Genomic DNA, 72,089 nt, shown 5'->3' with positions numbered 1-72,089 from the left:
TCAAGTTACTTTCAGACTTTAAAGTGCTCCAAAGAAATACAAAGTTAAACACACACACACACACACACTCCAAAAGTGTCCCACAACCCTTAGGCTAAAGTCCAAGTTCCTTTCCAAGTTCTCACCCTCCTCATTATCCTTCCTTATCTCATACATCTCACACTCTTACACCAGATTCTATGTCAGACACACTGGTCTTTTTGTTGTTGTCCTGAGCCCCCCGAATCCCTGCCACAAGCTGGATGCCACCTTGAGGACTTTGCACTTACTGTTTTCACTGCCAGGACCACCTTGAGTTTTGCATAACTGGATCCTGCTCATGATTGATTTCTCAGCCAACTGTCACTTTCTTAGAAAGGCATTCTGGAGTAAACCTTGTAATGCTGGTCCTGGCACACAAGCCTGAAATATTTATTATCTGCACCTTTGCATTAGTCAGCTTGGGCTGCCATGACAAAATATCATAGACTGAGTGGCTTAAACAACAGAAATTTATTTTCACAGAGTTCTGGAGGCTGGAAGTCTGAGATCGGAGTGCCAGTAGGTCAGATGCTGGTGGGGGCCCTCCTTCTGGCTTGCAGAAGGCTGCCGTCCTGCTGGGTCCTCACATGGTGCAGAGCACACTCTGTATGTCCTCCTCCTCTTATCAGAGTACCAGCTCTAGAGAACTGAGGTTCTGCCTTTGTGCCCTCATTTAACTTTAATCACCTCCTTAAATGCCCTGTCTCCAATACAGTCACGTGGAGAGTTAGGACTTCAACACGAATTTAGAGGAGCACAGTTCAGTTTGTACCATCAAAGAATATGGTATTGCCTGTCTGTCTGGCACAGATAGTTTACCAGTGTTTAATGCTGCATTTTCCATTAAAAATTGTTATATATGTAGAGGGGAGTAAGATTAGAAATAGCCATGATGTTGATTATAAAACACGAACCAGTTACGTTAATTTTGTAACATTCTCATTTTTGTTCTCTCTTCAAAATACATTGTTAGAACAAGAGAAAATAAATCTAAGAGTGGAATGAATTCAAATATCTCCTTGGTTTTTATACTTGTACTTGGTAAAAAATGTAAAAATTAGTAATAATGAGAATCAGAAAGTTCTTCTAGAAGTCTTAAAGGAACCAAGCCAATCTGTAGCAGAGACTGAGAATGCTTTTCCCAACAAACACCGTGTTTCCTCAGTTTTATTCACTGTTTATCACATTTTTAAAAGCTGTTTTACAAAATGTATTTTTTCTAAAGTCTGACCATGCCCTGAGAGAAGGAAAGAGAAAAATAGAAGATTACCCCCAAACAACCAAGGTCTAGTTTTGTCCATCACTAAAGGAATAGCCAATTAAAATATAGCAGGTAAATACTATGGAATAATAGTAGGTAGCAGTTAGAAGTAACAGCAACTTGAACATTTTTTAGAAACATATTGTTGAGTGAAAAAGGAAAGACAAGAAACAAAAATCAACAATCTAATACTTTTCATAAAAATTAAAAATATATACATGCACAAAACATTACATATGTACATACCCTGTCAAGCATAGGTATCAACTACATTCCATAACTACCTATGGGGAGATCAGTTTGGAAGTCCAGGAAAAGAGGGAAATTTTTTTTAAAAAGAGAGAGAGGGATTTTCAAACTGTGATGATGGTGAGCAGAATATAAGTCAGATATTTGCCCCTAAGGTACAGAGGAAGAGATGGAGGAAGGGAGGGAGGAAGAAAGGAAAATGAGCATGGAGACAGAAGCAGGAAAATTATAATGGTAAATATAACTCTCTTCTGAGCACATCATTTCACTGGGTTTTTTGTCCTAAGTCCCTCAGCATGTGCTCATGGACCTCTGCTGAGTGTGGACTAAAATTGAAGCAGTAGCTCAGAGTGTCAAATAGGATCAGGGAGGCAAATAGCACTAGCTTAGACAGAAGGGTTAGACATGAAAGTAAGGAGTTACCAAATTGCCCTTTTTCTTTCCTTGAGCCTTGAGTCTATCCTGACTTATTGATGCCATCTACTGGTCCTATCAATTAATAGCTTTTCTAAAACTCTTGTTTGACTTGGACAACTTTATAATTATTTGGGAGCCAGTTGTGAGTCTTTTCACTCAAATACTCCACTGCTTGCTGAAGGTATCTTCTCTGAAGCAACCTCTTGCCCCCATACTGGTATGTTTCATCTTAAGCTTTTTTTGTTAGAGAAACTCTGCAGAATTAATTCCTTTGCTAGAAGTACTCTTTCAGGGAAGAAACAGAAAGCAGTTTCTGATAGAGGCAAGGAAATCAATCGTTTCCCAAATTTACTATACACATCAGCTTTTATTTTGTTTTCCAAAGTTGGAAACATGCCTTGGAACTGGGGTGTCCTTATAGACACCTAAAATGCATTTGTAACACTTTCCCATTTGAATTAAAAAGACTTGTGTAAACTGATTATAATCTTGGGGGTGAATTTCTAGTTATTTTTTAACTTTCATGTAAATTTCTGAACTATAACAACCTTACTCACAGTTGGATGTGTATTATCAAATGCCTTTATCATTTTATTGTCATTTCCCCTGTCTTTCTGTTTTAATTTCCTCATATTTCAGACTATTCTCTGGCTCGACTCACAGAGAAAGGATAAATGTCGGTATTTGTAGTGTTGTTTCAGCCAGACAGCCAGTCACTTACTTCATTAGTGAACGTGTGAAAGAATCTAGTCAAGTCTTAGACTTGTTCATAAGAAGAAATCATTCGTTAACAATGGTAAAATTTCAACAACAACCAAAAAATCATGTCTCATTCCACATTCCCTTCCTGGCAGAACAGTACATCATATTAAATCATTTCTCATTCATGTTCAGTGTCTGCCACTTAAAGAAGGAGAAAAATCAAGCAAGTTATTTCTGGAGCAAGCACTGAGAATAACCACGAAACCGACAAGCCATCTTCTCTTCCTTGATGATGAGGTGGTTATTAAGCGGCTGAAATTGATTCCAGGAACAGATTGTCTGCAGAATATTTCCCCGAAACCCCATATTACCATAATACTGTTGTTATGGGAAAAGAGTACTGAATCTCCTGAGGATCCTGAATATCAGGAAGGACTTGATGTCCTAAGACAGGGTCAGCAAACACCAGCCATGGGCCAATTTTGTACAGCCTGCAAGTGAAGAATGTTGTTTTACATTTTAAATGGTGGAGGAAAATATCAGAAGAAGAAGAAGATTTCATCATGCATGAAAACTATAAGAAATTTAAATATCACTGTCCATAAATAAAATGTTATTGGAACACAGCCATTCCCAATGATTTACTTTTTGTCTCTGGCTGCTTTAATAATACACCAGCAGAGCTCAGTAGTTGCAACAGAGGCTACATGGTCCATTAAGCTGTAAATATTACTAACTGACCTCCACAAGAAAAGGTTGCTGACTCCTACCTGAAGGTCAAAACTGATGAAAGAGAGGCGAGGTGCTTCGAAGTCCTTGGTAGAGTCTCCAACCCGAGACACCAATGAATGGGCTTCCAGGAAAAACAGAACCAGTGCAGCCAGACCCTCACTCTCAAAATCTACTGCTCTTTCTTCCTCATACATTTAGTCCATTCATCGTCAGACACTGCTCTCAAGAATCTTGAGGTTCCCTTATTGCTGTTCCCATGGTGTGTTAGTTTACCTTGAACTACACATGCAAAAAAGAGAGGGCTTCTATTAGGTATACCCCTTACAAATCTCAGGTCTCTGGAGGCTAGGTCCAAACAAAGAGTTGAAAAGCCCCAGGTACATACACAGAAAACAAGCTAAGGTTCTTCAAAGTAGGGTCCTTCGTCATTGTGTAGTATAGTATGAGGCCAAAAGCCAAGCAGATAGACGGTTTTATTTCTCCATAGTTCCATTTTCTTCAGGGCATTTCCCATGAAGTGATGAGTTCCTTGTTTTCTGTGAATTCCTTTTTATATTACTAGCCCAGTGAGACTAAATCAAGCTTTAAGCCTCTGCTTTTATTTAGCTTTTGGCCTTTAAAACTGTTAATCATCAAGTGCCTCAAGGAGTAAAAGATGCAGAGAAAGAAGAGCTCACCTTGGTATATTTTTTTCTTATTTCTGGTTGACTTTGTTTCTCTCCAGTGCCTTTAAGTAGGTGTCTTTATTAATTGTTTCTTTTCTTATTGTGTCCAATTTTTATTGTTTGTTCCAAGACAGGAAGTTTGTTCTGATGCAAGAGACTCTCTTAAAACCAGAGGTAGAACTGTTTTTTTTTTTTTTCTCTTGTTAAAGGAAATAGTGGTCTCAAGTCTTTTTCTACTAGGATTGCCAAATGATAAATCTGTCTGCTTCATTCCAACAAAAAGTGACTTTAGGCTCGAAATCCTGGGAGATGTCTTCCTAGTATAAAGTATATTTTCACTGAGTGTCCAAGGAATGCACTTTACAATAGCAGAGATAATGTAATTGTGTGCCACAGAGGAGTCCAGACTACGACCTACATAAGAACAGAATTTTGTCCCAAGGACACCTTTAGAAGGTAAAATACCATTGAGAGACTGTAAATCTATGATAACTACTCACATCTGAATTGCCATTGGATGCCCTCAATTGTCCCCTCTATCATGTTTTCATGCAGATATTGAGCTCCAAGACAAAGTACTCAAAACTGAATTACCTCCATCTTTCTCTCTCCACTATTACCTCCTACTTTACAGTAACCATAGAATGTTTATTTCCCCAAATTGTGGAAGTGGAAAACTTCAATATGTGGTTAGTTGATTTCTTAAAGGCAGGCCTTGCTGTAAGCTAGTCATAGGCAGTGAGTGTTTTGATTCATGGAAATTCTAGAAACTCTTTAATTAACCTTATAAAAAGGCTGTTAACTTGAAACATCTTCCACAACAAGTAATACTTTCATAGATGGAATAGATCTGTCACTATTCCAATAGAGAAATAGGCTCATACTTGGTGAAGTATAAGGAAAGAAATAGTAAAGGTAAAAGCAGAAATCAGTGAAATAGAACACAAAAATATAATGGATAAGATCAACAAAACCAAAAGCTATTTTTTTTAAATGACTAATAAAACTGATAAAACCCTAGTGATACATACCAAGAAAAAGTAGCATAAATTAAACTCAAAGTAAGTAAAAGTAAATAAATAACAAAAGATAAGAGTACAAACCAAGTAAATAGAATATAGAAAAGCTAAGGAGAAAATCAGTAGAACCAAAGCTTATTATTTGTAATGATTAATTAAATTGATTAAAATCTAGCTAGACTGATCAAAAAGAAAAGAAAAATCAGAAAAGAGATGCATCACTGTAGACCTTAGTTTCATTTTAAAAGAATAATAAGGAAATATTATGAACCGCTTTATGCCAGTAATGTTGGCCTGTGGACAATATACTTGAAAGATATGACTTATGGAAAGATATCCAAAATGAAATAGAAAACAAAAATTGTGCTATAACAATTACAGAATTAGAATTTATAATCAAAATCCTTACCACAAAGAAACTTCCAGGCCCAGAAGGATTCAATGGTAAATTCTATCAAACATTAAAGGAAAAATAATACTAATCCCACAAAAACTGTTTCAGAAAATCAAAGAGGAGAGAACATTTTCCAATTCATGTAACAGCACCAAAATCAGACAAAAGACATCTCCAGAAAAAAGAACTACATACCAAATTCCCATAAACAAAGACACAAATTTATAAATATATAAATGGAAAAATGCATAACGGCCAACAATGGCTTATACTGGGATCAGTTCAACATTCAAAAATAAATCAATCACCATATAAATAAAATAAAGGGGAAAAAAACCCATATGATCATCACAATAGATGAAGGGGGAAAAAGTAGACAAAATTCAATTCCCATTTATGATAAAAAAAACTTTGAGGGCTTCCCTGGTGGCACAGTGGTTGAGAGTCTGCCTGCCGATGCAGGGGACATGGGTTCATGCCCCGGTCCGGGAAGATCCCACATGCCGCGGAGCGGCTGAGCCCATGAGCCATGGCCGCTGAGCCTGCTCGTCCGGAGCCTGTGCTCCGCAACGGGAGAGGCCACAACAGTGAGAGGCCCGCGTTCCGCAAAAAAAAAAAAAAACCTTTGAAAACTAGGAGTAAAAGGGAACTCCTTCAACATGATAAAAGGCATCTTTGAAAAACCTGCAGCTAATATTTTTGAAAGTGAAAGGTTCAAAGCTCTCTAGCTAAGATCACAAATGGATGTCTATCTCACTTCTTCTGTTCAACCTTGTGATGGAGGTCTTAGCTAGCCAGTTTCACCAGGCAAAGATAGATAGATGGATGGATGGATAGACAGATGATAGATAGATAGATAGATAGATAGATAGATAGAGATAGAGGACTGATTGATAAAGGCAAGGCATAAATATTGGAAAGGAAGACTGAAAACTGTCTTTATTTGCCCAGGACATTATCATATACACAGTAAATTTCAATGAATTTATACAAAAGCTACTAGAACTAATAAAGTTAGCAAGGACAGAGTCAATAGTACAAAAATCAACTTTATTGCTGTATAATCACAATTTAAAATTTTAAAGTAAAATTAGAAACTAACATCATTTACTAGAACATCAAGATATGAAATACTTAGGAATAAATTAAGCAAAAATAAGGGACCAAATTTGTACAATGAAAACTATAATACTTTGCAAAATTAAAGAAGATATAAATAGATATACGGTGATAGTGGCAAATATTGGCCTTTAATTTTATTGTTTTATCTTTGACAGATTTTGAAATTAATTTTGTTATGGCCTCATAAAACACGTTTGGAAGTATTCCCACTTTATCCTTTCTGTGTGTAAAAGTATGTAAGATATTTTGAAGAATTCACCTGGGAATGGGGTTTTCTTTGTGGATGAGTTTACTTTACAAAATTTAATAGCTTAATTAAGGATTCAGTTAGGCAGAGAGAGCAATCCCCACTTCCTCCACCTTTTAATTCTATTGAAGCCCTCAATAGATTGGAATATGTCTACTCATGTTGGGGAGGGCAATGCACCTCATTCATTCTATTGATTCAAATACTAATCTCTTCTTGAAATAGTCTCACAGACATAACCAGAAATAATGCCTAACCAGACATCTGGACATCTCATGATCCAGTCAAATCATAAAAAGAACTATCATATATAGATATGCTACATATACCACAATTTGTTTATTCATTCATCATTTGATGGGTTTTGCTATTATAAAAAATGCTGCAATAAACATGAGTATACAAGTCTTTGTATGGACATATGTTTTCATTCCATTAGATAAATACCTAGAGTGGGATTGCTGGATCAGATAATAATATAAGTTTAATATCATAAGATGATACCATACTATCTTCCTAAGTTAATGTGCTATTTTGAATTTCCACAGCAAGGTATGGGAGTCTCAGTTGCTTCACATCTTTGTCAGAAGTATTGTCCATCTTCTTCACTTGAGTCATTCAGGGGAGTCCGTAGTAGTATCTCACTAAAGTTTTCATTTGCATCTTCTTGATGACTACTGATGTGGATTGTACTTTGTGATTATTGGCCACTTTTGTGAAGTGTCTGTCAAACCTTTTGCCCATTTAAAATTTTTCTTCTCTTTAAGAGTCTTTTATATGCTCTGGATAAGGTCTTTGTTTACTTTTCTGGATATCAGCCTTTTGTGGATATAGTTTCAATTTTTTTCTCTCAGTTTGTGGCTTTCTTAATGAGGTTCAAAGAAATTGAACAAATTTTGATCTAATCAGTTTTCCATTTTTTTTTCTCTTATGTGATTTTTGGATCCTGTTAAGAAATCTGACTAACTCAATGTCATAAAGATTTTGTCTTAAAGCTTTCTTCTAGAAATTTAATAATTTTAGCTCTAACATTTAACTTTATGACTCATTTTGAGTTCATGTTTGCATATGGGGTGAGGTAGAGTTTCTTTTCCCCATGCATTTGTTTATCCATTTATTCCAGGGTTGTTTTTTTAAAGGCTATATTTTCCCATTAAATAATTTTGGAACATTGAGTGGAAATCACTTGAGCATTTAAGTGTGAGTGCCTTTTCTGATGCATTTTCATAACTCCTGCAAGAAAATACCACATTAGAACAATGGGTCACCCATTTGAGCCTAGGTAGAAACCCTCTTAATGAGTCATTTTTAGGAAGGACTCTCAGAGATGGAGACAGTTTTTGTTGAAGGCTGATACAGCCAAGACCCCTGATTCTCCACTGCTGGCATACGCAGGTACTTTGTGGCAGGCACCTGAGAAGAATGAAGTAAATGATGTTTTTCTTCAGATATTTAAACTTAGTTTTACAGTGCACTGATCACTTTCCTTATCTTTGATTTTGGTAAGGGGATTTGATTACCCTGAAGCGTCATGTAAATTAATAAATGATGATTCAAAAGAGTGGATGGATTACAATTAGACCTTATGCATCTTTGTCTCATAATCCTGTATATTATTCTAAATTTCTGCAATATATGTATAATAACTGGCATTAAGGGAAAACAGCAATAAAAAATGTTGTGCAGGGAAAACATAGTTAATGTATTGTGGTTTTATGATTTACACTGGCTCTAAAGCAACCAATTCATTTTGTGACTAATAGCAAAAAAGAGAAAACATGAAATGAGCAGCTGAACAGAGCCACCTAGCCATCATCCTGATCAACGATCACTGTTGAAGCTCCCAGGGAGCTGCGAGATCATTCTTTCTCAGTGCAGTCGGGTTCCCAGTTTCCCCAGTCGTCTCTCCCACTGCTCTGCCTTCTTCTCACTCTCTGCATGGACTGTCATTCTCCTCTCCTCCCCCTGCCCAGGTCTCATTGCCAATTATGAACTTGTCTCTTCTTGGTCACAGACTTAACCTGGTTGAAGTAATGATATGATATTCTCGCTTCTCTGGACATACAGTGTTGTCATTTGAGCCCATAAATGACAGACTGGACCCAATTACAGATATCTGGTGCATCATTTGGTAATTTTAAATGATGTATGAAAACAGTATAAACATGGATCGATTTTTATATCCTACTTTGATTCTACTTGGCCACAAATTGTGATAACACTTGTTTTGAATAGAAAACTATGAAAAGGTGAGAGAAGAGTCACAGAAGGATGGTTTGTAACTTACCGATGTCAATGTCTTTTTATAAGGATTTCTCCCATCACTCGCACAGTGAAGATACTTTCAAAATCAAGTTATATCACTTAGAACCTCATGTGTCAGAGGGATATACTTTATAGTTTTAACTGTCTGTCCCATATATGAAAATATTTATATCAGGATTTTTATCATTATAATATCATAGATTTTCAGACCTGGAAAAGAGCTTAGAACTAATCTTGTGAAGTCCAAGCTCCTAACTTTACAAATGAAAGAACTAAATCTTACAGAAGTAAAGAAATTAACCTCAAATCGCAGAGCTACTTAACAATAGAGCAAAATGTTGACCCTATGCTTCCAGAGTACAATTTTAATGTTACACCCCCTCAAACTCTAGAATCTGGAACAATACCCTACACAGTGGAGATTCTAATGAATAATAATCATGAAGGTTGGAAGGAATCAATTTTCTTGAATACAGCTAGGAGCCCATTCTTATAACTTATGATTTACATGATTTTCAGGGTAAGCATATTTTCCATGCATATGGAATGCATAGAAAATGTAGCCCAGATGAATGCTAAATGTTTTAAAAACAAAATATGCCTGGGAAAGGAGCAAAATTAGAACAGTAAAGGAATGAGTCTCAAAAACCAATAGTCTGAGACTCCTGAAGAATATCTCAAGTTTGTGGAGATTACAGAATAGTTGCAAGGTTCTAGATACTGAGATCTTGGAATGACTGAGGACTGTATGTTGAAATGCATGCCCTTGGCATTACTATGATGCAGTTAGACTATGTCATTTTAAACTAAGCACGGCCCTCAACAGCTCCAGTCCTTGAAAGCAACTGGTTCACCATCCAGCTATCAGCGTGACCGAACTTTGTCCAGAATGACCTACCCAAGACCCTTGCACAGTTCATGGTACATGGATGCTCAACAAGGAATGGTATTAAACAGGTGAATTTATCTCCTCCTACAATGCTTGGAAAATTGTAGTTCAATGCACTGGGAAATATGTGGTTTGAAGCTACAGATACCGTGGTTACTGACCAACCCTAACATTTGTGTTAATACATCATAACCACTGGTTAAGGAAAAGCATACTGGCCATAACTTTCTCACCCTCTGTAGCCTTGTTTTGAAAAATAGATGGAAACCTTCTGTATTTAGAAGAAGAAAATGATCTTTTTAAAAAAAATTCAATGCACTTTTTTTTCCCCTAAATAAATTAGACTCATGCCTGGATGATGAATTCTCCAAAGAGGGTGAGGACAAAATCTTGACATCCATTCTAGTTTCAATCTCTCCATGCCTCAGGGAGAAAGTTAGCTCCCATTTCTGACCTAATGGAAGTCCTTTCTGGTGTCCAGAGGGAGATAGTATGTGCCATGGTCCCCGGGCTATAAGTGGAGGCAAGACCAACTTAGGTAATACCCTCACAGTTCACAGTCCACACTGATTTTGGCACTAAAGAAATTGTTGAACCTGTCAGGATTTTTAGTCAAGCAATAGCCAAATATGTTTTTAATATTAAGAGAAAAGGACCTATACATAAATCACTATACTGTAAGGCAAAAATTACTGCTACAAGAGAAACATAAAGTACTATAAAGTACCGATGGAATACACTATTTAACTGCTAGTAAGAGGAAAGTTTTAAAATGGTGTGGCATTCCGACTGGGCTTTGAACAATTGGTTAAATTCTAACAGGAAAAAGCATAGAGATTGTGTTCTGTGCTGCAGGAATAGTAGTGAAGGCATGAACAGTTACCCTGTGTTTAGGAATGGCCAGAAAAACAGAGGTAGGAATGTAAGTTGTGAGGAAGAAAAGAAGTTAGAAGATGGTCAGCTGTGCTTTTGCCTTCAGATCTATTCCTCAGGCTTGCATCCAGTTCCACTCCATATCATAGAAAAGCCTGCCCCAGCAGACTGCTTTATCAAGGCTCCTACCTCAGCTAGTTTACAGCTGAGTTTGGCCAGTGGGAGATACCTGCTAGAGACTGGGGGTCAGTAATGCAGAGATCAGGGCTCTGTCTGCTCCTTTCTCACTCTTGTGTGTGACCTCTGACAGCAACTATGTCTTCATGTCTCCAGCTTCCACGGGACAGTCCACCCTGTGCGGTTTCACTTCTCACCAGGAAGCCCCCACTTAGTTGAATTTCCTCCAAAGAGCTTTGGCTTCTTGGCTCTGGTAACACCATCTCATCACATTGTCCTCTCTGCCCTAAGGGTAGTAGCAGCTTCCTCTTTCACCTGAAGGAAATCAGGATATGTCACTCCAAATACACCTCTCTGACATAAAAATTATTTTGAGTTAAAGACAGCTAAGAAGCAGGAAATGCTCTCTCTACCCTCCCCTTTTCTGTATGAAGACAGGATATAAATTCTCCCTTTACTGGAGACAGACTCTTATCAGCTCAGAGACAGCACCAGAGCAATCTGCAAACAAACCTCATTTTATTAGTTCCCTCCTAACTATTTACCTTCCCACAGTTTGCCATCCTTAGAAGCCTAAAACTGCTTTCCTTTGTCCTGCCATTTCTCTACAAATGTATTGTTCTTTGTTGAAGATGCTATAGAAGCTGGAGTTCTAAGCCACAGTTCTGAGTTACTTTTCATTGAAGTTTCTCCTCCATGATGTGCACAGCACAGGTAAATAAACTATTTTCCTCTTGTAAATCTTTTTGTTAAGGAACCCCAGATGAAAACTTAAAATCAGCAAAGATAAAGTTTTGGCTCCCCTAAATGTCTAACCTATGGCTTGTTTCTCTATCCTTCATTTAACTTCTCAGCATTCCCATCACTTTGCTTAAAAGACCCAGAGTTGCTTCTATTTTCTGCCAGGAGTCTGATAAGTACAGATGGCCATTAAGACTGACTTTGCTCCACCTTTCTTTGCCTTTCCTTACCTTAGTCCTCTACATTTAAAAGTACAGCTGACCCTTGAACAACGCGGGGGTTAGGGGTGCCAAGACCACACACAGAGGAAAATTTGAGTAAAACTTTTGATTCCCCCAAAACTTAACTACAAATAACCTATTGTTAGTGGAAGTCTTACCAATAACATAAAGAGTTAACACATATTTTGTATGTCATATGTTTTATATACTGTATTCATTCAATAAAGTAAGCTAGAGAAAAGAAAATTTTATTAAGAAATTAAGAAAATTATATGGAAGAAAAATACAGTACTGTACTGTATTTATCGATACTATATGTTTACATGGTTTGTTTACAGGATGAATCATCTGTCTGACAGTAGGTACATCAATATTGTCTTATATGATACAAAACACAATAGATGTTCTATGTATTACTATCACTAGACTTCAAAATGAAAAGATAATGTGAAAAATGCATATTTATTTATAAGTATAATGATTTGTGCATTGATAATGAAGAAGCGGCAGTATGATTGCTTCATGGTAGCCTAGCCTATGCACTAGTGAATGAATCATTATAAAATTTTATGGCATACAATACTATAGTCTTATTCATAAGACAGTATTAGAAACATTGTTACTTTTTTTTTTAGAAACCACCTACCTGTGTTGATAGGCTGATACACAGTTTTTCCAATAATGAGAGAGAGAGGCATACTGTATGGTAATGTAATTCTTTGAAAGCAAAGTTATAAAACAGTAAGAAAACTAACGCACTGTCAATTTTATGTTAAATATTACTAACCTTATGCCTATGTAAGATATGCTGTCCACTTCAATACAAGTCTGGTTCACCATGTTCTACCTGATGAATACTCAGGTGATGTTGATGATGATGACACAAAATGTCTCCTATGGTTCCTGTCATACGGTCACTAGATTTTCACATGAAGACACTCACACGTACACAGCAGATAAGTTTATTAACTGTACGGCATGATGATCATTTACTCTTCGTTAAGTGGATCATCATAAAGGTCTTCACCCTTGTTGTCTCCACGTTGAGAAGGCTGCGGGGAAGGAGGGGTTGGTCTTGCTATCTCAGCAGCGGCAGAGAGGGAAGAGATGGAGGAGGGGGAGGGGGAGGGCAGGAGAGGCAGGCACACTCCGTGTAACTTTACGGAACTACATGGTAATTTCTGTCTGACTCTTGCTTTTTCATTTCTCTAAAACTGTTTCTAGATGGAATCAATCCCCCTACTGTTTTTCACTTTAGCTCCAGTACCCGTTTCATAGAAGGGCCCATCCACGTCGTAAAAGAATGAAAAAGCAGTCTTGAAAAATCAGAACCCTTTCGACGGAAGGTCCAGTGTCAGTTGGTTTGCTGGCACTGCTTCTTCTACATCTTCTTCTGCATTGTCTGGCACTGGTTCAGAGGCATTCAGTCATCTTCTGTTAATTCCTCTGGTGTGGTGTCTATTAGCTCTTGAATTTCTCCAAGATCCATATTTTGAAAGCCTTTACTTCCCACCTTTTTGTCAGAGCCACAATCTCAGGATTTCCTTGATTGGTTCTGTCATAAATCCTGTGAAGTCGTGCACAGCATCTGGACAGAGTTTTCTCCAGCAGGAATTTATTGTTTGGGGCTTGATGGCTTTCACAACTTTTTCTATAATAACGATGGCATCTTCAGTGGAAGGTGTAATCCTTCCAGACTTTCATGATGTTCTCTCCATCAGGGTTCTCTTCCATAGCACTGACAATCCTTTCCATAGCATACTGTGTGTGATGCGCCTTAAAGGTCTTTCCAACCCCTTAATCTAGAGGCTGACTTTGAGACGTTGTGTTTGGTGGCAAGGAGACCACTTCAGCAACTTTGATGTTGAACTCATGAGGCTCTGGGTGGCCAGGGGCCTTGTCCAATATCAAAAGAACTTTAAAAGGCAACCCCTTTCAGGCAAGGTATTTCCTTCAGGGACAAATCATCGATGGAACCAATGCAGAAAAAGAATTCTCATGGTCCAGGCCTTCTTGATGTACAACCAAGACTGACAGCTGGTGTTTATCTTTTCCCTTCAAGGCTCAGATATTAGCAGCTTTATAGATAAGGGCAGTACTTCTCATAAACCCGACAGCATTTGCACAAGCTGTAGAGTTAGCCTATCCCTTCCTGCCTTAAATCCTAGTGCTCACTTTTCTTCCTTACAAATAAATGTCTTCTGTGGCATTTTTTTCCCCAGAATAGGGCACTTTCATCTGCATTAAAAACCCATTCAGGAGAATCCTTTCTCCTCAATGATTTTCTTAATGGCGTCTGGGAATTCGTTTGCTGCCTCTTGGTCAGCAGAAGCTGGTTCTCCTGTTATCTTGATATTTTTTAAGCCACACCTCTTCTTAAAATTATCAAACCATCCTTTGCTGGCATTAAATTCTACAGCTTTAGATCCTTCACCTTCCTTTGGCTTTCGGTTGTCATATAATGATTTCACTTTTTTTTTTAATCATTTTAGAGTGTGTAGATATGCCTGCACCCACATAAAAGCTGCATTTTCAATACAAGATAAAAAGGTATTTTGCAAAAAGTGCAAGGTTTTCCTGCCTGCTGATGTAGCTGCAGCGATGGCTTCACGATTTTCCTTTCCTTTTTTTACAGTGGTCCTTCCGCTGGATTCATTTATCTTAAAATGGCAGGCAACAGCAGCTGCAGACCTCAATCTAGGGTACATACCCAGCAATTCAACTTTTCCTTGTAATATCATGACTTTTCTCTGCTTCTTGGGAGCACTTCCAGCCTCACTAGTGGCACTTTGTATGGATCCCATGGTGTTATTTGAGGTTTACAGTATTGCACTAAACATGATGAAAACCACGCAAGAACTGGGAGAGAACACTTTTTACCGCGATACGAAATTTACCAGAGAGGAACTGCACATGCAGAGATGATTAGCATCACTTGGCGTTTTACACAATACTCGCAACACCTGAGCTCACCTAAACAGAAACAGGAGGTGGCTATGAAATTAATATGATAGCACAGTATGTACTGCAGTTAATTTTACACAGTTACAGTTTAAAACCGCATCTTTACATTTGTTTACATTTCTCTTGGCTGCAAATGGCACCAAGTATAGTCTGTAGGTGTTTTATGAATAAGTTTTGATAAATGTTAACTTTTTATAATACATTTGTGCATATTTGATGGTTGTAAATGATAAAATAGACTAGTATCTATATATATTTTAGGCATTCATGACATACTTAATTTTTCTTCATTTTTTTTTGATATTTCTAGACTACACGGTTTTGTCTGCAAGTTTTTTCAAATTGGTGCAAATCTCCCCCAAAATGTCCAGTATATTTATTGAAAAAGATCTGCGTATCAGTGGACCTGTACAGTTCAAACCTGTGTTGTTCAAGGGTCTACTGTAGTTGTTTTGTTGTTGTTCTCAACTGATTTTCATGAATCAGGTTCACTAAAACTTGTGTTTCCTTATTAATTATCATTTTGGATGATCTGTCCATTGGTGTAAGTGAGGTGTTAAAGTCTCCCAGTATTATTGTGTTACTGTTGATTTCCTCTTTTATAGCTGTTAGCAGTTGCCTTATGTATTGAGGTGCTCCTATGTTGGGTGCATATATATTAATAATTGTTATATCTTCTTCTTGGATTGATCCCTTGGTCATTATGTAGTGTCCTTCTTTGTCTCTTGTAATAGTCTTTGTTTTAAAGTGTACTTTGTCCGACATGAGAATTGCTACTCCAGCTTTCTTTTGATTTCCATTTGCATGGAATATCTTTTTCCATCCCCTCACTTTCAGTCTGTATGTGTCCCTAGGTCTGAAGTGGGTCTCTTGTAGGCAGCATATATATCTGTCTTGTTTTTGTATCCATCTAGTGAGCCTGTGTCTTTTGGTTGGAGCATTTATTCCATTCATGTTTAAAGTAATTATCGATATGTATGTTCCTATTACTATTTTTTAAATTGTTTTGGGTTTGTTTTTGTAGGTCCTTTTCTTCTCTTGTGTTTCTCACTTAGAGAATTTCCCTTAGCATTTGTTGTAGAGCTGGTTTGGTGGTGCTGAATTCTTTTAGCTTTTGCTTGTCTGTAAAGCTTTTGATTCCTCCATCAAATCTAAATGAGATCCTTGCCAGGTAGAGTAATCTCGGTTGTAGGTTTTTCTCTTTCATCACTTTAAGTATATCATGACACTCCCTTCTGGCTTGTAGAGTTTCTGCTGAGAAATCAGCTGTTAACTTTATGGGAGTTCCCTTGTATGTTATTTGTCGTTTTTCCCTTGCTGCTTTCAATAATTTTTCTTTGTCTTTAATTTTTGCCAGTTTGATTACTATGTGTCTCAGTGTGTTTCTTTTTAGGTTTATCCTGTATGGGACTCTCTGTGCTTCCTGGACTTCAGTGGCTATTTCCTTCCCCATGTTAGGGAAGCTTTTGACTATAATCTTTTCAAATATTTTCTCGGGTCCTTTCTCTCTCTCTTCTCCTTCTTGGACCTCTATAATGCAAATGTTGTTATGTTTAGTGTTGTCCCAGAGGTTTCTTAGGCTTTCTTCATTTCTTTTCATTCTTTTTTCTTTATTCTGTTCCACAGCAGTGAATTCCACCATTCTCTCTTCCAGGTCACTTATTTCTTCTTCTTTCTCAGTTATTCTGATATTGATTCTTTCTAGTGTATTTTTCATTTCAGTTATTGTATTGTTCTTCTCTGTTTGTTTGTTCTTTAATTTTTCTAGGTCTTTTTTAAACGTTTCTTGCATCTTCTCGATCTTTGCCTCCATTCTTTTTCCGAGGTCCTGGGTCATCTTCACTACCATTATTCTGAATTCTTTTTCTGGAAGTTTGCCTATCTCCACTTCATTTCATTGTTTTTCTGGGGTTTCATCTTGTTCCTTCATCTGATACACAGCCCTCTGCCTTTTCATTTTGTCTATCTTTCTGTGAATGTGGTTTTTGTTCCACAGGCTGCAGGATTGTAGTTCTTCTTGCTTCTTCTGTCTGCCCTCTGGTGGATGAGGCTATCTAAGAGGCTTGTGCAAGCTTTCTGATGGGAGAGACTAGTGGTGGGTAGAGCTAGCTGTTGCTCTGGTGGGCAGAGCTCAGTAAAACTTTACTCTGCTTGTCTGCTGATGTGTGGGGCTGAGTTCTCTCCCTATTGGTTGTTTGGCCTGAGGTGACCCAGCACTGGAGCCTACCCAAGCTCCTTGGCAGGGTCAATAACAGACTCCAGGAGGGCTCATGCCAAGGAGCACTTCCCAGAACCTCTGTTGCCAGTGTCCTTGTCTTCACGATGAGACACAGCCAGCCCCTGCCTCTGCAGGAGACCCTCCAACACTAGCCAGTAGGTCTGGTTCAGTCTCCTATGGGGTTACTGCTCCTTCCCCTGTGTCCCGATGCGCACACTACTTTGTGTGTGCCCTCCAAGAGTGGAGTCTCTGTTTCCCCCAGTCCTGTTGAAGTCCTGCAATCAAATCCCACTAGCCTTCAAAGTCTGATTCTCTAGGAATTCCTTCTCCCGTTGCCAGGCCCCCAGATTAGGAAGCCTGACGTGGGGCTGAGAACCTTCATTCCAGTGGGTGGACTTCTGTGGTATAAGTGTTCCCCAGTTTGTGAGTCACCCACCCAGCAGTTATGGGTTTTGATTTTATTGTGATTGCGCCCCTCTTACCATCTCATTGTGGCTTCTCCTTTGTCTTTGGATGTGGGGTATCTTTTTTGGTGAGTTCCAGTGTCTTTCTGTGGATTAATGTTCAGCTGTTAGTTGTGATTCCGGTGCTCTCGCAAGAGGGAGTGAGAGCATGTCCTTCTACTCTGCCATCTTGAACCAATCTCTGAGAAATCAATTCTTGATTGTCAGGTGGTAGAGAGGTGTATGGGGTAGAATATTACACAAGGGAAAGATGAATAATAATAGGCATTTATTTACTGCTTACTGTGTTTCTGACACTTTTCGAAAAGTGCTTTACATATACTCTCTCATTTAATCCTCAGAACAACTCTCTGAGGTATGTACTATAATTCTCTCCATTTGCCAGATGAGAAAACCATGTATTATAAATAGAAATTAAGTCACTGTCCCAAAGTATAAACAACAGCATGGGAGATAGGACAATGCATGTAAAATAGTCAGGAAGGGGAATTCACTCAGTGGAGCTCTTGCTTTACTGTTTGAGATCAAATATGACCAGTTTAGGAAAACTGTCCTAAGAAGTTTGGACATAATACCATGTAACTGAAGGGAATTCATTGTAAATCTCTGAAGGAAGAATTGCCAGGGAAACAGGGCACATTGTCATGATGTTTGTAGCAAGGTACTATAGTAACTAATTTGCAAACTCTTTACTCATATAGAATAATGCTAAATCAAATATAAATTAAAATGGGAGGAACATGGCTCTTGAAGCATAATGTGTCTTCTGTTCTACAGGAGTGTAATTTTTTTTTTTTTTTTTGGTACGCGGGCCTCTCACTGTTGTGGCCTCTCCCGTTGCGGAGCACAGGCTCCGGACGCGCAGGCTCAGCGGCCATGGCTCATGGGCCCAGCCGCTCTGCGGCCTGTGGGATCTTCCTGGACCGGGGCACAAACCCGTGTTCCCTGCATCGGCAGGCGGACTCTCAACCACTGCGCCACCAGGGAAGCCCTACAAGAGTGTAATTTGACTGCACAAATTAACTCATGTATACACGGGTTCAAACCTCATTAACCAAAAGTAATGTAATTGGGGATAACATTTTTGAAAAGCAAAAGACAATAGTACCCACTTCATGTGTTCATTGATCACCATAAGGCTTGAGTATTATACATTCAAATGTATATTCTACAGGTTGACAAACATACTAAAATAGGAGAGATTAATAGTAGCTTAACTTGCAAAAATACATCAATAATACGTCTTATATAATGCCAGGAATAACAAAATGTAGCACAGAACACAGCATTTCCAAATACTATCATATATTCAACACCAGGAGAAAATTATCTTCCAATTCAATATTGCATACCTCTAACAAAATTACACGTTTAAAATTTTTTCTGTTGTGATAGTTTTCTTTTAAGAATTAGAAGTCTTTGTTTTTATTCAAGCTTCCAGATTCAACCTTCAGCAGCCTCTTCATTTAGTAGAGCATTGACCACTAGGGGGCAGACATGACAAAGCCATTTAATATGTTCCTATTTGCTATTTCAGATTTTGAATCGAGATGCAGTATGCTCTTGAAGCCAAAGGTGTATTTTCTTTAAAACTGCATATCGAACAAACAGAAAAAGAAAGAAAGAAAAAACTGACAATTCAATTTTAAGTCTCTTTTGTTTTCTTATGAGTTACCAAGTCCAAATCTTATCTTTGTTTTCAACTACAATAAAATTAAATTTACAATAGAGACACTGATAGTTAATTATTACTTTTTTGTTATAAGATTGGCAATGTCGGGGCTTCCCCGGTGGCGCAGTGGTTGAGAGTCCGCCTGCCGATGCAGGGGACGCGGGTTCGTGCCCCGTTCCGGGAGGGTCCCACTGTGCCGCAGAGCGGCTGGGCCCGTGAGCCATGGCCGCTGAGCCTGCGCGTCCGGAGCCTGTGCTCCGCAACGGGAGAGGCCACAGCAGTGAGAGGCCCGCGTACCGCGAAAAAAAAAAAAAAACTCTTCACGAAAATTCCCATCTCAGATGGCAAAAGTTGGTTACCATCAGATACTAACATTGGTGAGTGAAGATGTGGCTGGTTCATGAATCATCATCAACATAATTCTAGAAGATTGGCAATGTCCTTCAGAACCTAGGTTTGTGTTTCTAATTGCCTACACTAATAATTTAGTTATATATATTACCTAAATTTTTTCTTACAACACGTCTGTGAATAAAGTGTTACCATCCTCATCTGTAAGATGGGGAAATTAAAGATTTTTAAAAGATCACAGATTATGTGGCATAAGGATTTAGACCCAGTTTTGTCTAATTCCAAAGTTTGTGTGTGATATTACTTCTTTTTTTCTGTGTTAATTATGAAATATACAGTACGTGCGGGAAAGTACATAAAATACAAGTATTCAACTTAAAAATAATAATAAAGCAAATATCCATTTCACCACCACCCTGACCCAAACAAAGAACACTTTTAGCTCCTGCAGAAGCACCAGATGAGCTACTCACCCTTCACAACACCCCCTCCACCTTGGAAGGTAATTACCATCTTCATTTTTATGATCATCATTCCCTTTCTTTTGTTTAGAAGTTTTGTGAGAGTTATGTAAATCTATTCATGGTGTACAGATTCATTCATGTCTTTCTCCTTTTGGTCAATATTATATTTGTAATATTTATCTATACTGTTGTACATAGTTACAGTTCTTTAATTTTTATTGCTACATAAAATGAAATGCTCTATGTAATATACCATAATTTATTATCTATTCTACTATTGATAGGCATGGGGGTTGTCTTCAGTTTGGAACTGTTATGAATAAGGCTTCTACACACATTCTTACACACATCTTTTTTTTTTTTTTTTTGCGGTACACGGGCCTCTCACCGCCGCAGCCTCTCCCGCGGCGGAGCACAGGCTCCAGACGCGCAGGCCCAGCGGCCACGGCCCACAGGACCAGCCGCTCCGCGGCATGTGGGATCCTCCCAGACCGGGGCACGAACCCGTGTCCCCTGCATCGGCAGGCGGACTCTCAACCACTGCGCCACCAGGGAAGCCCTACACACATCTTTTGATTCACATATAAAAATTGTCCCTAAGATATATAACTGAGTCAATTTGCTAGTTTATCAGGTCTGCATATCTTCAACTTTATTGGAAACAAAAGTCTATTCACAGGTGAATAAGCAAAGAGACGTGGTATATCCACACAATGGAATACTACTCAGCAGTAAAAAGAAGGAACTATTGACACATGCAACAACATAGATGAACCAGGTGGACTATTTTATTCTTTTATTCACTATTACTTGTAGTACAATATTACTATATTTTTATATGTATTGATAGATATTGAATGTATAACCTTCCCAAAATGAAAAATTAGTTTCCATGGGTAATTAGTTTCCATGGGTAATACACCAAATTAGGGTGGGGGGAATCATTTCATCCTGGAGGTTCATTGTCTTTGTAAGTTTTATTTTCATTTACATCTGTAAATGAGCCTGCGTATCCTTTATTACACTAGATAGTTATGGTAGGATTTTAAATGATGCTTGTACACCACACATTAATACTACTACTGTGACATTTTACCACCCTTTCCAGTAAAAATGACGTTTTCTGTATGCCATATATTTTCCCATAGCTGGAGAAGTGACCAGAGGCCACTGCTCTGTAACTTTTGGTTGCCTCCGGTCTGGATAAAAATACATATAGGTATATGCCAGCCATCAAAAAAAAATACCATAAATAAAAATAAGTTTTTACTGATAGAAGCTTCTAGGTAGCATCTGCTTCCCATTAGGAGGAGGTGGGTGATCCTGATCCTGTCCAATCTCAACCAATTTTACTGTGAGGGACATGACCTTGTTTTAAAAGTGGGTACACTGATTATGAGGAAGTAGCAGACTGCATTCCCAGTGATGGCTTGCCATATTAGGTTGACCCAGTGATTGCATAGCCTAAGCCTCTATTCCACCCAGCTACTGCTTTCCCTCTCCCTCAACCCCTTTTCTTCTCTTTCAATTTCAGATAGCTTCATCATCTTTTAGATGGCCTACCTAGCAAGACAAGTTTCCTGAGAGAGGACTCCAGTGTCCCTATCTGAGTTAAAATTCCTCTCAGTATGGTGGTGAGCTTCCAGAAAAGCCATCTGCACTCGATTCAACACACCAAGTCTGATTCCCAAGGCTCCCAAATCTCTCTTGGTATGTTGGGACCAGTTTTAGTTAATCCACTACAAGTATAGTTGCCATTAACTGCTTGTGCTATGAGTGTTATTCAAATATATAAGAGGCACCTAAAATATTGCTATTCTAGGAGACCATCAGCTGAAACTGTTGACTTCTAGCTGCAGTTCAATTTAATAGGAATAGGTTTTTCATAATCATCCTTTTCAAAGTTTCAGAGACAAATTCCATCAGTGATACTTACTCATCAAGTCAGGCATAATTCACTCTTTTGGACACCATTCTGATTTCCTGACTACCCTACTTATTTAATGTTCCTTCCACATTCATATCTGATTTAGTCAAAAGAGAAAAGGAGACTCTGACCTACTGGAAATCCAGTGGTGGCATATCTCCCTTCAGACCCACACCGAGCTTAGAGTCACAACATACCCTGCTCAGTTTGAAGGTAGGCTCCTTCTCCAAGACATGATAAAACCAATATGATGAATATAATCAACAAAATGTGACTCTAGTTAGAATTGCAACTAACTCCTATTGAGGTGGATCATCAAGGGTAGTTGATGTCTTTTCAGTAAATAACTAAACCAGAGTTCTTAGGTTAGTCTTGTAGTTTGGCTTCAGTGTCATTCTCTTCCCCAGAGGGGGGAGAAAATCCAGGCTCTTCTCTCTGAATTAGCAATAACTTGGTATTATAACTGGGAGAAACAGTTAAAAGTGTTTTTCTCTCGCTCTGAGACACTCAGGAAAAAAGTGATGCAACACTATAGATTTATGTGCTTTCTTTCCATCTGCCACAATTCCCCCTTTGTTTTCATTTGTTACTTACTTATTACCATATTTCATTCCCTGGGTGTGTCTCTATACTGTTTACCTCAAGGGCAGATAGCTGGAATCACTCTGCCAAGGCTTCCCCTTCTGTCCACTCCCAGCAAGAAGGAAAGACAAGTAGTGCTGGGACCATCCTACATGTCACCAACAGGGCAGCACTTACAGTCAGTCCTAATTAAGGACACATGAGGGGTGTCACTATCAAGTCCATTGTGTTTTTTACCAACATGGCAGTCAAATTCAGAGAAATTGAACTAGTTTTCTGAGTATCAATGCCTCCCTTTGCTGGGATATGGTAGTGTAGTCTTGAACACAATACAGGTGAATCTGGCAAGATAAAATAAATTTTCTGTTCCAACTAAAATTGGACATTAGCATGACCCCTATGCAAGTATGACAGGCAAATTCGTGAAGCATTCCATATTAAAGAAAAGAAAAGAAAAGAAGAGAAGAGAAGAGAAAAGAAAGAAAAGAAAAAAAATTTCTGTTGGAGTTGTGTGATTGCATCATCACTGTTATCTTTACCCCTACATTCACATAGGAACTACCCTCCAATGGTTTTTCTACGTTAGATTGACCCAGTCATGCCAGCCAGTTCTTCATGCCCTTAGCATCACCAGTCTTTATCAACATATATTTTAATTACCCATTCCAGGTCTTTTTCAAACTGCTGCTATATATGTGATATGGAATTTGCTAAGTCCATATGATGTTATGTCTCTTAGCTCATTTTTGTACACAGGCAACAGTGAAAAGTATACTTTGATTGATAAAATGTAACTTAGGAGACTGAGTTTATTCACGTATTGTTCCAAATCTTTAATAGTATCCTCAGCCATGGTTACACCCAAAGGATAAGCAAAGTCAAAGTCTAATATGTGGTTATTCTAGTCAGGACCCAGTTGAAGCCACCTGGGCTACCAGCAAGGGTCCAGTGTTGTCAACTGCCATTCCCTGCCCTTGAGGAATCTTACCCAAAGTCATCTTTTGGAAATTCTTTTCCCATTCACAATCCGGATAGCATATTATCACATCAGTAATTTCCGTAAAGGAGGATGTCATTGTTCCATCCAATATTTATAGCTCAAGTAAAAATATCCCCATTTATTTTATGTACCCAAGGAGATAATATCCAAGGAATAGACCAATGCATCAGTCTTTGTATTCTAACCCCATATGAGCCAGCAGCCAGGTTTTATCTGGTGGTCATTGATATGACCCATTGTAATTCTTCCACAGAATTTCCACATATTTCCATAATTTAATTCTCTTCACAGTGGTATTTTTAATTGTCCAATCCTAAAGTGTTACTTTAGTAGGATAAAAGTCATAGGTTCACCCTTTTTAATAAGAAACTAAGAATTCTTCTGGTGGTTCTGTCCTCTATTCCAAAGGTGGGGCTGTACCCTGTTCATGGATACCATGTACTTTCCCAGAGTCACATCTAGTTACTGTTCCATTTCTATGTTATCCATCATTGGATCTGATCCATCATTATTAGAATAGCTCTCTGACATTACCTATAATATAATGGATATTTGATGTCTTCCAGTGATGGGAGCTATTTCTATCAAAGCCCAATTTCAGGACAACAAAGGTCTCTTGGAGTGACTATATCTAGCTATTGCCATCAGGTTACTTGCAGGTGCAAATATCTCAGTAGTCACCAAGTGAGAGCAGTTATAGACTTCTTCCTGAGAATTTAGTCTGCATATGTCTGCATAGTAGATATTTTCAAAATAATTAATGTGACAACATTACATGGACTTGATTTTGCTATTTGAGCTATAGCTCTTCCTTTGTAAATATATCAAAGTCTCTTTTGTTCCAGATCCCATTCAAACTCAGATTTCTCTTTGGTCACTTGATATATAAAGGATAATAACATCTTAGGTACAACATATGTACCCTCCAAGATTCAAATAGCCTTAAAAGCCATTGAGCCTCATTCTAAGTAGTAAGCCCTGGCATATATTATGTACTGTCTTTGGAAAGTCTCTTCTGATTACAGCCCATGTTTTTCACTCAAAATTGAACTGAATAAACTATCAAAATTCTCATTTTTTCCCTGGCTTTCTTTTCCTTTAGAGAAACTATCATGGTAGTATCATCGTTATGAAGCAACTGACTTTTGATAATGATCAAGTATAAATCTTGTCTTATTAGGTTATGACAGTATACTAGAGAATATAAGTATTTTTGAGGGAGGATAGAGAATGTATACTGTTGTTAGTCCCATGAGCAAGCAAACTAATCCTGGCTTTCTTTTGATATGGGAATGGAAAACAAATTGTATAATATGGTATATTATATGTATATACTAGATAGACATATACATACATTATTATTGGTCTCAATTCTTCACTCTCTTCTGCAGTCACACACTTGCCATGACCTCACTGGGAGAGAGGGGTGAATTTTTCAGCCCCTTGGTTTTGGTTTGCCCATATAACTCGCTTTGGCCAATGGCAAGTGGGCAGAAGTGATGATGTGTTAGTTGTACGCTTAGGCTTTAAGGGACATTGCATGGCTCCCCTTGCCTTCTTGCAATTCTGCCACACAACAGGAAGAGCTGTCCCTAGGAAGCTACTGTCTTATCAGTTTCAGAATGCACAGATATGGAGTGGAACAGCCCTAGTCAACATACCCCAGCAGCCATAGCCTGAAGTATAACCTTTCAGCTGATCCCAAGCTGGGATAACCAACCTTTAGCCAGACTCAGACACAGATGATAATAAGTGATTCTTATTGAAGGCACTAAAGTTTGACTTCTTAGGCAGCGAGAGTTAACCAAAAATAAAGTACTGATAGGTCAAATTTCTTATATCTCTCATTTAAAATATCTAATTAAGTACTTAATTTGAACTTGTGGATTTAAGTTGAAATCTTAATACATTTTCATCATATATTTGGAAATTTAGAATAACTTTAGGTTCACTATGATTCTAAGATCAAGATACTAGATCTGTAAGAATCTTTCAATACTCAGGAAGGTTTAGTCAAACAATAGAATTGATAAAATCAGAAATTAAATATATTAAATTTAAGATGAAGTTTTAAAAATTTGGAAGTCTTGACTTATTAAATTTTTAGATAAAACCAAAACATTTTTCAAATATCTTTTAAAAAGGGGCTGGTATTATCGATTAAAGCTAAACATGTACACACTCCATGACACAGCAATTCTGTCCTATATATATATCCAACAGAAATGTTTCCATATGTTCTACAAAGGCACATGCTGGAATGTTTGTAGTAACACTATTTGTAATAGTGCCAAACTGGAAACTACCCAGCTGCCCATCAAAGGTAGAATAGATGAGAATGAATAATCTTTATCATTGTACAATAATATAAATCAAATACATTATCATATTAAAATCAGACTCAGAAGAATAAATAGTGCATAATACTATTTATGTGAGGGATAAATAAGAACAAGATCAATCTACCCAATTAGAAGTCAGAATAGTGGGTATCCTAGGTATGATCGTAGATAATGTTGCAATTAAAGGTCTGAACAGTGGATATCCTAGATAACTAGACCTGGCATAAACGGGACTTATTTGATGCTGGTGATGTTCTATTTTTAATGTGAGTTCTAATTTCATGGAGTTGTAAAGTTTGTAAAAATAAATCCAGCTATATATTGTACTTTTGAACCGTGCACTTTTTATGTGTATATGGTACTTTAACAAAATGCTTTTTATTAAAGTTTAAAAAGTTTTTCTTAATTTAACCATTTTAGACTTACTAATAAGATTTTTTTAGCAAACTTTTTAATCTAAATGAGGAACTAGATACAAAACTTCCTGATCTATGAGATACATATTATGGTGCCTCTCCAGCTCAGTTAATCCAACAGTAGCCATGTCCATGATTAACTTTCTTCTAATAATAATAAATCACTCTTCCTGGGCAGACATGACCTAAGATGGGCTAATCATACTTCCTTGCTCTTCTTGGTAAAGTAATTATTCCTGGGGGAGGGAGGTTAGGTGTATGACTTGAGCTAGATCAATTGCAGTCATTTTGGGGGAGTATTTCACAATGAAACTAGAAAAGAAAAGTCCTTTCTTTCCAGGTCACAAGACTGAATGAATGTCAGCCTGCTGAAGCTTGAACTCAAAAGATGAAGTATTTATCAAGATTGCTAGTGTGAGAGAATGACAGCAATATACAGAAAGAAGGAATCAGAAGGCTGTGGTGTATGTGTGTGTGTATGTGTGTGTGTGTGAAAGAGAGAGAGAGAAAGAATAGCTTTTGAATAGCTTTTGAATCCCTAGATTCAACAATTCCTGAGGCCAATTCAATTCAATCCCAGCCTTTTCTATTGTTGGATTACTTGATCCAGTACTATAGTCTTCTTTTTTATTCATGTAGTTCAGGTTGAGTTTTGTCACTTGAAATTAAAATAGTCGTAATTGACAGAGTAATCAAACTATAGTCCCTCTCAGTTTTAGTCCTCTGGAACACATTAATATTAATTGCCACATCCTTGAAGAAGTGTTCAGATATTCAAATAAAAATGGCTTTAGGTTAAAGAATACAATGTTAACTGGGGCCCAAAGAGAATAAAATCAAGCAAGTTAGAAGTAACATAAGAAAGCAAAATTAAGATGACTTGGGTGAAGATCAGAAGATGCTGACAAGTCATATTAAAATAAGCTTTGCCAGAATCACATGCACATACCACACACACACACATATGCACACACTCAAGTTAGACTCGGGTTTTACAAAAAGAAACTTTAATTTTTCACAGGTACAGAACATAATTTTAAAATAAATTATATATATTTTTTACAATTAATGACTTTAAATGGTCCTGTTCCTCTTTGTAGGTATTATGATCTTGTATGTGTAACTTCATTCCAGACTTAAATAAAATACCCCCTCAGGTTCAACTACTTCTCTTTTTCCTATGTTTTCTCATCTCACACTGTTTACTCTTCTATGATGAGATTAAAAACTTTTTAATATGCAAAGCATTCACTTATTTTCTTTACTTACGCCTGATCATGTCTTTCCTCTGATCTCTTAGTAAAGAGAAACAAAGTATTCTTGATGGATTATTTGGGGAAAATCAACCAGTAGGAAGAAGAAACATTGGGCTACAGGAGGTCTAAGCCAACCCTGACTTTGGGAATATATGCACCATGAGGAAGAGAAAGAATAGAAAAACAAAGGTGGCAGAGTCAGGACAGCAAAAGTAGTAGTGTGAGAGTTTCCCAGGAGTTTGTGAGTGAGAGAGGACTAGAGATGATATGATACTCTGATTTCCCACAAGCTAAAATAAGATTTGAGTTTAGATTGATACTTCTGTCTGATCTTTGATTGGAACAGTGCAGTGTGTACTATGCACAGGCTGATAACAGAAAATACACATAACACTAAAATCTGAGGTCGTAAACAGGAAAGGCACACACCTCTACCCAGAACTGACCACACTGCATTAAGAGGGACTTTGACAAGGGAGAGGCATTGAAAAGTCAAGTCAATAATGGTGGAAGTATAAGGTCTGAAGGAAGAACCGATAATCAAAGATCACATCTGATCAGAAACAATGCTGAGCCAATCCCATTCTGGGTCCCAAGCAACAAAGCCCATTTTAACAGAAGAGGGCAAGGATACAGCTTGGGATGTTCAGACAGTGGGAATGACAGAGGTCAATCATTTCAAATATTTCATTTTAAAATAAGACAAGGGGGATGAGCAGTAGTATAGATCCTCTAGGATGTACCCAAACCGGAAGTAGCCATGTAGCTGACACCTTCAAGCTTCTACACCTCAAAAACATCTACTTGTTTCCTCAAGAGGCAAATCCTCTAAGAAGTCATCTGCAGCCCACAGTATCTGTCTCAATGCAGAGAGGTTCAGAACATCCATGACAGGCTCCAGCTCCCACTCTGAGGTATAATTACTAACCACAAAGATGTCAGAAGAACAAATCCAAGTTCTCTGTGAACTGCCTCTAGCTGCAATACAGAATTTAAAACCCAGAAATCTTAAAACAGTGGAAAATACAATTTTATGTTGATATAAATTATGAAAGTAATATCAAAAAGTAGGAGCTTGGCAATACTTGTCCTGTTGGAGAATGTGGAGACAGAGATCTGGCCCCATAAAGGGATTTCTTCAAGAACTTCGCAAGTCAAGTTCTAATATCACTGCTAATTTTCATTTAGAACACACATAATAGATTCAATATGAATTACAAACTAAAGATAACTAATAGATCAATACAAACTACTCTGAAATTGAAAATTTTTTAACACCCTTATATTAGAATCTATCATTTCCTTCAGCTTCCTTTTAAAGGTTATTCTCAGGATAAGTCTATTTTACTAGACTAGTTTAATGTTGATGTTTAATTCATGCCTGGACTAGTTTATTTGTGGAACCACACTGCCTGGGTTCAAAGTAGGGCTCTGTCACTTCCTAACATTGTCAGTAAACTGGCAAATGCTTTACTCTGTGTGTTTTTGTTTACTTATCTATCAAATGTGGTAATGACAGTACCCATCTCATAAGGTTGTTATAAGTATTGAATAAGAAAATCTATCACAGAGAGTGACATGGACATATATACACTACCAAACGTAAAATAGCTAGTGGGAAGCAGCAGCATAGCACAGGGAGATCACCTCGGTGCTTTGTGACCCCTAGAGGGGTGGGATAGGGAGGGTGGGAAGGAGGGAGATGCAAGAGGGACGAGATATTGGGACATATGTATATGTATGACTGATTCGCTTTGTTATAAAGCAGAAACTAACACATCATTGTAAAGCAATTATACTCCAATAAAGATTTTATTTAAAAAAAGAAAATCTATCACATATTTAGTGCTCAACAAATATTAGCTATCATTATATCCTCCCAACTGTTGTTTCCACCTCCAGGTTCTTTTTGACTCCAGTCTATTGTGCACATGGGCAGCAGATTAATTTTTGTGAAGCTTAACTTTGGTCACATCATTACTCTTTCAAAAAACATTGCTGTGATTCCACATAATGCACCTAATTAATAAAACCTCTTCATGCAAATGTAACTTTCTCACTTTCTCTCCCCCTCCAAAGATCCAGCCCTCCGCTAAACTAAATGACTCCATGCTTCCCATACACGCTGCCTTTTCCTTCATTGATGTATTGATTTATGCTGCCCCCAGGGCCTCAATATTTTCGCCTTTTTGTCCCTTCACTTACTGAAGTAGTCCTCCTCCTTGAAAGCCATTTCCCAGTACCACCCCAGTAATGAAATCTTCCCCCATCCACTTTAATACAATTTTTTCCTTCTCTAAACTTTCAAAGCATATTATTTTTAATCATTTCTATTTATCATACTTGAGAAAGAAAAACGGAGCTGGAGGAATCAGGCTCCCAGACTTCCGACTGTATACAAAGCTACAGTAATCAAGACAGTATGGTACTGGCACAAAAACAGAAATATAGATCAAAGGACAGGATAGAAAGCCCAGAGATAAACCCACCCACATATGGTCACCTTATCTTTGATAAAGGAGGCAAGAATATACAACGGAGAAAAGACAGCCTCTTCAGTAAGTGGTGCTGGGAAAACTGGACAGCTACATGTAAAAGAATGAAATTAGAATACTCCACAAGACCATACACAAAAATAAACTCAAAATGGATTATAGACCTAAATGTAAGTCCAGACACTACCAAACACTCAGAGGAAAACAGGCAGAACACGCTATGACATAAATCATGCAAGATCCTTTATGACCCACCTCCTAGTGAAATGGAAATAAAAACAAAAGTAAACAAATGGGACCTAATGAAACCTAAAAGCTTTTGCACAGCAAAGGAAACCATAAACAAGATGAAAAGACAACCCTCAGAATGGGAGAAAATATTTGCAAATGAAGCAACTGACAAAGGATCAATCTCCAAAAATTACAAGCAGCTCATGGAGCTCAATAGCAAAAAAACAAACAACCCAATCCAAAAATGGGCAGAAGGCCTAAATAGACATTTCTCCGATGAAGATATACAGATTGTCAACTAACACATGAAAGAATGCTCAACATCATTAATCATTAGAGAAATGCAAATCAAAACTACAATGCGATATCATCTCACATCAGTCAGAATGGGCACCATCAAAAAATCAACAAACAATAAATGCTGGAGAGGGTGTGGAGAAAAGTGAACCCTCATACACTGTTGGTGGGAAGGTAAATTGATACAGCCACTATGGAGAACAGTATGGAGGTTCTTTAAAAAACTAAAAATAGAACTACCATATGACCCAGCAATCCCACTACTGGGCACATACACTGAGAAAACCATAATTCAAAAAGAGTCATGTACTACAATGTTCATTGCAGCTCTATTTACAATAGCCAGGACATGGAAGCAACCTAAGTGTCCATTGACAGATGAATGGATAAAGAAGATGTGGCACATATATAAAATGGAATATTACTCAGCCATAAAAAGAAACGAAACTGAGCTATTTGTAGTGAGGTGGATGGACCTAGAGTCTCTCATACAGAGTGAAGTAAGTCAGAAAGAGAAAAACAAATACCGTGTGCTAACACATATATATGGAATCTAAAAAAAAAAAAAAATGGTCATGAAGAACCTAGGGGCAAGACGGGAATAAAGACACATACCTACTAAGAATGGACTTGAGGACACGGGGAGAGGGAAGGGTAAGCTGGGACAAAGTGAGAGAGTGGTAGTGTATATATAGATATATATACACTACCAAATGTAAAATAGATAGCTTGTGGGAAGCAGCCACATAGCACAGGGAGATCAGCTAGGTGGTTTGTGAGCACCTAGAGGGGTGGGATAGGGTGTGTGTGAGGAAGGGAGATGCAAGAGGGAAGAGATATGGGGATATGTATATATGTATAACTGATTCACTTTGTTATAAAGCAGAAACTAACACACCATTGTAAAGCAATTATACTCCAATTAAAACGTTTAAAAAATGTAATTATGTATTCTGTTCTTGTCACCCTTTTAATAAACCTAGCATGTTCCTTCAAAAAAATAAAAGAAATAAAAAAGTAAAAGAGGCTGGATAGATTTATTTGAATAATTTTTTGAACAAACTGTTATAAAAGGTGCATGATACTTAAAAGAGAAATAGAAATTGGTAATATTTGATACATTAAGAGCAGCTATTACTTTTAAATGTGATAAGCATATCATGCCTATGTTTAATAAAAGACACATATGACCTTATGTGTATATATATTTAATTTAAATATATATATATTTAAATGCATATTCATTTATGGATGAAATATTATGACTTCTCAGATCTTCTTCCAAATAATACAGGAGAGGAGAAAGTGGGTAGGCACAGATGAAACAAGATTGGCTATAAATAAAAAATTGTTAAAGCTACGTAAATGCAAATTCATTAAATGTTTTGTCCATTTTTGCATAGATTTAACATTCTCTAAATAAATATTTCTTTTAAAGAATATTTTAAAAGAAACTTAACTACCCCTACAAGATAACTTTAAAGAATGAAAGAAGTTTGCATGACTATAAAAATAAAGCATGCTCTGTTTCTGGATAAAAACACTGGATATGTAAAGATGTATATCAACACTCAATATATAATTTTAATGTAATTTCAATTAAAGCACCAACAAATCAAACACAAATACAAACAATCAAATAAAACACTAACAAGTTCATTTAGAAAAGGAAAAGTATATGTATAAAATAGTCCAAAACATGTGAGAAATGAATAATGAATATGACATCCAGTTGGTTATCAAGACATAATTGATTGCTATGGCGATTAAAACAATTAGACAATATGGTAAGAAAAGCAATATTATAAAGGAATTGAAAAATACATTAATAGGACAAACTATAGATTGCAAAACTAAAGGGAAAGATACAACTTTCAATAAAATATGTTAGCACATTCACCTATTCATTTGGAACAAGGTGAATTAATAATTAACTTAAGATCTAAATGTTTATAAAAAGGAACTAGAAAGATTTTTTAAAAGGCAGACTAAAGTAGCTTTTCTCTTTCATCTCTTCCTTCCTCTTGCCTGGAATACCAACAGTGCTTAGCATGAACATCTTGAGAACATAAAGATGAAAACCACATGTCTTAGTCAGCTTGGGCTGCTATAACAAGTTACTGTATTGGGTTACTTAAACAACAAACTTTTATTTCTCATAGTTCTGGAAGCTAGGAAATCCAAGACCAAGGTGCTGGTAAATTTTGTGTGTGGTTAGACCCTGGTTGTGTAGACAGCCACCTTCTTGCTGTGTCCTCATATGGCTGCAAGAGAGGTCATCTCTCTTGTGTTCTTTCTCACAAGGGCACTAATTGCATTCATGAGGGCTTCACCGTCATGAGCTAATCACCTCCCAAACTTGCTCTGTCTCCAAACATCATCACACTATGGATTAAGGCTTCAACATGTGAATGGAGGGTGGGGGGCAAACATTACATCCATAGCCTTATGCTGAGGATCTCAGAACAGAAAGTCAGAAGGACACATGAAATTAATAACCTTCCACACTTGCCCAAAGCGGCCTACCTTCAAACTTTCTGTTACATAAGAAAAATCACCCTTGTGAGTAAATTGATGTAGTTAGACTTCTGTTTCACATAGCCAAAAGCAATTGAATGTATAACAACATTCAGAGTTGTTATAACAACTATGAGAGAAGAACCCTATGGATGTTTTAATTCTTTATAAAATAAAATATCAAAAAGCAGAAAAATATCTTGAACAAGTGTAGTTTAATAAAATAAATGCCAGTGCACTAGAGTCTAATATTGTTGATAGTGGGCAAAAATAAACATTTCAAGTATCAGTTATACTTTCTCAATAATTAGCCAAATCTTACCTGGTATCTGTCAGGAATTCAGCCTTCTAAGATATAGGGTATGTCATCCATGCACAGCCCTTCTTCTTTCTCACTCAGCCCCATTGAGTCACACAGAATAAATGGCCGGGTGTTGCCATCCTTCCCATCCTTAATGAAATATATTCTGTACTGCAGAGGAAAAAAAAGTAACTTTAAAAGTTCATTTTCTAAAAAACTGTAAATTGAAATGAAGTCTACATGTAATGAAATTGATCAGCAAAAGACTTTTCAAATATAATTTACTTGAACAAAGAAGCAAAGGCTGAGTGACCTAGAACAGACTCACCTTTTCAGATACCCCGGTTGTCTTAGACCCCACCAAGGCCTGGTTTGTTACACGGCCTCGGAAAACAGACTTCTCTGAGTTGAAAAAGCTAGACTTCCCGGCTCCAATTGGACCCAAAAGCAGAATTCGTATTTGGTGAACCAGGCCTCCATATGGTTCAGAAGTTCTTATAGCAGACAATAAGCTCTCCTTGAGCCTGTTTAGACAAGACAATTTTAGCAGTTGACTAAGGTTAGGTCACAAGACTCTACCATAAATTTTCCTAGAATTCATTCTTTTTTCTCATATGTTATTATTTATTTTTGATTAGTATCTTGTATAAAAAGACATGAAAATATCTTATCTCAAATCCTATTGTAAAAGAAGTAAGAGTAACAGTTTTAACTAAAGACAATCAGACATAAAACCTTTCAGATTTAAGCATATATAAACCTTGGAATAAACAGCAATTATGTTAAACATGAAAATAAATTATCAATAATAAACTTCAAAAACCACAACATAATATGTGACTTTTGAGGTTTATAGAAGTAGAAAATTTCTAACATGTTCTTGAAGTTCATGATAGGTATTCCCCACCTGCCAACCACCTCTGCCCTGAAGTAGTTGAAACCAACCATAGCTGTAAGAATTCTAAGCAAAAGTGTAGACATTCAGCCAAATAATTATTTCCTTTCAAGTATATAAAAACATTAGAAATGTCTTTCATCCACTCAGTGCTATTTTTATTTTAACATTACTATTATGAAATATTTTATGATTATAAATATAACTTGTTCTTGGTGATCCACAAGTTATCTGCTATAATTTGCACTATGAATTTTATTGACAAAACCTATAGTAGAATAAGTCTAAGATAATGAATAGAATAATAGAACATTAAGAACATTGACTTAGTAACCCCATCCATCCTGCTTTTGTCCAATAAATCTAGAGAAATAATCAAAGAATAATGAAGATTACAAGTTGTTGAATGACTGGCACTGAATGAATGCATGAATTCACTAGGAAAAAATATAAAAATAGCCTTTCTGTAGGAACAGTGCCGTATGATGAAAAGCAAGTGGAGAAAATTATGGGAAATCTTAACATATTTCATTTGAAGAGTCCAGAGCTAGACTCAATGCAGGCGCTGCAAGACTATAGTGTCAGCAGATCTTTTCTCACCAAATTACTCAGCAGTAGTGGGTGGCCCACTCCAATAAGAGAGATGAGGGCTGGAGTCCTCTCTGAATCAGAGAAGCAAAGTCTAGGCTAGGGAAAGACTGGAAACTCTCTAAAATATTTTCTCCTCCATAAATTCAATCGGTCTGAAAGGGATAATGAGCAAGGACACACAAATCAAAAAACCACAGGCACCAGATTTTCTCCAAAACCTACTATCAACAATTGGGTTTCCTGGAACTTCCAATCCAATTGATTTTCTTCTTGGTGCAGAAGAGAATGTAGTACTTGTGCATAGTACTTGTGCATAGCCAATCAGAGCACAGTGAGTGGTTCAGGGGTGGGCTTAGGTCATCGTTTGAACCAATGAGACTCAGGCCCGGAATTCTTTTGTTTCTTGGAAAGATATAATCTTTTTTTTTTTAATAAATTTATTTATTTGTTTGGTTTTTGTTTGTTTTTAATTTTTGGCTGTGTTTGATCACCCTAGCTGTGTGCAGGCTTTCTCTAGTTGCGGTGAGCAGGGGCTACTCTTCGTTGGCGGTGCACAGCCTTCTCATTGTGGTGGCTTCTCTTGTTGCAGAGCACAGGCTCTAGGCACACAGGCTTCAGTAGCTGTGGCATGTGGACTCAGTAGTTGTGGCTTGCGGGCTCTTGAGCGCAGGCTCAGTAGTTGTGGTGCACGAGCTTAGCTGCTCCACGGCATGTGGGATCTTCCCGGGCCAGGGCTCAAACACGTGTCCCTTCCATTGGCAGGCAGATTCTTAACAATTGCACCACCAGGGAAGCCCTGGAAAGAGATACTCTTTTATGGTGCATTTAAAACTGAAAGGATTAGGTGTAGTGATGCTGGTAATTCTCTAAACAACAAAAAAATAATACTGCGTGGAACATTTATAAATATAGCTGTATGTATGGTTACAAAGAAAGCCTCTTTAAATTACCAAAAGTAGAAATAGTGAAGAACTGCATTCAATGACTGCAATATAGTAAAACTGGAAAAGAACAAGTGTAAACAAAGAGAAGGGCAATGTCTTAGGATTTTACAAATCACTTTTTAGATACTTTAACATCCAAAAGGAAATTAAAAATCACAGTAGTAAATATATAGGAAATAACAACAATATAAATGTTTCATATCAATCTTGGGATAAAAGTACCTTTCATGAATAACAGGAAAGAAATAGAAAAGAATAGAGGGGAACAAACCTTAGAAATATAATAATATATTAATAACAAAGATACAAAGACAAATTCATAAATTGAAAAAAGGGATAAATTAATATAGTAATTAATTAATTTAAAATATGAAATAAATAAATTACTAACTAGTCTAATCAAAGAAAGCCAAATTCACAAAATGTCACACCACGGGTCACATACCAGAATGGCTACATATTGTAAAACCAGTGAAAGAAGGTTTGGGGAAAGATTTAGAGTGACAGAAAGTCTCATACACTGCTTGTGGTAGTGGAATGGTATGACAGTGTTGGAAAACTTTATCAGGAAAACTTTACCAGTATCTACTGAAACTGAAAATACACATACCCAATGACCCAGAAATTTCATACTTATACTCTTCAAAAAATTATGTATATACACGAACCAAAAGACACACAGAAGAATATTTATAGCAGTATTATTTGTGATAGCTCCAAACTGGAAAACCCAAATGGTCACCAAAAGTGATTTGATTTTTTTTTTAAGTGTGATAGAATCATTACAATGGAATATTATATAAAAATTAAAAGGAAAAAATTACTACTACATATCATACTATGGATGAATCACTAGGGAGTTATAGGTTAAAATAGCTGGCCTGGGATACATTCACTTACTTTACCAGGGAAAGAAAAAAAAAAGTGACTGGGACTAATTTTCTTATAAATATGCTAATAACCTTGTCTCCTGGGAAATAAACTAATGATATTTGCTACAAGGAGAGTATTTGTCTCTTGAGTGTCTTTGACAGGATGTTCCTGGTTAAGAATTACTTACAGTAAATAAATCCAGATTTTATGGATTTATGAGGCATGTCTTCCTAGAATGTCACATAAGCTGATTGTCTCAGTCTGCTCAGGCTGCTGTACATATTACCATGGACGGGGTGGCTTAAACAACAGAAATTTATTTCTCGCATTCTGGAGGCTAAGTCCAAGATCCGGTGTGGGCAAAGCAGGTTTCATTCTGAGGCCTTTCCTCTTGGCTTGTAGGAAAGTGGCTACCATCTTGCTGTGTGCTCACAAGTCCTTTTCTTGTGGATTTGTGGGGAGAGGGAAAAAGTTCCCTGGTGTCCCTTCTTATATGGAAACTTACTTTATCCCTACCAGATTAAGGTCCCATTCTTATGACCTCATTTAACCTTAATTACTTCCTAGAGACCCTGTCTCCATGTATACTCACACTGGAGGTTAGGGCTTCAACATGCCTTAATCGTAATTTGGGAGCCCATATCACTGGCATATAAATGTTCCATAATCTAACCACTCTTCAATATGTAAGATGGCCCACAAACTTCATTTAAAAATGCTGCCTTCTGTTCTTAGCCAGGAAACATATGTCTAATATGGGAAGGAAAAAATTAGGAGCCACACAGAATATCTTAGTACTCTTCCTGACTTCTCTGAGATTTTTGAGAGCCTTTATTCTTGAAGTTATTAGTAAAACTTGATACTAGGTAAGACATCTGATTTGCAGAGGTCTGATTTTATAATCCAGTCCATTGTATTAGCCCAACCTCTCACACATAATATTGAATGAAAGAGGACAGACAGAAGAACACACACTTTGGTATAGTTCCAGTTATATAAAATTGAAAAATAATAAGTATTAATTAATGTTACTATGAGCCAGAATAATCATTACCTTTGGTTAGTAATAACTGAGAGGAGTCATAAAGGAGTCTTCTGAAACGATGGTAATAATCTATTTCTTCATCCGAGTACTGGTTACATGACTGTGTCCATTTTATAAAAGTTTGTCAGTTGGTATACTGATCAATTGTGCATTTCTGTTTATATGTTATACTTTAATAAAAAGTTTACTTAACTGATCAGTTAGGGTCAACATCATGATGCATCCATGTAAATTTATCAGACTTCAACAACAACAAAAAGTTTTAAGCTGTTTGGGGCAGCCAGAAGAAAGACCAAATCACTCAAAGAGAAACAATAAAAAAATACTGCAAGTAAATAAATCTGGCCTAAGGTTTTCCACAGTAACACCAAAGCTGTGGAAACATTACAGTATCCCCCAGAATAAAACGTGATCCATGAATTACGTACTCTGCTAGTCATTTAAGTATAAAAACCACAATTAGTTTGGAAACGCAAATGCTCAGGGAATACTACTCCCAGGAGCCCTTCTTTTAAGTGGATAGATATAAACAAGTATTTCGTAGAAGAAATATAAATAACCAATACACATAGACTCATTAACAATCAGGGATGTGCAAAAAATAAAATGAGAAACCATCTCTTAACCATCAAATTGGTGAAGATTCTAAATATTGATAGTAGCAAAGACTGGCAAGGATACAGGGAGTTATTTCCATAACACTCCTGGGGATAGCACAGACAACTGAAGCTTTTGAAAGGGATCTATCGAAATGCAAATGTGCATAATTCTTAAACAGCAATTCCACTACCGGGGAGTTACCACAGAGAAGTATTTTTGTGCACAGTTATATGCATACAGGTATTACAGGAGCATTGTTTATAACAGCAAATATAAGAAATAATTTAAATGTCCTTTAGTAGAAAAATAGGTAAATTAACTTTGGTCTTTTGATATAATGGATATAACAGGAAACTGCAGCAGAAAGGGTTGACTACCAGTCAAAAGAAGTTCAAGCTCTGGTTTCTTTCTGACAGTCTCACAATCTTCAAGTTTGCTTTCTGTGCTCTCTCTCTCTCTCTCTCTCTCTCTCTCTCTCTCTCTCTCTCTCTCTCTTCCTTTCACACTCCTGCTTCCTCCCAACCTGTTCCCCACACTCCACAGAAAACTCTGTATATTCTACTTTTGACCATGGTTGTGTTGTAGAAAACAATTTGTGGCCAGGTTTCAGTCTGGGCCACCTGGAGATAAGGACAAGTATAAAAGTTATTGTTTCTTACAGGAATGAGTCAGCTAGAACCCTCCAAACATAAAGAGAACTCTATATAGCGTTATCTGGTTAAACCTACCTTCACATCGAAAAATTTCACATTCCTGGAAGGAAATACAACATTGAGGTAGTCCAAGTTTGTCCATTGTATTTATGCTAATAGCCACCTCTTTTTTCTCTAGGTTTATATTGAATTCAGAATTTCTATCACTTTCACGAAACAACATAGATAGTTGACATGGCCCTATTTTGCATTCTGAAATTGCAGTCTCTTGAAAGGCAAAAAGGATAATGAAATAGTCTTCCAGGTAGCTCTTTTGCACATATGCCCCAACAATATGATCTTCACTATAAATCACTGTTATAGTAGGTCCTTGTTTAGAGCATCTCTGAAGCAAACTTTCACTAGAGAATTCATGGACACTGGCCTTATAGAGAAGGCTAAACTGCTTGTCTCCAAAATAATTTTGCAGCTTTTTTTCTTGCATCCACGTCAAACAAGTTGTCATTGCCATACTTCTCAATCTGGTGGAAAATCAAATCCATTTTCCATTAAATATTGCAAAACAGATAATATGTACTGCCACGAAGTTTGCATTTATGCCTTTTATTTACTTTACATTACAAATGAAATGAGTAAATGGAGGGTGAACAGATAGCAAGAAAAGTCATTAGCTAGTTTTTCATTCTAAATAATTACCTTTTAAATTAAAAACAAAAAAGACTTGTTTGCAAGAGGCTGGGAAAAGTGGAAAGCAGTAAGTCATTTACCTGTTTGGAGGATCTATACAAGGGCTGAAGCTGAGAGTAGTTGCTCTCTCTGGACAGGTAGGCAGGCGCAAAGTGGGAGCAGAAAATTTCTCAGCAACCTTGAGGCTTCTCAGACTCAGACAAAAGCAAACTGAAACTCAGTGTGGCCCAGCCCAGTTGGTAGTGTGCCCATTTCCCTCCAGTGAGCAAGCATAAAGGAATCCAGCTAATTTTAGATAGCAAAGTCATATAAAAATAATATTGGGGCTTCCTTGGTGGCGCAGTGGTTGAGAGTCCACCTGCCGATGCAGGGGACACGGGTTCGTGCCCTGGTCCGTGAGGATCCCACATGCCGCAGGGCGGCTGGACCCATGAGCCATGGCCGCTGAGCCTGCGCGTGCGGAGCCTGTGCTCCGCAATGGGAGAGGCCACAACAGTGAGAGGACCACAACAGTGAAAAGCCAGAAAAGTAGGGAAGTGATCAGCTGCATCAAATGGTGGAACTATTCCCTTCCACACCTCCTCCATTTATACATCTGGAAAGACTCACTCTCTTCCTCAGTAGCTGGGAATTTAAGGGATGGTCTTGTCTTACTATGGGGAGCAGGCATTTAGGTGGTGGCGACTATCTCCTGCTTGGAAAGTGCTAAAGAATGTAGCTCCGCTGCAAATAAAGAAGTGAACCTGCAGAGAAGCTGTCTCTGCAGAGCTGAATGAGGCTGTGGTCCATGCTAGCAACAGGGAGGGAGGTCTCCCACGCTGGTCTCAGTGAGTCTTCAAGGGTGAGCAGTTCCATTTCCCTATTTTCATGGTCAGTGGAGAGGGTCTCTTGCCAAATTGGCCAATCCTGAGGGTCTTAATGCATCAGCGTCCACTGCTTTATATGCTGCTGGTGTTAAGGAAGACTTTAAAGCTGACTCCAGCAAAGAAACATGAGAAGGTTTCTGAAAAGCTGTGATGGGAGGAGCAGCCTCAAGCAGAGAACACTGGGTAAAACAAAAGGTTTGCAGAGATCAGCGAGGGTTAAACACAGTCATCACCGTCTGAATTCCTTCTATGGTCAGGTTCCACTGCTCCCTGAAAGGCTCAAAAGAGCAGAAGATCTCTTCTTCCATTTTGAAGACTGCCTTAAGAACTCAGACTGGAGCCAGAGGGTCTAACATCACCTGGAAAACAGCTGTCAGCTCGGTTAGAAAGCTAGGAATCTTAGGGTAATCTTTGACACATTCCTTGTATCATCAATGGAACTGAAATAAGTAAAGCTTAGCTCCTTAATGATAAAGAAACAAGACATGAAGTGGGGAGGAGAGATCATTTGGTAGTCAGCACTTACCCCAAATTCTTTTAAGAGATACTGTAGAATTGGCATTTATCAAGATGTAGTTTCAAACCTGCCCCCTACCTCCCCACTCCCAACACATACAAATAACCCAATAACTTAGGTAGCCCTTGCTCATAAATTATGTCATTTGAATGAACCAGTCCCTTCAAGAAATTGATATTCCCAGCTTTCCTTTCCTTGAGACTTTGGAAGACATAGATGCTCTATATGAGCTCAGAGGTATGATAGGTCCCATCCAAAAACCTGTGTTGGTGTCCCCCTTTGCATACTCCCACTGGTCCTTTTAGCATCAAGGGTCAACCTTATGTGTTGGGAGTATTCTGAATGTCTCAGGTCTTTATAAAGCAGATATGCTCCAACTATTCAGACAGTCTCAGCCAGCTAAATTTCAGAACAGAGGTGTGTCCTTCTGTTGGATAGTCTACAGATGACAGTCAGTCCATTATTAATGAAAGGCCCACAGGCCACATTGACAAGACCATCAGGTCACATTTCTTCTTTACCTTGTGAAGTGTGGGGCTTCTTCAAATAGGGATGAAGACTTTGGACACATTGCCCTGGCTTCCAGTCAGTGTCGTAACTGCTCACATGGTACTGAGAATTCCCCCTTTGTGTACCACACACTTCCTCTTGGTCCCTTCAATTCTGTTTCTCTTTCTTTCATTCTTCTACCAGAATTATGGACAATTTCTCTTCCCTCTTTCTTCCCAGGCTGGGTGACAACCTTATAGTTTCTACAGAACTGCATCCCTCTATTACCTTTCTAATACATAGCAATTCTATAAATTCTGTGTTCAGATCCTTTCATGGCCTGGACTCCCAAGGGTCTACTACGAAACTTAAAAAAAATCTGAACACTGTTTCAGTTTTTTTCACCCCCTGGTTTAAATAAACTTAATTTAATTCTTAAGAAAACAATGTGAGTGACTCTGGGAAATGAGGGACAAACTATACACAGGGAAGTACAAAAAATATATATAAAAGTTACTATTTTAAGAAGTTATCTAGCTGCATGTGCTGCCCATTTGAAATATATGAAGTCCTACCATGCAGATGAGCTACTTCTTTTTCTCCCTGGACTCTTCAGTCACGGGGATTTGACAATCCTCCCTTATAAACCTGCACTGAGAACAGAACCACTGATTGCCTATCAGGCAGAACAGGGTCTGATACACTCAGAATACCATAACTGTATATATCTTAATATGCTTATTTAAACTGTAGTGGTCCATTCACATGTGAATTACTTTCACAATATAACACCAAAATGGAAGACAAATGAGCTCAAAGGCTTCAATGTATGGGGTTGTTTTGCATTTTTTTATTGATGTCAGACTGGAGTTATCATGAAATATTCCAAAGAAATCAATTGTTTAAAACACTTTAAAAACTATAATGATCTACCCACCACTGAGCACAGCTTGTTAGTCTTTTCCCCACCCCATCCCAATTCCTGCAACCCATACTTGCAGTTTTGCTTACACTGACATTTCTTCCCTGGGGCCTGGAATAGCTTGAATCTATCCATGTGAGGGGCGTGCAGCTGGATATTGGCTATTATCCAAACTATTGTCTGGCTGACCTCAGTGCCCTGCATTTTCTTCAACACCAGAAAAAAATTTTTTGCAGTGGTTTGCAACTGGTAGGCAAGATTCCATCTTGCTTATATTGATGGCAAAAATAGGATGTACTTAATCTACTCTTCTCCATAAATCGGCCCAGACACTCGTCACATTAGGATTGGGATTTGGGGACATCCAAATTCCCACAGCTTTTAGGAACACCTAAAGACTTTGATCAGCCTTGCTATCAAGTGGCTACTTTAGCATCAGATGGAATTTTGTCCCTACAAGATGATTACTCATCAGGTGGTCTCTATAGCACCTGAGACTTACTTGAGTCCCCCAATCAATTTTGTGAAATTAGTTATGCCTTTTTTATGAAGAAGCAATATGATAATCTTTAAGATTAGTTTTCTAAAGAAGACACAGCCTTACACATCACCCACTGTAATTACCCCTCTTATTAAGGTAGATACTGGGTGAATTTGTACAATGTTACCAATTTCTGCCAGAAAGAAACACTTTGTTTTTTTACTTTTTTCAAGCTTGATTAAGATATAATTGATATATAATGTTATGTAAGTTTAAGGTGTTCAACATGATGCTTTAATAAACATATACATTGTGAAATGATTACCACAATAAGGTTAGTTAACACATCCATCACCTCAAATCATTACACTTTTTGTATGTGTGGTGAGAACATTTAAGAACTACTTTCTAAGCAACTTTCAAGTATATGATACTGTATTGTTAACTATAGTCACCTTGCTGTACATTAGATTCTCAGAACTTATTCGCCTTACAGCTGGAAATTTGTACCCTTTAACCAACATCTCCCCATTTCCCCCACCTCTCAGCCCCTGGCAACCACCATTCCACTGTTTCTATGAGTCCAGCTTTGTTAGGTTCCACATATAAGTGATGTCATACAGTATTTGTCTTTCCTATCTGACTTATTTCTTTTAGCATATGCCATTTTGTTTAAAATGGCAGGACTTCCTTCTTTTTATGGCTTAATAATATTCCATATATTATTCCAGGCAATTAATCCATTTCTTCATTTACCCGTGAATATGTAGTGTGAGTGCACACACACACACACAGTACAACACTATTACAATACTATCTAGTTGCAAAAAGTATTCCTAAACTGGCTTTGAGAAATCATAGATTTATTCATCTTTAAGAAGTTGTCTTGAAGAACTGCATAGCAATTATTCACTTTAGTAAGCAATGCTACATGTGCTACACCTATACCAAATAGATACATCAGTTATTTTATATCATAAACAGCAGTGTGTCAACAAGGTAATTAAATATGTGTGAAAACAGTACTCTGTAACGTAAATTTGAGATCAGGAGAATGCAATATCCCCAAGAAATCTCAATATGGGACTTGAAGTTCTTCTAACAGGAGAAATGATTCCTTCCAAAGTGAGAGATCATTTCTAAATGCAATTAAATTCACACTAAGTTGCAATCAGCTACTATCCCATTCAAATAGTGTGTTTTAAAGTGTCCGGGGGTAAAAGTGGTTGCTGAATCTCAAAGACTAACAAAAGAACCCCAAGAAAGAGAAAGTGAGGAGGGTCATGTGTGAGCATTTATAAAAGCAAAGTACACTGATTTCACAGTTCTACTAAGGACCTCTTGCCTTTTCCCTCAAACCGCAGAGATCAGATGAGTAAATCCTAACCGAATCAAAGTTCTGCTTTACTAATAACTGCTTCCCCAGTAAGGACAGAGGGGATATCCCTACAAACCCCAAAGACATAAAAAGAATAAGAAAATACTACAAACAACTCTACACGCATAAATTTGACAACTTAGAAGAAATAGACTAAAACTACAAACTAGCACAACTCATCTAATATGAAATATACAATTTTAATAACTCTAAAACTATTTTTAAATTGAATTTGTGGTTTTAAAAACTCCTGAAAAAGAAATCTTCTGGCCCAGATGGCTTTACTGGAGAATTCTACCAGACATTTAAAAAGAAATTAATACCAGTTCTACACAATCTCTTCCAGAAAATGAAAGAGGAAGGAACACTTCCCAACTCATTTTATAACACCAATATTACCCTGAGACCAAAACCTGACAAAGACCGCAGAAATTAAAAAATAAATAAATAAAAAACCCAACTACAGACCAATATTCCTCATAAATATAGATGCAAAAATTCTTAATAAAATATTATCATACAGGATTCAGCAATATATAAAAAGAATTATGCACCATGAACACATGGTTTTTTTTCCTAGAGAGACAAAGTTGGCTTAAGATTCAAATTCAGTCAATATAATCCGCGATACAAACAAGCTAAAGAGGAAAAAAACTCCCATGATCATATCAATCTATGGAGAAAAACCATTTGGCAAAATTCAACACCCATTCATGATTTAAAAAAAAAAACTCCTAGAGAAGTAGGAATAAAGAAGAACTTCCTCAACTTAATAAAGAACTATTATTAAAAACCCATAGTTGACATCATAGTGGTGAAACACTGGATACTTTCCTCCTAAGATCAGAAACAAGGCAAGGGTATCTGCTCTCACCACTATTATTCAACATAGTACTGGAAGTCCTAGCCAGGACAGTAAGACAAGCGAAGGAAATAAAACACATACAAATTGAAAAGGAAGACATAAAATTGTCCCCATCTGAGATGGTATGAAATCCTAAGAATTCAACAAAAAATCTTCCTAGAGCTAACAAACTATCAATATCCCATCAAGATTTTTTTGTAGAAATAGACAAGGTAATTCTAAAATTCCCATGGAAATGTAAAGGTACTAGAATAGCTAAAACAATTTTGACAAATAAGAATAACATGGGAAGAATTATTTTACCCACTTTAAGACCTATATTTTTATTACTATATAGCTACAGTTATAAAGACTGTGTGGTGTTGGTAGAAGAATGAACACATAGGTCAAGGGAACAGAATACATAACCCAGAAATAGATGCACAAAAGCAAGGACAATGAATTTTTGACAACAGTGCAAAAGCAATACAATGGAGCAATGATAATCTTTTCAACAAGTGGTGCTGGAGCAATTGAATATCCATAGGCAAAATAAAATAAAATAAACCTTGACCTATACCTCACGTCTTACACAAAAAGTGATTCAGAATTAATCATACATTCAAATGTAAAAAATAAGACTATAAAACTTTTAGAAGAAAACAAAGAAAAAATTTGGGGACTTAAAGTTTGGTAATGGATTTTAGACACAAAATGAAAAGCATGATCCTTAAAAGAAAAAAAATGATAAATTGGAGCTCACCAAAATTTTTAAAATTTAGTTTTGTGAAAGTCTCTGTTAAGATAACGAAAAGACAACTTAGCACTGGGAGAAACTATTTGCAAACCATATATCTGATAATTGACTCATATCTAGAATTTATGGATCTCTTAAAACTCAACAGTAAAAAACCAAAGTGTCCGAATAGAAAATAGGTCAAAGACATGAAGAGATATTTCCCTGAGGAAGACACATACAAACAAATAAGTACATTAAAAGATGTTCAACGTAATTTATCATTAGGGCAATGCAAATTAAGACCATGATGAGCTATCACTATACACCTATTAGAAGAGTTAAATTTTTTAAAAATAGCAACAATGGCAAATACTAGCAAGAATACAGAGAAACTAGATGTCTCATATATTGTTAAAATATAAAATGTGCAGTAATTCTGAAGAGTGGTTTGGTGGTTTCTTAAAAAATTAGACACACACTTAGCATAGGACCCAACAATCACAATTTCAGGGAATTATCCCAGAAGAATGAAAACTTATGTCCACACAAAAACCTGCACACTAATATTCAAAGGAGCTTTATTTGCAATAGCCAAAAACCAGAAGTAATCAAAATGTCCTTTGATAAAGAATGGTTAAAACAACTGTGGAATATCTATACCATGGATTACTACTCAACAATAAAAAGGAATGAACAATTGATATACACAACAACTTCGATGGAATTCAAAGGATATTAGGCTGAGTGAAAAAAGCCAGTCTCAAATCAAACATACTTTTGGATTCCATTTGTATAACATTCTCAAAATGACAAAAGTAGGGAGATGGAGGAGAGATTAGTTGCTGCCAAAAACTATGGATGGTGAGGATTGGGGGATACCACGACAAAGACCTTGTGGTGATAGAGTAGTTCTGTATCTTGATTGTAGTGGCGGTTACACGAATCTACACATGTGACAAAATGACAAAGCTATACCACACATTATAAGAGTGTTATATCTCCCGGTTTTAATCTTTCTGGTCTAGTCACATAATGTGGGGAGGTGACTCCCCTATCTAGCCACAGGAAAATCACACATGACAAAAAAAAACTATGGTCTTTCTAATCTTTAAGGAATGAAGACTAGGATTTAGGGTCCTGCTTTCAGTAAAGCCTTTGGATGATCTCCATGTGCTGTTGCCACCAACTAACCCAGGGCTTGGGAAATTGGATGAAGGGGGCATGGGACCTTGCTGTACTCTTTTTGTAACTTCCTGTGAATATAGCATTATTTCCAAGTAAAAATATTTTAATAAGTACAATGAGACTCACCGCAGTTTAATATTTCTTTCTGAACTTGTTTGAACTTTGCCACCATTTTAGAGGACAGTTTGTCAATAGAGTTGATATCAAAGACATAAGCCACACAATGAATCCTGTCTTTCAGTGATGGAGAGGTGATGAAAGTAGGATGCTTGGGTGTAATTGGTTTATGGGGACTAAACTGTTATAGAAACATAAAGTAACATTTAGAGAGTCTCTGCTGAATTCTTTCAGATACAATTCATGTTTCAAACATGCCCACCACTAACCTCCAACCCAAAACTTTCCCTTCCCTCCAATACTCCTTCCCCAGATTAGTTAGTAGCACCCCTTTCATGCTTCCTCTCCACTGTTAGCATGGCGCCATTATGTCTTTTTTATAAAACAACACACTCCATTGCTTTGGCAAAAATGGTGATTATAACTTAATTGTCCATAATGGAAATATTTCAGAAAAGTATAAATAATGTTTTTTAAAACCTAATTTCAAAACTCTTGCATACTTAACTGGACTAACTGAGAGAAAAGGCAAGAGAAAATATATTGAAAATGCCATTTAAACTAAAACACTAAAATTTCTTTTAATTTTACAGAAGAAAAAGAAATTAAAGTGAAAAAAATACCAAATTTTAAATTAACATCTCCTTACCACAAGACAATAATCTTTTCAATGTTAAGAAAATAATTACAAAACATAATACAAGGCTGGGTTCATTATTTTTTTAACTATATGTTTCAATGTTGGACTGAATTGATTGACTCTGTGCTGTGAAAAATGAAGGTGCTCATATAGCCATGATTTCTCCCATTTCTCTACCCTGCTCCTCCACCCTGTATCTTAATGTCTTTTTAGATTGTGAGCTTCTTGAGGATAGGATTATGTTCATATTCAAAATTGGCGTAGTATCTGACACAAATTAGGTTTTTAATCAACAGTTTTTAAATAAATAAGTGCATAGTTAAGGTTTCCAATCAAGCACAATTGAGAGGCAAAGGAAGTCACTGCTTAGAAACTGAGGCTGATTTTATTGTGCCTAAAAGAAAGGTGATAATAATGGTTAACTTTTTGAGAACTTAGAGTACATCTTCTCATTTAATCTTCTTAGCCACCTGTGAGATTAGCATTATCTACATTTCACACACACATGATAAAACTAAGACTTACAGAGACAAGTATGTAACTTGCTTATGGGTACACACCTAATTGGTGGCAGAGTCAGCCTTTGAATCTAAGTATTTAAGTGGTGAAGCCTGATTACTTTCAGTATAACATCACACTTCAACAAAAAGTGGTTGTTTCAATATTCTACCTAACTGATTATTAAAGTTCAAGAGATTATACTACTACTTTCCTACTGTTTTACATCATTGTAAAGAATGATATAAACACAGTTCCTCCTGAACTTTTCCTGGAACCTATATGAGTAGACTCTTGCCTTTTGGCTATATTTCTTATAATAAGAGAAAGAAAGAGCTGTTATCTACTTTCCTTACACGAATACTTATTAAAGTACAGTGGTATTGGTTGGTGTTAAAACCACTTTATGACAGCTGAAACTGCCTGGGGTAAAAAGTCAATGAAAAGCATTGATGAAAATGATTTGAAATGTTTTAGACATTGAAGGATTCTTACCTGATATCTGTCTGGCACCAGCCTTTTAAGACGTGGGGTATGTCAGCCACACATAAACCTACTCCCTCTTTCTCATCCAGCCCCATGGAGTCACACAACATAAATGGCAGAGATTTACCATCTTTTCCATCTTTAGTAGAATATATCCTATACTGTAAAACAAAACACATCAAGTATAAAAGTTCATTCTTCAACTAGCCTTCAAGACACAACAATAGGAATAATAGAAACTGGTTAATATTTTTAAATTGTGGTCCTCAAACATTTTGGTCTCAGGATCAACTTAGACTCTTAAAAATTATTGAGGGTCCCAAAGTTATTTTATTCATGTGAGTTATATCTATTGACATGTAACATACTAGAAATTAAAACAAAAAATTTTTAATATTTTTAAGTCATTTAAAAATACAATTATGAACCGTTACATGTTAACCTAATTATCAATTTTACAAAAAAAATTATTTTCCAAAACATTATAGAAAAGAGTGGGATTGATTTACTTTTTGCAATTCTCTTTAATGTCTAAATTAATAGAAAACAGCTGGATTCTCATATTTGCCTCTACATTCAATCTGTTGTGATATACTGTTTTGGTTGAAGTATATGAAAAAAATCTGGCCTCACACTTACATGTAGTAGGCAAGGAGGGAGTATTTAATTTAACAGCTTTCAGAGAATTATGGACATTCCTCATTAATAATACATCAAAGCTAACAAGTGATAATTTCTCAAAGATTAGCTGCAATGTGAAATCCGTGACATTTTCATATTACATTAAGTTCATTGATCTATCTTACACTTTGAATATATCTTTTATCCATCCATGATTTTGTAACCTGACGCATTGGTCATTTGAAAGTATTGGTTCGCTGGCTTATCTGGATGGTCCAAATATTGGCACATTTCATTGTACAATATTAAAACATCATATTTGTTAATACCATCATCAATCTCATTAGACAAGTCTTTAAGTTCTTAAGTTTTCAGTCTCAAAGTGGTGGATACAAGTTTCCCAACATTCAAATTTTTTCTTAAAAGCTCAAATGCTATCTTTGGTAACAAACACTGTGAGTTGTTGTCCTTGAAGTGACAGGCTCATTTCATGCATTTTCCCCAAAAATGTCTACCAAATACCCAAGTATGAATCAGCAAGTCTTTCAGTTGTCTTTTCAATCAAAAATGTTACATGAGAAAAGTTCCGCTTACAACTCAATTGCACTAGTGCCCTTGCTAGACAACCACCATATTTTGACATGTATTAGGAGCACTTTATATGCACTTCCCATTTCATCACACAAAATTTTTAAATGATGTGCATTTAAGAGTTGAGTTTAAATAGAATCGATAATCTTTACTGATTCATCAAGGAAATTCTTAAGTGAAAGTGGCATTTTGTTTGTTTTTACTGCAAACTCAGTGGTAGGGAAGATTACAGTGACTGTAGTAGTGTTTGGTGCCATTGCTTGATTCATGTTAAGGTGCCAACAGATAAAATTATATTTGTTTGGGCTTCCCTGGTGGCGCAGTGGTTGGGAATCTGCCTGCCAATGCAGGGGATGCGGGTTCGAGCCCTGGTCTGGGAAGATCCCACATGCCGCGGAGCAACTGGGCCCGTGAGCCACAATTACTGAGCCTGCGCGTCTGGAGCCTGTGCTCCACAACAAGAGAGGCTGCGATAGTGAGAGGTCCGCGCACCGCGATGAAGAGTGGCCCCCGCTTGCCACAACTAGAGAAAGCCCTCGCACAGAAACAAAGACCCAACACAGCCATAAATAAATTAATTAATTTAAAAAAAAAAATTATATTTGTTTGATCAGTTCAAATGTTAATACACTAGAAAGAGCAAAAAGCATCTTAGTGTTTTAAAAACAGTTTTAAGTTCACAGATCCCCTAAAAGAGTTTCAGGGACTCTCAGGGGTCCACAAACCTCATTTTAAGAAGCACTATTTTAACAAAGCTTCTTTTCTAGACACACTCAATCTGATCCCAAGACTATTTTTCAGGAAAACTCTGAAAAAATTTTATTTATTGGTCAAATACACTTCCAACATAGACACAACTATGGAAGATTTGGGAAGAATCACAAAGAAAAGGACTTCTCAGAGACACCAGACAATAATCACCATTCTCCCACTCTAAACGAGGAAGTGGAGAATCCCCCGTAGCCTACTATAACTTGTGTTTTTGTTTGTTTGTTTTCAAATGTGTTAAGAAATGTTAGTTTCATTTAACCAGTTTTCACGGCTGAATATTTATTCTATAAAAACTTTACTGATTGTACATTTTATATATAGTTCAAACTACTGAACGAAAAAAGTAGGTCCCAAAGATGCAAAATTACCGCACCAACCAATCCAAGGTAAAGGCAGATTTACACACTGTACAGTTCTCCGAAGCCAGGAGGTGGCCACTTTTAAGTATAAATGTCAAAACTGTATAAAATAAGGTTTTAATTTTATTTCATTCTTCCTACATTCCATACGATTGCAAGCTCAGAAGCCTACTGAATGGTAGACATCTGGAATCAGGAATCAGTCCCCACTCCTGGCAGGAATGAGGGTGTTTATTTACACATGGCACTCTTCAGACAGCAATCTGTACTTGGTATATTGTGTTGACATGAAAGCAGAGACCAAGAACATTAAACGTCAATATAAGGTAGTTCTTTCTCTTAAAAAGGAGTTTCTGCATTTAATAGTGTGCCAAAAGAATTTTAACTTATTAAATAAAATATATTCTAAGTGAACCTAAAAATTACACTTTATAAACATAAAAATACTTTTATTTTTGGTGAAATACATCAATCATATCTGCAAATAGAAAACCAAAACTGTATATAAAGTAGTAGTTTTCACCCAGCAACAAGAAGCACTCATGTAGTTATTTTTCAAAAGGGTCAGAAAAAACTAATTATAAACCCACTAACTTATAACTTAGATATCATACTTACCGCTATTCAGTGATTCACTAATACAGCAAAACAAGCTTTCACCTAGAGAGAGTGGTTTCTTCCTGTCAACTGGGTAAGAATCGGACATATTTTTTAAAAAAGGGAGAATCAATTGACTTCTCAGCATGACTCCTACGTGCGTTTTAGTCTGGGGGTATGTTCATCAGTGGGTGTTTAATCAGAAATACTTATCCTGAAAGATAAGACTTCCTACTGGTTTAGAATTTTCCATCTCTGAGGTTTTGTACCTCCTTGGAGACAAGGGCATGCCTCAGATTTTTCTATATTTCTATTTGGCTCAGGGGAGGCAAGGCTGGCTAACACCTCTTTAGATTCTGTTTTCTAGAGGGGAAAAAACAAGGAAAACAAACATTATTCCAGACTTTTCTGACACCCAAACCAGGAAAACACACTTCTTTTTTATACAGTCCTAGCCAAAGATAACAAAAATTAGAGCCTCAAAGAGCAGCCCAGAGCTCTCCATTATACTTGTATACTTGTGTGTATATTAAGTATAAAATAATGACGTTTGGACAAAGGAGCTTTGTAGTTATTTATTTTAAAGTTACAGTACTTAGAAACTCCTTGGTAATTAATTGCTTGTCTATTTCAAGTCCTGCTTCCAAGCGTGAGCGCCAAGTGAACGTGCTCCAGGCTGTGAGGGTGGGTCCGGGCCCCGGGGAACCCCAGCCGCCCTGCGCCATGCGATTCCAGGGTCGTCTGGGGGCAGCCCGGCCATCAGAGCTTGCCGATTTTCCTCTGCAGGTACCTGAGCATGGAGTCCACGCCCTGGGCCGAGCCCCAGATCTGCTTCAGCACCTCGCACTCCCGCTCGTTGGCCTGCTCCAGCTCCAGCTTCCTGCTGCAGCGCACGAGGGCCTTGGATTCCACGAGCACAACCGGGTTGCAGGAGGCGAGCTCCTTAAGGGGAACCATGACTTCCCGGGTGAAGGACGCCCCCGGCTAGAACACCTGGGGGCCCAGGCCTTTTGCCACACGCCGCCTGCGCCATCAGCTTCCACCTGCTGAGCAGCGTTTCATTCGCACATGCTCCTCCCACTACCTTGGGAAACATAACGGTGGTACAGCCAACTGGCCTCTGTCCGAAGATAGTATCAGGTGTTTGGAACCGAGCCTTTTCATTGGCCCAAACCACGTCACAATGAGGCAGTATGGACTCTCCTCGTCCAATGGCTGGGCTGTTTACGGCTGCAATGATAGGCTTCTTAAACTGAATGAAAGCATTCGGGAAGTTAGTGAAGGCCTCGGCCACCTTCGTGCTCTCCCTTTTCCGGTCGTCGGTCAGGCGCCGCTGGGTGAAGTAGATGAAGTCGAGGCCGCAGCAGAAGACGCTGCCCAGGCCGCCGAGCAGCACAGGCTTGCTGTCTCGGCGGCGGTCGTGCTCTGGGCGCTCTGCACTTCTGTCCTCACCTCTGGGTTGAGTAAGTTGTTCTCAGACGAATTCGTGGACAGCAGGATGTGGGTGAAGCCTTCCTGCTTCCGGACAATGATGTCCCTGTACCTGTAGGTGCTTTCCGTCTGCCTCACTGCCGCTGGTCGAAGGGCTGGTCTCGTCCGTCGTCGATGAATTTCCTCATCCAGCCATCACTCCCGTGACCGACGTCTGCAGTTTGGTGGTCTTGTTGGCCGTCAGCGCGTCCGTGAACGGGGAGGAACCTTTCCCCTTAATGGCTAGCCCCGTGGCTGTGGCCACGGTCAGGGGGCCGGACACCTGAGGCACCAGCAGGTGTATCCCCGGTCAGCGGTCAGCTGGCCGGTCCCCCCATCCGCAGCCGCTCGGCGCCGGGGCCCGGCAGAGCCCCGACCGGCTTTGTGGCCGCCACCTCCAGCGCCACCGTGTCCTCCTGCCCTTGCTTGGCGGAGTCCAGTTTCTCGGGGCGCTCGTTCTGAAAGCCGTCTGCTGTGGTCCTGCTTTTGATAGGGCTCTTGGGCACGAGGATCTTTATACCTGCCGTGGCCAGGTCCATGTTCTTCCAGTTCAAGAGGGACGGGGCTGGGTTCTTCTTGCACTTCTGGCTGGCAGCAAACAGCGGGCTGCTCTTGGGCTCATGCTCTTTGCCGACCACGAGTGATTTAGGAGAGGCCTTGGAAAAGATGCTGTTGGTGGGTCTGGAAAACTGTTTCCTGGCATTGTTCGGGGAGGTCCGATTGGTGCTGGTGAAGGTGCCCTCCTTCTGCTTCTCGGTGTGGAGCCTGTTAAAATCGTGGATATATTCCTCTCGGTTCACCAGGTGCTGCTCCGGCACCGAGGTGTCATCCTCACTGTCGTAGCCCTTCCACCGAACCAATATTCTGTCTTCCCTTTTTTTGTTTTTCCTTTTGTCAACGATCCTTTCAACCTGATGTGAGTTAGTGGAGACCAACATACATGAGTTTACTCCTTTTCCAAATTTATCCAAACGATTGGTATTCGACAGTCTGTACCACTCAAGATAAGACTCTTCAGATCAGGAGTTAAAGCCATGCCACATCTCGGCAGAACAATGACTAATATCTTAAATTAGAGGTTATTTTCTTTCCCTGCTCAACAGCCCAACCAATCACTTATTCAGTTCTCCCAAGAATCTCAACCTATTGTAATTTGTGATGGAGTCAAAACTCTCATTGCTCCATGAAATGCCTAGGAGCAGTCCCACTGGAGATTTTGATCTAAGTGAATGGGGATTACTGGTACCTGAACATGAAAGGAATTACATGAATCATTAAGAGTTAGATACTTAAAGTACATTATAAAATTTCAAGATCAATAGGTACATTCATGGTGCCATTAACCATTAACTTGTTTCCTTTACTTCAGTTCTTCAGAAAGAAGGGTCTCTGAGCAATAAAATATTCCATTTCCTTCACAAAATACTCTGTCCTGTTTTCCTTCAGTGTATATAGTATTTGCATTCTATTTGGAATTCAGGACTTACATCTTCTCTTAAAGCAATGCATTTGGAGTTTTCAACATAAAAAGAAGGCAGAGAAATTCTGTCCTGATGAGTACTGCTATTATAGCGTCTATCACACTGAATACTACTTATTTGTTTATTACCTGCTTTGGTCCCTGAGATCCCTCAGTAAAGGGACCAAGTATTATTTGCACTTAGGTCTCTATTGCAACACAGTATTTAGCAAACATAAACATTTCAATCAATGCTTAATGTACTGATTTGCTGTTGTGGTATCTTGCCTTGGCTCCGAAGGCTAGGCTGATGTATCATAATAAAGCCACTCAAGTGGATAGAATATAGCCAACATCAAGAAATAAGATGTGATTCTTGAAAGTCCTAGAAAATGCTTTCAGTTATTGAATGTGACACAAAACTAAAATGAGCTGTTGCTGTCTTATGCTAAATTATGCATTGACAACATACAACATATTCCCAATCAGAAGATAACAATATTAGACTGTAGCAAACATAGAAAAACACAGCTTGATTATGAAATTTTCTATTAATTCCCTTTATTCTTTTTGTTTGTATGATAACATAGACAAGCACAGAATGGAAGTTTCTAGATAAATATTGCACTGTAATTGGTAGGTCTTTCAGGTAACATTTTAAAAAATGGTGTTAGTATTATACTTATTTCCTTAAATCTATTTATTTACAAGTAAGATAGTCTTTATAGGAGCATTGATAGATTGATTTACCCCTGTGAAGGTTTAAATCGCTGTTTTGCTTCTCATGGTTATTTCTTATAAAATAATAATTGTAATCCATAAAACAAAATCCTCAGGAAATCCTGCAATAACTTACCTGCTCAGTAATGCTGGTGACATCAGACCCCACTATGGTTTGGTGAGTCAAATGGCCTTGGAAAATGCACTTCACTGAATTGAAAAAACTGGACTTTCCAAACCCCACTGGACCCAACAAGAGAATACGGATTTCTGAAATCAAGTCTGCATAGGGCCTGTAGGCTCTGAGGTCTGCTAGGAGACTATTTCTGTGCCTGTAAAAATGCAGTAGTTAAATACAACAGACAAATTTCCATAAAGAAGAATACAATTCTCCTGGCTCTTTTCTTCCCTCTGAAAAGTATGGTTTAATGCTTACTTATTATTTTGATATTAACATCTATCATATGACTTGAAAGGGTCTAAGGTTATACATTTTGTGCTTGAAGAAAATGCACTTATCTATATCTGACTAAGTTAAACATTAACCAGCAACCAAATCATTGCTAAACTATTAGCCTTAGACCATATAAATCTAATAAATAACAGGAACACTGAAGATGAATTTTCAGTAAAAAGGTTATATTAAGAAGAAATAAAAAAATATATATGCAATGCAGGTGTTTATCTATAAACTGGGGAGAAGGGACTTTGTTTTTAAAATTTTTCGAGTTTCCCCAAAAACTTTATTCTCAAGGAAAGGATTCAGAGGAATTATCTAAAATGTTCATCTCGACTCTGTCTGGGAAACTTTGAATGTAACAGGACCAAAGTGAAACATGAAGTCAAATTGTCATCAGGTGGATCTTAAAAGTTTCAGTTGGTAGTGGTTTTGTTTTTGTTGTTGTTCTAAATTGTCTTGAACACATTATGTCAGGAACACTATAACTGATTTTTATCACTCCAACTGATACAATTTTTAATTTTACTATTTGTCGGTGCCATTTATACAGTTGGTGAGTAATAGATAGTCCAAGAAACTAACTTACTGTGTGGCTCTTGTTATCCTGTTTATGTAGCCTGCATCATCCTTAATTCCTAAAGGAAATAAACATAGCATAATAATGTTTAAACTTGTCTGGTTTAGTGTGGCCAAGTCTACCTTCTAAATAGGGTATTGAGTCTTCTTTGCATAACCCAGCTGAGCTGTTGGGTTAGGAGTTAGGATCGGCAGCATAACGAGATGAAGAGGAGCTAAAGTTTTCTTCTTTATACATTAAGTCACTCTGCAAACTCATATAATTATGCCTAGAGGTCCTCGAGCTGACCCCAAAGGTGTCACTTGTCAAAATACTGAGGCCTTCCCCCCACCCTTTCTCTCTCTCCATCTCCATCTCCATCTCTTCACTCATACTTCTCAACTTACTTTGATCAAAGCTGCCTATTCTTTCTGGGTAATAACCCCATAACCTTTAGGCCTTCCAGGTTTCATTTTTGAGCTTATAAAAATTTTTGTGGCATGAAATTCAATTGTCTGTCTCCTTTTTCCTTGTTCACGTAGATTAATTATGACCTACCAAACACAAAGAGTAGAACCAGAAAGTAGGATTATCTAATTTAACATACCTTCCACTTGAAAAACTTCACATTCCAAAAATCGGGAGCCTAAGTCAGTTTTTAGTCAATTTTTCCACTAAAAGTTTATGTATAACAATGATTCTATTGTATAAATCTAGAGATAAATACTGATAGGGAGAAATAGAGGACTGAAATACCAGTTGGTCATCGCTAATTTCCGATGTTGAATTTAAAAATGCAGCCGTCATTTCCATTGTTTTATTCTTTTGAAATGAAAAACAGAAGGAATTATTTGGCTCTCTAAAACGTTCAGACATTTCAGGATAATGCCCAAGCATAAAGATACCAAAAATATTCTTGGGATGATAAATCATTGTTATAGTGGATCCCTGACGAATGCACCTATTATGCATATTTCTAATTCTGTTTCCGTGGACACTTAGACTTATAAAGAAGTCTCAAAGAAACATTTCCAAGCAGCTTTTGCAGACTCTTTTCCTCCTTCCATGTCAGTGTGGTTGTCACTGCCATTGTTCTGTATCTAGTGAGAGAAAAAATTAATAGTTTGAGAGAGTAGTATAGCATTGTGGTTTCTGCTATACTAGTTCCAGTGAGTTATTTTTTCCTCTCGCCTACTTAAAGCATGTTATTTGGATTTGGATTATAAAGATATATATATATATATATATATATAAAATACACAACACATATATATGCATATATATATAAAACTATGGGTAGATATGAAAAAAATATATAATTTAAATTTAAAATATTTTTTAAGGTCAGTAGAAAAAATAAACTGGATTAAAAAAATAGAGAAAAATTCATGAATTAGAACAGGGATCAGCACACTTTTTCTTAATAACAGATAGTAAAAAGTTTAGGCTAAGTGGGTCATAAGGTCTCTACCACAATGACTCAACTTTGCCAATGTAAGGCAAAAGCAGCCACAAACAATATTTAAACAAATGCACATGACATTGTTCCAGTAGAAGTTTTTCTACAAAAATAGATGGCTGGCATATAGGCCATAGTTTGCCAACCCATGAATTTGAAGATATAAATGAGAAATTAATTCAGAAAACAGTGTACAAAGAAAGAAATTGAAACATGAGAGGATTAAATCCTATTTAATTGAATAGGATTAAAATGGTCTATTTTACCTAAGTGGCAAAATAAACCATTAGCCATCAGGCCAATTCTTTCAATGAGAAAAATTAGAAACACAGGATAAACTGTAAAACAGATATATTTGAAAGTATTGGAGAGAAAAAAAAAGCAGTGAAGAATTATGTTATTAGCTAAGATTTGGAAAAGAAGTGAAGGCAGAGAAGTAAGCTTGGCATTTGATGCATCTGTCAACTTTAGAAGGCGCTAAGAAGTTCAGCAAAGCTTTTGCTAGATTCGTAGAGCTAGGGTAATACAGCACAAAAAAGAGGGTGCCTTCACAACCCTCCCCGAGGCCATGCGTGACAATTATGAAGAGCTACAGAGAAGAAGCACCAGTGGACTGGGAGATAGACTTAATTTCATCTCTAGTCTTCTCAGTCTATAATCAGATTAAGACAAATGAGGATTGCCAGTGTCTCTAGCTACAGGACAGATGCAAAATAAACTTTGGATGAAGAGAACATTTTCTTAACTTTAAATTACCTCTACATTTTCTTGATATTCAATGTCTCATATTCATCATAAACACAGGGGAGCAGACAAAACAACATGATAGAAAACCAAGAGAAAAAACAGAAAAGAAAATAGAAACAAATCCATACTGATAATGGAATTACCTACAGCAATTTTTAAGTAACTAAGCTTGGTGTGTTCAAATAAGTTAAAGATAAGATTGAATGGTTGATAGTAAAATGGAAAAAAGAAATTTTAAGGAAATTCTGGACTTAAAAAAATATATCTGAAATTTTAAAATTGGAAGATACATTTAACTAAAGGTTAATAAACACACTTAAAAGGAATAATTAGTTGGAAGAAACTATATCAAACTGAAACAATGAGACAAAAAGAAGAGAAAGAAAAGCACAGGACAAAAGAGACTAGAGGTACAGTAAAATTAGCTAACATCTGTGCAACTAGAGTCTAAGAATGAGAGAAGGAAGGAATAGAACATATATTAAAATAGTCCCACAAAACTCAGGCTTCCCTGATGGTGCAGTGGTTGAGAATCCGCCTGCCAATGCAGGGGACACGGATTTGAGCCCTGGTCTGGGAATATCCCACATGCCGCGGAGCAACTGGGCCCGTGAGCCACAACTACTGAGCCTGCGCGTCTGGAGCCTATGCTCTGCAATAAGAGAGGCCGCGATAGTGAGAGGCCCGCGCACCACGATGAAGAGTAGCCCCCGCTTGCCACAGCTAGAGAAACCCTCGCACAGAAACGAAGACCCAACACAGCAAAAATAAATTAATTAATTAATAAACTCCTACCCCCAACATCTAAAAAAAAAAAAATAGTCCCACAAAACTCGAAAAGCAAGTCTCAAAACATTTCAAAGCACTATAATTTTGAATAAGAATATAGGCTAGAAATCAGGAAAAAAAAAAAATAGATCCCCTAATACATTAGACAATAAAGAAATCTACTACTAAGAAATCCCTGGATCAAATAAGAAAACTTAATGAGATCTGGAAAATTGAATAAATGATAATAAAATATTATTGTCGAAACTTGTGAAATGAAGCTAAAATGTACTGTAAAAAATGTATATAATTAAATACATGTATTAGAAAAGAAGAAAGGCTGAAAATGAATTATATAAACTTCAACTTCACAACGTCAAGATAAAAAGCCAATTAAACACAAAGAAAAAAGAAGAAATTAAATAATAAAAGTAAAAGCAAATATTAATAAAGCAAAAATAAGTATACAAAGAGAAGATCAACAGAACCAAAGTTAGTTTTTAAAAAGAATAATAAGATGTGTAAAACATTGCTGATACTGATAAAGAAAAAAAGGTGGTGGGGTGACAATGTACCAAGGTCAAGAACATAGACAAGAACATCAGTACATATGCTACAAACAATAAAAATATTGTTTAAGCTGAACAAATTTTTAAAAATAAATTTGAAAATAGGCAAATTTGAAATGGGCCAATTCTGAGAAAAACAAAACTTACCAAACTGATATGAAAATAGATAAAAATGAATAATCTCATAGCCATTTTAAAAAAACAGAATTCATCATTAAAGACTTCCCAAAAATAAAACTCAAGGATAAATGAGTCCAATAGCTAAACCAAACTTTGAGGGATCAACTTTACAATCTTAAACAAACACTTCAAGAGAATAATTTAGAGACCAACACATTACAATGGCATTATAGGCAAGGAAAATTGCAAGCTAGTCTCACTCCTAAATACTGATGCAAAAATCCTCAGCAAAATATTAGCAAACCTAAAGAAAAAAGAAGTGAAGCAGATTTTTTTTTTAAACCTCATTCGCAAAAGCAGCAAATAAAATAATGTTCCTAGGAGTAAATTTTTTAAATGATGCAAGCAACTTCTGAAGAGATAATTATATGAAGAATGTTATAAAGGACATGAAAAATGACCCAAATAAAAAGCCTCTACCCGGGCTTCCCTGGTGGCGCAGTGGTTGGGAGTCCGCCTACCGATGCAGTGGATGCGGGTTCGTGCCCCGGTCCAGGAGGATCCCACATGCTGCGGAGCGGCTGGGCCCGTGGGCCATGGCCACTGGGCCTGCGCGTCCGGAGCCTGTGCTCCGCGGCAGCAGGGGCCGCGGCGGTGAGAGACCCGCATACTGCAGGAAAAAAAAAAAAAAACCCTACCCAACTTTCTTGGATGAGAAAAGCCTTCTTAAAAATAATATCAATTCTTCCAAAATTTATCTTTCAATTCAGTGCATGCTCAATCAGAAGCCCAAGAACATTCTTTCCATTGAATGTAAGAAGGTGATCTGAAAGTTCACATTATATTTCAAGGAGCAAAGAAGAGCCAGGAGAGTTTTGAAGAAAAACAAGTTAAGACTTATATAAAATTATGATAATTAGGAGAATGTGAGAGTGGCACTAAGATAGTCAAGAGCCCTAAGACTGACCAATTTTCATAGCCAGGGTCCCCTGGAAAACAAAGCTTAAGGCCGAGTTTACATGCAGAGGCTTTATTGTGGGGTGCAAATCCAGAGAAATAAACATGAGGTAAAGCAGAAAGTGAAATCGAGAAGGACTTGACCAAATACAAAGTTGACACAACTGATTACTCAGCTTGGAGACCAAGTAATAGCTCTATAGGGAAAAAAAAATTAATTAAATCATATCATCCTCATAATCTCATAACATCTTTAAAAGTAAATTCCAGTTGGTATGAGGCACTAAATGTGCCAAGTTTTAGAAGGAAATGCTGGAGAATATCATTATGACCTCTGTATTGGGAAGGATTTCTAAAATAAGATACTAAAAGTACAAACTATAAAGGAAAGAAAGATAAATTTGACTACATTAAAACTTAAATTTTTCTTACAATAAAAGATACAACAAATGCAACTTTAAAACACATTTATCCTACAAATATTATCCAACGTATAAACAATAAGAAAACCACAAACGACCTAATAGAAAAGTAGTCAAAGTATGTGAACAGGAAATTCACAGATGAAGTAACTCAAATGGGCTATAAACATATGAAAAATTTTCAATAGTTCTAGTGACAAGGAACTGTAAATTAAACAATAATGAGATATCATTTCACGTTAAACAAAAGTCCAGTGATACTAACAGTTGACCAGGACATAGAAATTCAAGAATACTTACATTGTCCTGATGGGCATGCAACATTTTGGAAAGTAAGTATATGCATAGCAGCATCGTTTATGGTGTTGTTAGAAGATTGGATGTACAAATTTTGGCATATTCATACAAGGAAATACTAAAGGGCATTGAAGTGACTGAACTAGACCTATTTGAATCAACGTGGATAAAGCTCAAAGAACTAATTGGAAAAAAGCAAGTTGAGAATGAGACTCTTAGTATGATACCATAAATAAACTGTTAATACAAAATGCAATACTAGAGATCATTTTAGTTACATACATATATACAGTAAAAGCATAAAAACAAGTATGACAATAATTTATACCAAAGTCTGGGTAGTGTTTCCCTCTGGGAAGGAAGAGAAGGGAAGAGAACGTAGGAGAGACTCTTAGATAATTTCAACAGGATCTGTAATGCTTTGATCTGTAATTAGAATGGTTTGGTTTTCAAGGAAAAAAAAAAAACATTCTAATTAAATAAAGCAAATCATTCGAAAAATCAGATAGAACTGTATAAGATTACAGTAGAGTTCATTTATTCTCTATAGTTCCCTGTTTTTGAAATATTAATTAAAAAACAAAACAAGTGAAAGGGAAAAGCATGATCATTAGCAGTGATTTCACTCTGAAACTTTTTTCAAAGAAAGAAAAACGGGCAACTTTCTTCGCACACAGCTAGGAAACATTGGATGACAGCAAGTCACTTACTGGTTTTTCAGAGTTGGACGAGGCTTAAACTGCTCTCTGATTTATGGAACAGCCACAGTTGGGACACTGAAGCTTCTGCTGAGATCAGTGGTTTCCTGTTCTTAAGAAAGGAAAGTGAAACACAGCAGCAAACAATCAGGAGACAGCAAGCCACCTGCTGTTAAGTTTCTTTTTCTCTAGTAAAAAAGAGACAGCAGCAAACAATCAGGAGACAGCAAGCCACCTGCTGTTAAGTTTCTTTTTCTCTAGTAAAAAAGAGACAGAAAACAAGAAAAAAATAAAAAGATTCCTGTTGAGCACAAGAAAAAGATCTTTGGTCCCCTCTGCAGCCCACATCTAGGCATGCATGAAATGGCAATTATTAATAAAAAATTGCGATAAAACTAATAGTTAATAATTTCTTGTGCATATAACTATGTATTTGGCACAGTGCACCTACCTGCATTGTCCTAGTTTCTGCTCAAAACAATCTCATACAGTAAACACTATTAGCATCCCTATTTCTCAGAGTATGAAAATAAAACTTAAGGACATTAAGAGACTTTGCCCAAAGTAATGGAGCTGATAGAGTGGTGCAGCCATCTGGTATTCAAAACCCAGACTGTCTGCACCGGAACAGTTTATGATTTGGCTTTTCCTGAATGCATATGGTAAGGCAGAGTGCAGCCTCTTTTCCTGTTTATACATTCATTCATTCAATACAGACTTAGATCCTGGGAAGGAAAATGCTGAGTAAGATAAAACCACTGCCCTCAGGGACCATGCTGTGTACTCCAGGAGACAGTCAGGTATACAGACAGTTATGTTAGTGTGCCGAGGGCTACAAGTGGAGTAAGAACGAGATTGTCTGGGGACCAGGATGATGGTGGCCTCACCCAGTCTTAGTGCACTAGGAAAAAGCTTGCTAAAAGATCAAAGTTTAGACTGAGACATGAATTACAAGGAAGAAGTGAAGCAAGAGAGAGCACAGTGTTATGAGACCTCCAATTATTTTAGTCTGACTGGAATGGAGTGACAACATCAGATTGGCAGGCAATGAGGCTAGGGAGGTGATCAGGGTTTTAAAAGACGCAGACATAGAGAATGGAGTTGAGGACACAGGGAGGGGGCAGGGTAAGCTGCGACGAAGTGAGAGAGCGGCATGTAGTTATATACACTACCAAATGTAAAATAGATTGCTAATGGGAAGCAGCCACATAGCACAGGGAGATCAGCTCAGTGTCTTGTGTCCACCTAGAGGGGTGGGATAGGGAGGGTGGGAGGGAGACGCAGGAGGGAGGAGATACAGGGATATATATATATGTATAGCTGATTCACTTTGTTATACAGCAGAGACTAACAAACCATTGTAAAGCAATTATACTCCAATAAAGATGTTTAAAAAAAAAATAAACTGTACAAAATTTAAAAAATATATACACACCTGGGGGGGGAGAAAGTCTTATTTAAATTGAATTTTTATCAGGAAGACAACCTTCACACTCTAAAAGCAGGGGGTGGCATGGTCAAAATTGAATGTCTTAGAAAGAAAAGTGTATTTGTTGTTTCTTGCTTTGTAACAAATACCATAAACCTAGAGGCTTTGAAACAACTCACATTTATTATGGCAGTTTTTCCATGGATCAGGAGACCAGCATGGCTCAACTGGATTCTCTCCTCAGGGTCTCTCACTCAAGGTGTTGGCCAGGAGTGGTCTCATCTTTCTCTGGGAAAGCTCTTTCCGGTTACGGCAGAATTCAGTTCCGAGAAAGTGTAAGACTGAGGTCCCCTGTTCTTTACTCACTGCCAGCCTGAGGCCACTCTCAGCTCCAAGAGTATGCTCCCAGTGCCTTGCCAATGGTCTCACTCATCTGAGGCTTACAAGACATGGTGGCAACAGAATCCTCCAAGGCCAGCAGCAGAATCTCCCTCGTGTCAAATCACCTTCAGAGGGAGCCCCTTTCTTTTAAGGGTTTACCTGATTGCATCAAGCCCACCCACTGAAGATAATATCTCTTTTAAAGCCAATAAATTAATCATGGAAGTGGTATCCCATCATTTTCAGACCTCTCTCGCACTCAAGGGTAGAGTTACACAAGGGTGTAGGTCATGTGGGGGCCATCATAGATTTCTGACTATCACAAAGGGCAAGACTGAGATCAAAGAGACCACTTTTTAGTCTTTTGCATTTATTTATTTATTCAATCATTCATCCATTCATCTATCAGTCCTTTTTTTTTGAAGTATAACTGATTTACAGTACTATGTTAGTTTCAGGTATACAGCATAGTGATTCAGTATTTTTGCAGATTATGTTCCATTATAGATTATTATAAGATAAGGGGTATGATTCCCTGAGCTATACAGTAAATCCTTCTTGTGTATCTATTTTATGTATTGTAGTTTGTATCTGCTATTCCCATAACCCTACTTTGGCCACCCTCTCTTCCCTCTCCCCTTTGGTAACCCCAAGTTTATTTTCTATGTCTGTGAGTCTTTTTCAGTTTTGCATATAGTTTTATTTTTTAATATTCCACATATAAGTGATATCATGTAATATTTGTCTTTCTCTGTCTGACTTACTTCATTAAGTATATTATTCTCTAGGTCCATCCATATTGCTGCCCATTTACTCTTCTTATTCCTGTGTTGTATACCTGAAACTATCATAACATTATAAGCCAATTATACTTCAATTTAAAAAAATTTTTAGTCAAACAGGAAAAAAAAAAGATTCCCAGGTCTGCCTAGAGTAAGACTCTAAATCCTAGACTCAGGCCTTAAAGACTGCAATGGCCAAAGTGTTTTGTCACTTGAGTTATTCCTGTAGCTGAATAGGGGGGCCACCTCCAAAAGCAGTGAGCATCCCCCACACTGTGTGTAGTTAGGAAGACCAGAGAGCCACGGCTGCCTCACCCGGGGGACAGAAAGGTATGGCCCTGCCTTCCTTCTCCTTCTTCGTGCTTCCTGTTGTTCTGCAGCCTCTTCCAGATACAGACTCAGAGTCTAGCTTCCCAGTACTGTCTTGCTTTGAACATTTTGTTTTCTTTCTACTTATTTTGCTTCCTCATCCCATAATGCCTTCCTTTTCTATTTTCTTCCTCCTTAGCATTTTTCCTTCCTTGGCTTTCTTCCTTCTCCTCTGTGGTTAGTCTCCACTTCTGCTTGTTATTCCTCAGCTGCTTAATATACATTTGAAGAATGAATTAAATTAAACAGATGAATGACAATTTAGAAACCCCCAAGGTTAAAGAAGAGCCTGGTCATGACCATTGTGACCCATTTTCTAAAGAGAAAGTAGAGCATATTTAAAGAAAAATGTCTCTTTGAGAAAATAAAAATAATGAAAATAAATATTTTCCTATGATTAAATAATTTCCTTTCCTTATGATTAAACACACAACTATTCATTTATTGATTTCTTATTATTCTGCATTGTAGATGAACAGTGAACTAATTTTAACATGATACTCAGACTTACGCTCAGGAAGAACAGCCTACAATGCTTATGTAATTTCACATTTGGGGCTACAATAAACTGTGGTATGAAAAATGTCAAATTTACCAATTTTACTACATTTAACATTTTTATTATTAAATGAAAAAGAATGTTGCATAATAAAATTTTCACAGTAATCATGAGCATAAAATAGAAATATATTTAAAAGATACAAATTTCACTCTTCCAACTCAAGTATGTTAAATCATCGTTTTCTTTAAATCGATTTATTCATTTCTGAATCCCTCTCCCAGAGTGTCGGGAATTTATGCTCTGGCATTTGGGGAACTCTCCACTTTCAGAATTGGACCAAGGACATTGAATCCAGCAGCAGGACAGTACATGTCCTGAAGCAGTTAGGGCATGTGTCCTAAGCAAACTATCCCAGTGACAGGAGCTTGACTGGGCCCCTTCTCCCTTGACTCCTGGACAAGACTACTTCCAGTTTCCCTGTTGATATCCATGTAACACATTCCTGTTCTTTAAGTCAATGAGCATTGACTATTGTTGCTTATAACAATAGAAGCCTAACAAACCTGCATTTACTTCTCTGTTAACACTCTCACATCCTGGATGATTTGATTTGGTCCCATACTCTATTTTTCTTTTCTTTTTTTTTTTTTTTTGTATATGGTACAATTAGTGCTTTTATCGAAATACAGTTAATTTACAATGTGTCAGTTTCAAGTGCACAGCAAAGTGATTCAGTGAGATATATATATATACATATATATATATATATATATATACAATATATTCTTTTTCAGATTTTTTCCATTAAAGATTATTACAATATATTGAATATAGTTCCCTGTGCTATACAGTCAGTCCTTATTATTTATCTATTTAATATATAGTACTGTGTATCTGTTAATCCCAAACTTCTAATTTATCCCTCCCCTGTCCCCTTTTCCCTTTGGTAACCATAAGATTGTTTTCTATGTCTGTGAGTCTGTTTCTGTTTTGTAAATAAGCTAATTTGTATCATTTTTTTTAGATTCCACAAATAAGTGATATGATATTTGTCTTTCTCTACCTGACGTACTTCACTTAGTATGATAATCTCTAGGTCCATCCATGTTGCTGCAAAAAGCATTATTTCATTCTTTTTTAAGGCAGAATAATATCCCATTGTTTGTGTATATATATATCACCTCTTCATTATCCATTCCTCTGTCTATGGACACTTAGGTTGCTTCCATGTCTTGGCTATTGTAAATAGTGCTGCTATGAACATTGGGGCACATGTATCTTTTCAAATTAGAGTGTTCCTCTTTTCCAGATATAAGCCCAGAAATGGGATTGCTGGACCATGTGGTAACTCTATTTTTAGTTTTTTAAGGAATCTCCACACTGTTTTCCTTAGTGTTTGCGCCAATTTACATTCCCACCAACAGTGTAGGAGGTTTCCCTTTTCTCCACACCCTCTCCAGCATTCATTACTTGTAGACTTTTTGATGATGGCCATTCTGACCAGTGTGAAGTGATACCTCATTGTAGTTTTAATTTGTATTTCTCTAATAATTATCAATGTTAAGCATCTTTGCATGCGCCTCTTGGAGATCTCTATGTCTTCTTTGGAGAAATGTCTATTTAGGTCTTCTGCCTATTTTTTGATTTGATGAACCCTTAAGACTCCACACAAAAACTATTAGAACTGATAAACAAGTTCGGCAAGGTAGCAGGATACAAGATTAACATACAGAAATCTGTTGCAGTTCTTTACACTAACAATGCAATATCAGACAGAGGAAGTTTTTTAAAATCCCTTTTAAAATTGCATCAAAAAAATAAAATACTTAGGAATAAATCTGACCAAAAAGGTGAATGACTTATATGCTGCAAACTATAAAACATTGGTAAAGGAAACTGAAGGTGATTCAGAGAAATGGAAGGATACCCATGTTCTTGGACTGAAAGAATTAATATTGTTAAAATGGACATACTACCCAAAGCAATCTATAGCTTTAATTCAATCCTTATCAATTTACTCATGACATTTTTTATAGAACTAGAACAAATAATCAAAAAATTCATATGGAGCCATAAAAAACCCAGAATTGCCAAAACAACAAAGCTAGAGGTATAACCCTCTCAGATTTCAGACAATACTACAAAGCTACAGTAATCAAAACAGCATGGTAGGGCTTCTCTGGTGGCGCAGTGGTTGAGAGTCCGCCTGCGGATGCAGGGGACACGGGTTCGTGCCCTGGTCCGGAAAGATCCCACATTCCGCGGAGCAGCTGGGCCCGTGATCCATGGCCACTGAGCCTGTGCTCCACAATGGGAGAGGCCGCAACAGTGAGAGGCCCGCGTAACGCAAAAAAAAAAAAAAAACAGCATGGTATTGGCACAAAAAACAGACATATGGATTAATGGAACAGAATAGAGAGCCCAGAAATAAACCCACACACCTACAGTCAATGAATCTTAAACAAAGGAGGCAAGAATATATAATGGTCAAAAGACAGTCTCTTCAGCAAGTGGTGTTGGTAAAGCTGGACAGCCGCATGTAAATCAATGAAGTTAGAACACTCCCTCACACCATGCACAAAAATAAACTCAAAATGGCTTAAAGACTTAAATATAAGACATGACATCATAAAATTCCTAGAAGAGAACATAGGCAAACCATTCTTTGACATAAATCATAACAATGTTTTCTTAGGTCAGTCTCCCAAGGCAAAAGAAATAAAAGCAAAAATAAACAAATAGGACCTAATCAAACTTATAAGTTTTTGCACAGCAAAGAAAACCATGAACAAGTTGAAAAGACAACCTACAGACTGGGAGAAAATATTCACAAATGAGCAAATGACAAGGGCTTAAATTCCAAAATATACAAACAGCACATACAACTCAATACCAAAAAAACAAACAGTCCCTTACTTTAAATACCACCTATGTTGAGGCCAAGGACTCTTAAATGCATGTCTTCAGTCCTGACCTCTTCCCAGAACATCAGGCTGACCACTTGATATCTCTACTGGATGTCTAAAAAGCATTTAAGTTTTTACAGGCCTACAACAAAACCTGCCTTCAAACATGACCTCACTTCTCCCCTAGTAGTTCCTGTTTTAGTTAAGGATACCAATACCCATCTAGCTTTATTCAGACAAAGCCTAGGAATTCTTCTTAATTTCTCTTTTTTTTTTTTCACTCTATATCCAAATTATGAGCAAAGATGTCACTACAAAATATTTTTCTCTCTAATATCCCTAGTGTAGACTATTATCTTATTTAACTTAGATAGTGATACAAGCTCTGTTTTGGTGTTTCAGTTACCTGTTGTTGCATAACAAAGTACCTCTAACGTTTACTGAGTTAAAACAATGACAATTATTTATCAGGATTCTATGCATTCACCATTAAGTGCTTCTGCTTCACTTGATTTTGGCTGGGGTGTAGAACAGCCAAAAGTCCAAAATGACCTCACTCCCAAGGCTGGAAGTTGGAAGTTGTTTCTGGCTGCTGGTTAGTAGCTTTCCTGGGGCTGTTGGCTAGAAGTCTTGATTTTCTATGACATGGTTGCTTGGCTTTCTCACAGTATAATGAGCCATAAGCTGATTCTTTGCAAAGACAAAACTGATAAACTCCTAGCAAGATAGATCAAGAGAATGAGAGAGAGAGAGAATGAGAGGTAGAGAACACAAATGATCAACATTAGATATGAAAGAGTAGGTATCACTATCACTACTTACCTAATCCTAAAGACATTAAAAATATAATAAAGATATTATTAGCAGCTTACGTCAACATATTTGACAATATATATAAAATGGAAATTTTTCTAGAAAATCCCAACTTAAAACTGATAGAAGAAAAAATAGAAAAATTTAAATTTCCACTCTCTAATAAAGAAATTAAATCTTTTACTTAAAATCTTTCCACAAAGAATCATGAACAGACAAAAAGTTATAAAAATATCCATCAAACACATGAAAAGATGTTCAAAAACACTCATAATTAGAGAAATGAAAATGTAGAAAGCACTGCTATACCATTTCTCACTTGTATTTAAATTTTTTTAATTTAAATTATGGCACATTCTGTTGGTGAAACTAGAGGGAAACAAGCACTCATATATTACTGGTGGGAATGCAAGCTGGTACAGCCTTTCAGGAGGGGAATTGAACAATAGGTAAGAAAAGTACATATGTCCTTACCTTTTGGCCAACAATCCCACCTCTAGGAATCTACCATGAAGATATGCTTCCAACAATGCAAAAATACATATACACAGGGTTATTCATTACAGCATTCTTTGTAATTGCAAAATGTTAGAAACAACATAAATGCCTATATATAGATCAGGTGAAGAAATGGTACAATACACAATGGAGAATTATGCTGTATAAAAAAATCTCTATGAACTGATATGAAGTAATTTCCAGAATTTACTATTAAGTGAAAAAAGTAAGTGCAAATAAGAGTATCTATAGTCATCTACCTTTCATGTAAGAAAGAATTTAAGAAAATATACATGTATCCACTCATTTGTGCAAAAGAAATACAGTCAGCCTTCCATATTCATGGGTTCCACATCCACAGATTCAACCAAATGTAGATTGAAAATATGCAGAAAAAAATTCCAGAAAGTTCCAAAAAACAAAACTTGAACTTGCCACACACCAGCAACATAGTGTTTACATAGTATTTACTACCAATTACATAGCATTTATATTGTATTAGTTATTATAAGTAATCTAGATATGATTTAAAGTATTCCAGAGAATGTGCATAGGCTATATACAAATACTACTCTACTTTATATATAGGACATGAGCATCTGTGGATTTGGGTATCTACTGGGGGTCCAGAAACCAATCCTCCCAGGGATACCAAGGGATGACTGTACAGGAATGCTAAACCAGAAACTAAAGAGATTGATTACTAATGGGGTGGGGAAGGTGTAGAGTAAAAGGGGGACTGAAAAAGGAGTAGTAGGTATGAGGAAGGAACGTCACTTCTCTAAGTATGTCCTTTGGTTTGCCTCTTACTCGTAGAACTATAGTAATGTTTCACATACCAAAACAAAAAAATAAACAATTTAAATCAATCAAGATGTGGGAGGAACCCAAAATACAAGATGAACTGTAGCAAAGGAACCTAACTTAACCATGTGCCCAGAAATGATGGAACCACATTGAAGGAGAGGGAGGGAGAAAAAAAGAACTAACCTAGGTAACTGAGAAAAACAGTACTTTGACTAAATACTCTAATGCTAAAGACAAAAGGGGTTGTCTTTTTCTAAAGGGGTTTGGGTTAGCAGTTTTGAAATAAATTAATGTTTGTTCCAACTAGAATTGAAGGAAAATTAAATATATTGTAAATAATAATAACTATGCTTCTTTTTGCCAAAGAAATTACAAATAAGGAAAGGAAGAAGACTAGCAGGAATCCTGTAGTGCTGTATTAGAATTGCAGGAATTGGTGTAAGCACACATACAGATAGATAGATACAGAAATATAGATGTATGTGTATGTGTGGATTAGTATGCAACATATGTTCCTAGATCCGTCAACTAAGAAATGACTATCTTGCGGTGCCAGAATATGAGACGGTGCTCCAAAAAAATGTCAAAAAGACACAGGATGACTGAAGGGGAAATAATTTGAGAAACAAAATAAATAATAATCATATTAGTTTATAACACATAGAATAAAATAAATAGCCATGAACTCATCCTGATATAAATAATTTAATATGTAAATAAATGAATGACAAAGTACAGTTCTGAATTCCAATTAATAAGTGTAGGAAAAATGAGGGAAATACAAAATCAATATTAGGTAAATTCCATAAGATGCATCAATGTATGCTAAAATTAATGAGCTGTAAGTTTGAGGAGAAATAGGACATTTACAGAGTCTCAAAGTATTTCCCCCAAGATATTTATTAATTTTGAAGGAAAAAATAGTAACTTAAATAGACAAATTCTGCAGACACCACCTTAACTAGGTAATTGAGGTTAACATTAACAGGATAAATATATTGCTATTATGTACTCCTAGT

General features: G+C 37.1%; 1 protein-coding gene and 1 pseudogene across 1 annotated transcript; both read right to left on the bottom strand.

Moving 5' to 3' along the window:
- Nucleotides 1–28,441: 28,441 nt before the first annotated feature.
- Nucleotides 28,442–57,636, bottom strand: IFI44L (interferon induced protein 44 like). The gene is given in 11 exon segments (XM_032641431.1): nucleotides 28,442–28,612; nucleotides 41,483–41,501; nucleotides 43,898–43,997; nucleotides 47,328–47,499; nucleotides 48,952–48,971; nucleotides 48,974–49,103; nucleotides 55,667–55,862; nucleotides 56,577–56,625; nucleotides 57,154–57,188; nucleotides 57,190–57,545; nucleotides 57,547–57,636. Coding segments are annotated over 11 exon segments (1,338 nt in total).
- LOC116758582 lies at nucleotides 52,641–54,289 on the bottom strand (annotated as a pseudogene).
- Nucleotides 57,637–72,089: the final 14,453 nt, after the last annotated feature.

This window comes from Phocoena sinus, chromosome 1, assembly GCF_008692025.1.
Source record: "Phocoena sinus isolate mPhoSin1 chromosome 1, mPhoSin1.pri, whole genome shotgun sequence".
Classification (NCBI taxonomy): domain Eukaryota; kingdom Metazoa; phylum Chordata; class Mammalia; order Artiodactyla; family Phocoenidae; genus Phocoena; species Phocoena sinus.
Note: the sequence above shows the minus strand (reverse complement) of the source record. Positions and strands in the feature narration are given on the sequence as shown.